The sequence below is a fragment of the Ailuropoda melanoleuca genome, chromosome 17 (assembly GCF_002007445.2).
Source record: "Ailuropoda melanoleuca isolate Jingjing chromosome 17, ASM200744v2, whole genome shotgun sequence".
NCBI lineage: Eukaryota > Metazoa > Chordata > Mammalia > Carnivora > Ursidae > Ailuropoda > Ailuropoda melanoleuca.
In genome coordinates this window covers 4,595,057-4,659,050 of record NC_048234.1, presented here as the reverse complement: position 1 = coordinate 4,659,050, position 63,994 = coordinate 4,595,057, and the positions used below count along the sequence as shown (strand labels likewise).

Sequence of the window (63,994 nt, the reverse complement as noted above, 5' to 3'; positions counted from 1 at the left end):
GAGCCTGATGTGGGGCTCGATCCCATAATGCCGGGATCACGCCCTGAGCCAAAGGCAGATGCTTAACCGCTGTGCCATCCAGGCGCCCCCAAGATCTGCATTTCTAATAAGCAAGTGATGCCAATGTGGCCTGTCCACACAGAAAAATAGACCTCAGAGATAGCTTTATGTTGTGTTAATGCTTTCTTGCTTTTGGCAGTAAGTTGCAAGTCCAAAATAGAAAAGAAAAAAGGCCCATGTCTAAATAAATATGTGAAAAACTTAGAACAATAAAGGTAGACTTGTGCCAAGACCTTTTACGATGCCAGTGTACGTGGTCGCTCTTCAGGAGAAGGACATGGTGTGCAGTGCGTCTCAAGCTTACGTGACCACAAAATCCCTTTATCGTCAGTGGTGCTGGACTGATTGTCCAAAGGACACAACGTGAGGAAAGCCAGTTTATGGTGCTTCTGGAAGAACTTCCCCAAGAGGCAAACATGAGGGATGGTTAAAAGCAGTCTACAGGTAAAGACTTTTTTGTTTGTAAACGTTTCTCACTCAGTTCTGCACTCTGATTGGTTTTCCATCCCCCATATCCACTGCTGGGCTCCTCCTCTGCCCTCGATCTCTCCCTCCCCTGACCTCACTAGATCATAGTGTCAGGACGCCTAATCCTTCACCCTCTTCCTTGACCATGGTCCTTCCTCCCACTGATAAGTATTTCTTGAATGAAATGCCAACAAAGAAAATTCAAAATTAAACGTGTGCATACTTCTTTTTAAGTATTAGGTCCTGAGTAGTTCAACCAACATCCCAAGATTCAACTGGAGACAGTTTCCAGAGTTCAGCTGCTTCAGTTCACTTCAATTTTTGATTTTCCTGAAAGCCAACTTAGAATCACTGTTGAACTTAGAATTCGCTCACAGAGGGGGGCCTAACTAAACACCTGGCTGCCCCACCCAGACCCCATGCAGTCCAAGAAAGACAGGTAGCTCTGCATTTCCTGCCTTTCTCCTATCTACACAGGACACTTAAACAAACAAACAAAAAACAATAAAAAAGATTTATTTATTTGAAAGAGAGAGATAGGGTGCGTGAGTGGAGGGAGGGACAGAGGGAGAAGGAGAGAGAGGAGCAGACCCCCGCTAAGTGCAGAACCCAACTCAGGCTCCATCTCACAATCCCCAGATCACCTGAGCCACAACCAAGAGTCGGATGCCTAACCGACTGAGCCACCGAGGCGCCCCTGCACAGGGCACCTTTGATTAAGCACAGGCGTGCGTGCCAGGCGTGTATAAACACACACCACACCCACATGTATGTATACGCACGGGTTTCTGGTCCTCAGCCCATCGGTTCTTCACATAATGTTTACTTTGAGGACTGTTCGAGATTGACCACCTAACATTTTCCCATTAGGTGATGACACATCTTAGGAGTTTCAGAGGTTATTTTTGTTCTTATTGCTCAAACGGAAAGAATACAGGCTTGAGCCTCCCACAAGGCCTTCGGAAAGAGCAAATGCCTGTGTTCACCGACAGTTTATAAAAGAGACAAGGAATGAGAAAATCCACTCAAATTTCTGCTATCGAGTTTTTCAGATAGACCAGAAGAACTGGGTCTCCATAGCGTTTGGTCTCTCAAAGCTTGGCCTTTGCCCACATTCCTTTTGAAGTATGCTTTTCGAGTCTTGCCAAGTCCCAGCTTCCACACAGGACTTTGGATGACATTACCATCCTTTCCTTCAAGTAAAAAAACCTTCTTCCTCAAGACCTAAAAATACTCCTCAGCCTTGGAGGGCAGCCTTGTTTTCATCACCGCCTGTGCACTGGACCAGTTGTTTGACTGGGACAAGCCAAAAGCACAGAGAAGCAGCAGCGGTTTTGAGGGAGCTGATCCACATTTGGGTCTCCCTGAAATATCCAGATCCCAGAAATAGCAAAAATCTTTCCTTGTTCAGCCAGGAGAATTCCAATCCCTACCCCAACTCACACTCCCTTGTTTTTTCTTGAGTTGTTTGTTTGTTTTTGAGGGGGGGATGATCTTGGCATGATAGAATAAAAATTATTTTGAGTTTTTATTCTTGCCGCTATTATAACGAGATCAGGATTTGGTTAACTGAATACTTTTGTTCATTCCTAAATATTGCCTTTGAATCTCATTACAATCGAGGAAAATAAAATTTTCTGAGACAAACATTAGATAGACTTTACTTTAAATCGAGTATGTGATGATTTTAGTGCTCAATGTATAGCATTCTAAATTCATGGCCGTGTTGTTTTGGTTAATAGCCCCAAATTTGGGGAGCTAAATATTTATTCAATCCAAGTCAAACTCTTACGCCCGGCATTCAAGGCCTTTTGCTATCATGTGTTGTGGGTGGGTTTGGGAAGGCAGCATAGGAGCTGGTGGAAATCATAGCTGTTTTCAGTCTCAATAGGGGTCAGCAGGAGGAAGGACCATGGTCAAAGAAGAGGATGAAAGATTAGGTGCCCTGATAGAATGATTTAGTGAGGTCAGGGGAGGGAGAGATCAAGGACAGAGGAGGAACCCAGCAGTGGATATGAGGGATGACGAACCAATCACAGTGCAGAACTGAGGGAAAAATAAGGAAAGGGGGGGGGCGGTAAATGGTCCGAGAAAAAAAGGCAAAAAGCTGGTATAGCAAGTGGTCTGGTCAGCCTCGTTATAGTTTGGGGACAGGATATTTTGTTTCTAATGAGTAGGTCATAGAAACAGCTTCTGACATGTGTGGCCTCAGTCTGTCCCTCTAGACTTGTCCCTTACACATGGGGTCAACTCCAGTCAGACCAGACAACTCCCTCTTCCCCAAACAGATTTCAAACTTCCCCTCTTTCCACCTCCATCCTTTCTGTCTCCATTCTTTGCACCTCACCTAGAACTCCTTTCTTCCTGGACCTCCTCCTGTCAAGCCCAACCCATTCCTTCACAAACCATCAGAGATGTCATTTTTATGAAGTCCTCCCTGATCTCTCAACAGACGCCATCGCTTCATTAAAGAAATCTGCATGTATCCTCACAGTCAGCGCAAAGGGGTGGGGGAGGGGAGAGCCGCTATTCCATCTCATCTCCTCTGGATCTCTGTACTTAAAATTTTCCTGCATTCCGGAATAGCTACAGCTATATTATTGGTACGTCAGTACCTTCTGCACAATATTGCAGGACGCCTGGTTGAGGCTAGCAGGCAGCTTACTAACTTACATCCTGATGGTCAACCTAAAGGAATCAGAGTAATTCTGGAATGAGCAACAGTCAGAGTTACATATATTAGATGTTTACAGGCTATAAAATGTTACGTATGTAATGACATTAGCAAAATAATGTTCATTTATGCCTTAATGTTTGTTATTCAACTAACATGTATTGATGCCTACTATTTGATAAGGAGGAGGAAAATAGAGACACATACTGATTATACCTCTTAATTGGATAATTAGCCTGATGCAATTTGGTAAGTGAATGCTGAGACATGCAGAGAAGTAAGTGGACTTTTCTCTACAACCACCATTAAGAAATAAGTTCTCTTATTATAATTCCTCCTCTCCCTGCTACTGCAGCTACCATCTACAGAATGGCAGAAACTGCACTATTACCAAGCATTTTGCTTGTATCTCATGGATCCTCACAATAACCTCATCGGTTAGGGATTTATCACCACTTTACATGTAAGGAAACAGAAGTTAAATAGCCTGCCAGGCTCACAAACCTCAGAAGTGGCAGGGGGTGGCGTTTGAAGCCAAATCCATGTCCTGGGTGACTCTCTGAGGAGTGTTCTCTGGGACTGTAATTTCAATTTGATTATGGCCAAATCTAACAATATTTCCAGGAATGATTTATGATCCACTTGTGTACACAGCACCTTTTCTGGGCAACAAAAAGCAAATAAAAGTGTTTATGCCATGAAAAAAAAAGAAAAGAAATAAGTTCTCTTGACTTTCATTCTTTTGTTGTTCTTTTTCCAAATTTCTAGAATATCCCTTTACTTATATTATTTCTGTAATTAGAAAAAGCAAACATTGGGTTAGTCTTAAAGGAGTTAGTTTTGCTTCTCCCAGATTTCACCATGAAAGTTCACCAACCTCCCCTTATCTACCCAGAGGTTATGTGCTCTGTGCTAGAAGAATGATTGGCACCAAGTATGGTCCACACTTCCTCACTCCTAAGGGCAAATTGGATGCTTTGCATACAACTAGCCTTGGGATTCTTATATTTTAGTGCAGCACATTCCCAGAAACTTCCTGAACAATTCTACCCGTGAGTGCTCACAGACACAGGCTTTCCCTCTCCCTATTTCAAATTCAGACTGAGTAACGTATGATTTGAAAGCTCCGTCTGCAACTACTGAGGAGAGCCATGAAATAGATGACAAAATCAAATTCTAAATGGCTTTTGAATGATCCTCACCATTTCTCTCAAAAACTTTAAATTATGAGCATTCCCCTAAGCCGTTTTGCTAGCCATTTTGCCATTTTTCTTTTATTAAGTAGATTCTCAGAAAATTCTACAACTGGACACTTAGAAGTATAGATTTCTGCTGATGGGACCTAAACATGGGGGCTGCTGGGACAGAGGTATCAAGTTTGGGCCAGAAGAGCAACACTACTGGAGAACAACATCAATGCTCATGGTTTTTGACGGGTGAGCTGCTGGCTCTGGGATCCAGTCTACGGAAAAGAGAGGGAGGTAGCTGCTGGAAAACTCACCTCTTGGACTCCGACTCCTCTGAGACTTAATCTCTCATCTCTTTAATTCTGTGGTCATACTTCTTTCAATGGAATCGTTTGTTTGTTTTTTTTTAAGATTTTATTTATTTGTGAAAGAGAGAGAGAGGGCAGGGGCAGGGAGAGGGGCAGAGGGAGAAGCAGACTCCCCGCTGAGCAGGGAGCCTGAAGCAGGACTCGATCCCAGGACCCTGGGATCATGACCTGAGCTGAAGGCAGATGCTTAACCAACTGAGCCACCCAGGGACCTGAATCTGTTCTTTTATTTCCTACTTTAGAGAGATGCTCTTTTGATAAAGCATCACTTTGTATTTTTAAAGCAGTAATACATGTAACCAGCATGACATTAAAAATGTATAAAGGGTCTAGAATGAAACATCAGGGTGTCTCCTTGACCCTGTTAGCAAACATTCAGTTCCCCTCCCCAAAGATCACCAGTTAACCGATTTCTAGAGCATCTTTTCTTTTTCATTTCCACCACCAACTCCCTGGACTGGGCTTTAATTTTCCCACACCTACCTTAATGTCACAGCTTACACCCAGTTTTCTCTTTCTAGGCCAAACTACCCTCTTTCATCAGCTAGAATCACCATGAAAAGTGTCTAGGAAAGACTGATCTGGATTTTATTTTATTTTTTTAAAGCCTTTACTCTTTTTTTTTTTTAAGATTTTTATTTATTTATTTGAGAGAGAGAGAGAGCATGAGCAGAGGGGGGAGGGAGAGGGAGGAGACTCTCCACTGAGCAGGGAGTCCAATGTGGGACTCGATCCCAGGACCCTGAGATCATGACCTGAGCTGAAGGCAGACGCTTCACTGACTGAGCCACCCAGCTGCCCCTGATCTAGATTTTAATATACATAAGACATACAAATGATACAAAGAAAGGAGGGCATTCCGTGGTGGCAGTGGGGAGCTTACCTAAGAGCCTGGCGTGTGGTAATGCTCTGCAAATCTTTACCAGGTAATTGAAATGATCAATGAAACAAGAATGTCGTGTTAGAGGAATCAGAAAGGAAATGACTTCACTGCAACCAAGTTCAGAGTAAGAAGGAACAGAAGGTGGGGGCCACTGTAACCACAGTGGTTAATAGCTACTGAATTAGCTGCCATATACTTTTCTAAGCTTCTAAGCATTCTACTGTCTTGTTTATTCCTCAAAAACCCTTATGGGTTTTACTTCATCAAACACTTTATACATCAGGAAACAGAGCTTTGAAGGTTTAGTAAATTTCTTAGGATACCCAGTTGGTGTGTAGTTGAAAGTCAAATCCAAGATCCAATTTCAGTTGACAGGGACAAGAATGATTAGGATAAAGGAACCTGGGGCATCTGAAATTTGTAAACCAGAATTTGGGAGACATTTTCCATATGTTCCCACCATTCTAGGTGTTGATAAGAATCAAATAGATGCATAAAATATGGTTCCTTCTCTGCAAAGAACTTGTACGCTGAATTTTTTTCAAGCTGCTGTCACCCTGTTCTGAAGGTGACCTGAGCCACTTCACTGGTGCTCTCTTGGTTTCTCAGTTAGATTAGAAACTCCTGAAGACGGGGTCAGTGGCTACTATTCCCTTTGAACTTTCTTGCCCTGCACAGACTAGTATTCACTCTTGAATTCCTTCTATTACTGAGTTGTCACTAGGCCTAAACATGACAGGTATCCTAAAGGGTAAGTAAGCAATGGAAAGCAGAAAGTCCCTGACTCATTAGAGCAGTGGTCAAAATATTAGCGAAGTCAAGAAAAACGCCCGAAGTGAATGTACAGCTTTGATTTACTTACAAAGCGTAAAGCAGATTATCCTGACTGACATACAACTTAGGCCTTAGTTCTCAGAGAACATGTACGAGTCACAAATCATGAACCAAGGGGCACAGGGAACGATGAAGGTGTATTTCTTGCTCATTGGGAATGAGGCTTCTGATTTTCTTTTTTTACATCAGAAAAGCCATATATTAGACAGCTTCTACCTGTAATTACGATATTCACCAAAGGATTTTACAAACTGAGGAAGCAAAACATACCATTGCGAGATGACTGAAAAGTGAAGGACGTTTTGCAAAGAACACAAAATAATGGAGAGTTAATGACGTATAAAGATAATGTGCAGGGCAGCAGGAATGGAATAAGGACATATCAAAATATTGGTTTGGGTACTACAAACGGCTGCTGAGTATAAGGAAACAGAACCCCAGCTCATCTGAAAGCAGAGGTGCCCGAGCAGTATGTCTTGGCATCAGAAAGTTACAGATGTGCCATGAAATGTTGAGCCCTTTGGTCTTGAGGTGGCTGTATGGGCTGGGAGGTCAGAGCATTGGGAGGTGGTCTCTAGCTATGAGAAGCCTATCCGGGGGAGCCTCAAAGGGTGGCCTGGGCTGAATTAGAGGCCTACGATCCCCAAAGAAGGCAAGCAAAACAGTGGTGTTTACCATGTGATGAGTGGAGCCAAAGAGGACACTTACTTCAGCAGCCAGCTGAGAATGTGATGCTGCCAGCTACAGGCAAGAGACCCCTGGAGATGCTGGGAAGGCGGGTGTTCCAGGATGCCTGGGACAGGGCAAGCAGCCCAGAGTGCAGCCAGCCAGAGTAGGGGCGCTGGAAGGCCAAGTAGGTCGTCCTGGTGTAGGCAGCTCCAGATCTTACAGGTTGAACATATCAGGTACTTCTGTGTATTCCTGGCAGATGTGCCCTTTGAGTGGTGACCACCCTAGCAACAGGGTGACTCCTTCTAGCACCTAGACTTTTGAAGATTAGGGCTTCAATATCTTTGCAAATATTTGATATGGAAGAGAAAGAATTCAAGTGGATTCAAAATTTATTCTCATTATCCTAGAAATTTCAACATTGTATTTGTCGGTAAAGAAAAAAAGAGCTGGGAAAATGTTAAGATATTTCATTAGTTGCAAAATATATATATATATATATATATATATATATAGTTTTACATTTTGACTGCCTTCTTGCACAAACTTTCCCCACGATGGTAATTATCAAGAACACAAATACTGTATGCCATCATTTTCAAAGTTTTGATCAGGAAATGTGTCATAATTTCAAGTATAAAGTTACATATAAACAAATTTTGTTCACAGAATCTAGCTGAAATTTCTCCTTAAAAGTTTAAGAAAGATCTTATTTGGAAGTTTTAGACGCACTCAGTATTTAATATTTTCCTTCATCCTATGCATCACACGAAGAAATGTAAAGAAATATAAGAAATATAAAGAAATGTCCTTACCAAGCCCTTTACAGATAGAGCCAAATCACGTCCGCATTATTCTAGTATAACTACACTAATAGATCATTACTTTCTGGTGGTGCTGACATGGGAAATGTTGGGAAGTAGTCCCCAAAAGCACCTTTTAGAAAATCTTCAACCTTTTTCACTGCAGGCAAGCCACACGAGTAGGCAGGCAGGAGACAATGTCCTGTATGGAGGACCAGTTTGGGCAAAAGCAAAACAGCGAAAGAGTCAGGATATTCCCCGAAAACTACAAGAATACTGGAACAAGGAGAGGACCTTCCCTCCTTTTAAACTGTCGAAGACACATTACTCAATTTTGCAGGGCGGAAGGAAAGATCAAGAGGTGAAAATTAACCGCCGCAAAATCAAAACAAGCATTTGTGTTTTATTTCTATCGTCGAATATGTGAAATATGAAAGGTGATGCAAGGCAAACCTGAATGGCATGCTCAGCTAGGCCAGAAAGAATTTATGAGAGAAGCCAGTAATTCTGGCTGCCTTGCCACTGACTTTAACCACCAGCCTGAACCTTCCTTTCAGATCATCTTCTCAAATTATCCATAGAAGATTTGTTCACATACTCAATAAGAAAAATATTTCTAATTATATCTGACCATTCTTAATATGAATGAGAATTATGCAGGGACACAAGACTGCCAAGACTTTTTCTGCCAAACAATTCCTTTTGACTTGAGAAAGAACAGGCGGCTGCATTGTTTCCATAGCTATCCATATAAAAGAGCCCTTGGAATGAGGCTGACTCGTCCTGCTTTAAAAAGCTCCAAGGTAAGTGGGAACGGGCAACGGGGCTTTCAAGAGGGACACTGGCCACGCTGCCCTGCGTCGGCTGCAGCTGCTAGCTCGGTACCGCTCCTTTGGATACTGCACGTTTTTACATCCATGACTTTTGTAGCCTTCTGTTTACAACAGCCAGCAACGCCACAAATGGGATTTTGTGTGGGTGTGTAGGGGGTGCTTTTGACTAACTAATGAAATGCTTTTCCCTTCTCTTTTACAGAACTGTCTTGATTCCTGGTTACATCTTCTCACTTGCTAACGAGGTAAGGTTTGGACTAACCAGTCCCTGGAGGAGAAGGTGAGAGCCTCTGGGATGGATCTGTGTCACTTAGCAACCTTTGAGAAAGCGCTGGTCTCACTAAATAGCTTAATAACTGTACTTCAGCAAAGGTGCTGGAGAGGAAGGGAAGGGGGGCTTGCCTTTCAGAACAATGCACATAGTCTCATTCAGGATGCAAACATTGGCAGGGGGGGCATCATAACAAGAAAACTGCTAATGGAATTGCTAGTTTGTTAACAGAATATCATTCTGTAGGGAAAAGAGTTCTGCAATAAGATTCTCTTGCTAAAAATCTCAAATTTGATTAAAAAAAAGTATCCTGCTATTAGAATTCATTAAATAAACATGATATCTAACAAGTAAGAAAGAAGGTACCTAGAAAAAAAGCTTCCTTAAGCTCCTTAAAAACCTGTACAAAGTTACCTTGCCCAGTGCTGTGTGCAGCATGAAATGAAGACACGGGGAACGTTTTGTTACACATGTAAAGGTGTTAATATGCCCAACTCCTACACACCGCATTTCTGGAGGGAGACACTGGTAGGTAGCTGATCAAAACGACTTTCAAAGTAACTGGATCCCGTAATGACCGAGGAGCATTCTTTGCCAAACCTTTGATTCTACTGATGCCGTTGGCAGCCTGCAGATAACAGAGAACGGAGAAGTCCAAGCCTGCATTCTGCAGCAGGAAATTTGGAAGGGCAAAGGGAGCCCTTCAATGCAGAAGAATTAGGATAATACAATACGGCATATGGACTGAACTTCGATGACATAAATTTAAAATAAATTTAAAATGATAATAAAATGAGGATAACATTTGCTATGGCTTTTACCCTCAATTAGTTTAACCGATTAACTGGATGATAATATGTCAATTATAAGATATAATAATATGCAAAGAAATTATGTTAGGCAAACACTAGTAAGCACACAAGTCAAGAAAAAGAAGTAAACAAAATTATCATCCCCAAAACACCTGACCTTGAGCACTTCTGGCTCAATATCTAAAGGAGGAAATGAAGTTCTCTTGCAGTATATGACAAGAAATGGAAATTTCTTCCATTACAATAAATGGCATTTTCCATCGAGATGGGAGCCTGTACTATTCCAAACTGCTTTCTCAGTCATCGTGTAACTTTGTTCGCAAAGTATCTGTCCAGTATCTCACAGACTGTGAATTAAGAAAGGCAGATATTTTAATCCCTCTTCTATAAGGGGGCACTGTGGCTCGAAAAGCTCACGGGTCACCAGCTCCTCGGCATGCAGAGACTACGCCCAGCTACCTGATTAGAATGCTAGTCTTGGGGGTTGAAAGAAAATAGTGCATGCCTAGTCCAGAGTAGGCTGGCTACACAGTCACCCTCAATGCATTAGAGACCTTGGGATTATGTCTGTTTCAGTAATTACAGCATGCTGCACAGGAGGCCTACCTGGTGAAATTTCCAAATACTGGATTTTCCATGAACTATCACCGCCAATATAGAGAGAGTTACTGATACACACGACAGCCCAGGATCTCTAATGTGAAATGCTTCATCTCCTTTAGGACCTCTACGTTCAGCAGCCATGAGTTCAGATCAGGAAATGGCCGTTTTCGGGGAGGCAGCTCCGTACCTCCGGAAGTCTGAAAAGGAGCGCATTGAGGCCCAGGAACAGGCCCTTTGACGCCAAGACATCTGTCTTTGTGGCGGAGCCCAAAGAATCCTTTGTGAAAGGGACCATCCAGAGCAGAGAAGGAGGGAAAGTGACGGTGAAGACCGAAGCTGGAGCGGTGAGTGGAGCCCCTGGAGCTGGCCACGTTTTATCAATTCTTGTGTTTCATCGCTCAGTTGACATGAACCGTTATCTTCCCTGTTTGCAGACTCTGACAGTGAAAGATGACCAAGTCTTCCCCATGAACCCTCCCAAGTATGACAAGATCGAGGATATGGCCATGATGACCCATCTGCATGAGCCCGCGGTGCTGTACAACCTCAAAGAGCGTTATGCAGCCTGGATGATCTACGTGAGTGCCTCCCCTGCCCAAGTGGTCTTTATGGCCAACACCTTGGACCTGCCAGCCCGTTGCTTCCACTGTATATAAATGGGTCAAAAGCAATGACCCATTTTGCTTTTACCAGAAGTGTAACTAGTCAGCACACAAGTTAACCAGTTAGTACATCAGTTAGTTAATGAGTTACAAGGTTCACTATTGCTGTTGGAATGGCACAACCCTTTGTCTTCCCATCCAAAGCCAGACAAGGCCATTGTCCACGTGGACTGGGTTTGCCACATGTTCCCTGAACAAACACTGGAGCAGCTACTGTTTATATCTCAGCCATGTGCCCACATTTCTACCCACCCCCCCATTCCAGTTGTAAAATCATTCAGAGGGAAATGATACACTTACACTTTAACACATAAAAATACTGTTTTAAAGACCAAATTTCTCTCCTTCTCAGTCTCCCAAAATGACAGCAATTTGTATCTGTGTGTTACGGTCCCCTCTACACGCGTGCCATCTTCTCAAGGAAACCTCCCATGTTCCCCAGGCAGAGCGGATGCCCTGTGCTACGATCTCTGCCCTGGCACTGCCCTTGGTTGTCCACCACCATCCATTCACACGTCTGCCCCCTGCGTAGACTGTAGACGGGAGCTCCCCAAGGAACACATCTCATTCACACTTCATTCCAGATGCCCTGCAGGGGTCTGGCACATAATACACACCCGGCGAACATCTTAGAATTGAACTTATTATGTCACATTGACATTTTTGTGTCGTTCAGCCAGTGCTGATCCTCAGGTGGACAACACCCACACAAGTGTCCCCAGCGATTAGGGCCAGCATCCATTCTGACGGGTCGGTGCCTGTTTTACACCAGTCATTTAAGATTTTGAAACGCTCCCTGTTTAATCATAACGTATTTACATCATTTTGTGTTCTGTGTCTTTATAGCTTAATAGTGTCTTGCAAATGTTGCCCCAGGATTGCTGGATCCTTTTAGGTTTACCGTATTACGTGCCTGCATCATACTGTCTGAAGCTTTACCACAGTTCACCTAACCACCTCCATATTGTTGGGCACTTCGGTTGTGTCCAAACTTCTGTTTTCACGCATTTCAACGATCTTAATGCTGCAAAGGAAATACACGCATATCTCCTAAAACACAGTAAAAATATCTCCCACTACACATGAAAAAAAAACCACACACATCTGTGGAACTCCTACTATGTGAAAATCATTGTGATAAGTCCCAGGAGGAACAATAAAAAGTCGAAACTGTGAGCCCTTCCCTCAAGGATTTTGCTATTTCGTTGTTGAAAGTTCCGACTAATTTTCCTGCCGATGCCTTCAAGAAATGTAAATGTGCTCTTTTGAGTCAGAATTCATTTAACAAGTGAATTTCACACCTAACAGGAAAAGCTCTTTCTTATTCCCTTGCACAGACCTACTCAGGCCTGTTCTGCGTCACCGTGAACCCCTACAAGTGGCTGCCGGTGTACAAGCCTGAGGTGGTGACGGCCTACCGAGGCAAGAAGCGCCAGGAGGCCCCGCCCCACATCTTCTCCATCTCCGACAACGCCTACCAGTTCATGCTGACGGGTGAGTTAAGTGCTTTGCGTGTGTGTAATCTTTTCGGAACCATAGGAGAAAGAGACCCTAACTATCTCAGCTCGCTCTTTGAGCCCTCCGGTTAGGCCGGTGTATTGGTGAGGGAGGCAGTCCAGGAAAGAGGGGGCGTGAGAGATGACTTGCAATCCCTACCCTCACGCAATTGCTCATGGTCTCTTCAACTTTTAAAAGTCGACAGGGGTTGGCGGTATAGTTAAAGAATTTACTTTTGAATGACTCAGACACTAAAAAAGCTTCAGCAAAAATATAATAAACATTGTTCACATGTATGCACACACACTGACACACATACAAAGTGTGCTTCCTTTGCCAAGCGCCAAAAACCAGAAGAGTAAAATCTGCCCCTGTGACCTCATCCTCAATATCAGAAACTGTGACCAACGAATGTCCTCTCTATGCAGGGACAGCATAAAGGCTATTGCCTTTGCCCTGAGCCAACCTGGACGTGCTCCAGGTTTTAAGGTGTATTTGGTATTAAAACAGCTATGCCATGAATCTTCTCCCTAGAATAGTGCCTCAGACAGCCCAATCTTAGCTAGTTGGAGAAAGGACTTAGAGAACTCGTCTTCAGAGAAAGTAAAACAGTAAAACGAACGTTTCTCCAGAACTATGACTAAAGCCTTGATGACTTTCAAAGCCACCACCTGTACTATATTTACCCCATCCCACATGCTAAAATGCCTATTTTTCATGACTTCTTGTACCTACAATAAATATTCACTACTGGAGTTGTCACCTAAACCCGACCAAAGGTTCAAGTCCACTTTTGATATGTTCTTAGTGGCAGAGAATTACAAAGAAAAGGTCCAGTGCTTTGTTGCAGTGTTGTTTCAATGGATGCACATGTGCTGAAGTCAGGGGTAGGGTGTGGGGAGGTCCTGGGGTCCATGGAAGGGGCAATGGAAAAGACTGGAGGCCTAGGGCCCGTGAAGCCCTAGAGACTGTGAAGACCAGTCTGAAAAATACTTTTATTCCATTTAACTTTACTTACTGTTCACAAGTATACAAAAAGAAAAAAAAACCCAGTATTAAATGTTTATGATTCCTCTTTTGTAGACCGAGAGAATCAGTCAATCCTGATCACGTAAGTAAATTCTATGCTTTCTTCTCATGGCTGCGATAGTTGCCACGTTTGGAACCTCATCTCACTAAGTTTTTATTTGACAGCGGAGAATCTGGTGCGGGGAAGACTGTGAACACCAAGCGTGTCATCCAGTACTTTGCAACAATTGCAGTCAGTGGGGACAAGAAGAAGGAGGAAGTTACTTCTGGCAAAATACAGGTGGGTCTGGGGCCAGACTCAAGACTCTCAGGGCTCTCAGGAAGTCTGGAGCCCCAGAGGTGAGGACCGCTCTTGCCTTTGCAGGGGACCCTTGAAGATCAAATCATCAGCGCCAACCCCCTACTGGAGGCCTTTGGCAACGCCAAGACCGTGAGGAATGACAACTCGTCTCGCTTTGTAAGTCGCAGATACTAGTATCGATGCTGTTCGCTGGTCAGGGTGTATGGCATGTTTGTGAATACATTCTCTGAATCTTTTTCGTTCACATCACACTGCATCAGGCTCTCCCCTTTCCCTCTGAGCATGTAATAGCATGGATCCGAGTCCCATCTAAAAAGATATGTGACCCTATATCTGAGTTCTTTCTCATCTGTCATTACCTATAATTCTTTGTAATATGGAAATCAAAGATAAAATTCTCCTACCTAAAAAAATAGGAGATACACCTTTTCTGCCTCATACAAATAGTCTCTGGATTGATTTAATATCAACTCATTAGCAGTCCAAGTATTTTGAGTTTCTCAAAGATTTGATAGGATTTGAAAACAAAGTAGTAATATTAGTTTTCTTTTCAAGGGTAAATTCATCAGAATCCACTTTGGCACCACAGGGAAGCTGGCTTCTGCTGATATTGAAACATGTGAGTGCTTGGATCTCATTTACAGTCATTTCTGTTTCCTTAACCTGTAAAATCAACCCAACATAAAATGCGCATCCCAAGTGAATTTTTGCATTGCTCTGTTATTTCCTTCCAGATCTGCTAGAGAAGTCCAGAGTTACTTTCCAGCTTAAGGCTGAAAGGAGCTATCATATTTTTTATCAGATCACATCGAACAAGAAACCAGAACTAATTGGTAAGAAATGTCAGAATCCCTTTCCAGAATGATGGCACCAGCAACTCTCCGTGCATGGTCCAGCCTAGTATTCCATGACTGAATTTTGTCAGGTTTATCAACTTGATTTCGAAAGTAGCTTTGTAAGTTTTCGTGTGCTGATGATAGAAATGAAAAACGAAAACTGAAGATAACACCTTCAAATCCGATCGCTATGAAATAACCACTGTGAACACTTGGGTGAATATCATTCTACTCGTTTTCTGTACATATAGATACCCATACGTACGATAACTGGAATCCTACTTCAATGTTCTTCTGTGATGTACTTTTTTCATTGAGCAATAATGTATCACGGTTTTGTCCATGTCACCAACTGTAGGTCCACATTATTATTTCTAATGGTTGCATTGTGTTATATTCTAGAGATAAGCATAATTTATTTAGCCATACCTTTTTAAGGATATTTAGGCAGTTTCCAATTCTGGATTTTAAAGAGTCAGCACCGTACTGATCATTCTTGTAGATGTAACTTGTCCCAGTATGTGATCATCTTCTTTGGCTTCATAGAGTGTCTTAGAAATTGTCTAGACAGCCCTTGTTTTAATGAAGGGGATAATTCTGCTTACCTTTCCTCTGTTCCATGTACTTAGAAATGCTTCTGATCACCACCAACCCATATGACTACCCATTTGTCAGTCAAGGGGAGATCAGCGTGGCTAGCATTGACGATCAAGAAGAACTGATGGCCACAGATGTAAGTGCAACACGAGAAACTCAGAATGATGATGCTGGGTTAGAGCAATGGTCCCTCCAGATAAATATTCAGTTTCTAGTAGAAATAGCAAAAGAGAGTTCAAAGACGAGCACGGGTGTGCCACCTAGAGTCAGCCAAAAAAAGATGACGATGTGCCCTACAACGCTTGACTTTCCCTGAACAGTCTTTTAAAGGTCTATCACTTCTGAATTTATCTGAACCACTTTTTTTGTAATATACCTGAATGGGATCCATACCACTTCTCAAAATAACAAGTTCCTTAAGTTTACTATCTTGTTCTCTATCTTAAGTTTACTTTTTCAATCTTCGGTCATCTGCACCTGTAATTCTAATGCTCAGTGCTAGCTTCTAAAGGGTTCCTTGCACCCCCATCAGCAACGATAGTTTCCTCAGTTTGACCAACATGTCAGGAATCGGAATGTGAACGATGAATGGTAAGTGTGTGGATCATAATGTAACAGTTATCCTCTTGGTTATATTGGCAGAGTGCTATTGATATTTTGGGCTTCACTAATGAAGAGAAAGTCTCCATCTACAAGCTCACAGGGGCCGTGATGCATTATGGGAACATGAAGTTCAAGCAGAAGCAGCGGGAGGAGCAGGCCGAGCCCGATGGCACCGAAGGTACCAACTAAGTCATCCCCCTGATTTTTTGTTTGTTTGAAAGTCACATTCTTAACTTGTTACCCTTGAGTTTTTCTAGGAGGACAAAGTCATTTTTAAGAACTGAGTTTTAAAGTATACCCAGATAAAGCATCATGTTAGATAGATGTTTCCTGTCATCTATGAAGTTCTTTAGGGCACACTACCCACAATGAAGGTCTTGAACTTAGTGGGGAAAAAATGGGGAAGAATATTCAAAGAGATATTCTGAAAACACCACACAAAATGTCTGTAGGTTAAAAAAATAATTTTTTTTTTTTTTAGAAAATGGGTTGCTCTGGGCCATAATAACATTGTTTCATCCTTTCTTCCTTTCAGTTGCTGACAAGGCGGCCTATCTCCAGAGTCTGAACTCTGCTGACCTGCTCAAAGCCCTCTGCTACCCGAGGGTCAAGGTCGGCAACGAGTTCGTCACCAAAGGCCAGACTGTAGAGCAGGTAGGTGCATAATTCAAATTCACCAGCAGGAGTCAAGCATTTTTACAGTCCTCTGATAACCTCAAGAGATATATTTTTGTTTTTCAAGGTGTACAACGCGGTGGGCGCTCTGGCCAAGGCCATCTACGAGAAGATGTTCCTGTGGATGGTCGCCCGCATCAACCAGCAGCTGGACACCAAGCAGCCCAGACAGTACTTCATCGGGGTCTTGGACATCGCCGGCTTTGAGATCTTTGATGTGAGTTGGTAGCTGATTGGTAAAGGGATTTTACAGTAAGGCAATGGAAATATCAATAAAAAAAATCTGCGAATATTATAACCTTCTCTCGCTACACCCAAAAAGTTATGCTGAAACTTAAAAGAGGATGATGGGGTAACCACTAAGCATTTATCGCAGTGGCAGTCCCCGTTCTATGAGAAATCATGCACTTGATGACCACTCTGACTTGCTATGGGACCCAAAAGGAGCTAGGAGCTAGCTTAGGGTTGGGGAGTGGTGGAGGAGGGGAGCTCTAAAACTCCCGCAGTGCCAAATGAAGTTAACATAAAAATATCAAAGTAATCACGTGAAACATATCACATGTTCTGAATATATGGTGGGGAAGTCATTCAAAAACACTTAGACAAGAAGAGCAGAGAAAAGGTTAGTAACTCATAAAGTCAGCATTTATTCTCATTAATGGGGTATCATAAGATAAAAATCCCTATTTGATGAAATATAGTTTTCCCGCTTACAGTTTTTAAGAAGTTTATCTTATTCTTTCTCATTATAAAAGCAAAACTTGGACATTGCAGAAAATACGCAAAATCGAGGGAAAGGGTTCCCCATTAATTCCACTACTTATATCAAGCTAATGTTAACGTTTCGTAGTTTGTTTTTTTAACACAAGTGTGTTATCACACTGTATATGTTATTTGGTATCTTAATTTGGTTTTCATTTCACACTGAAGAAGAGCAAGTGGCAATTAGCGTCCACTTGCAAAGCTGACCCTCGTGATTTCCATACTACAGAGACCCCTCCCAGACAGCTCCTAATGGGTTGCCCATTAGCTCTTAATTAAGTCAATGGAAAATGGAGGCAATAATGGAATAAACATGAAATGATGAAGTAGGAACTCAGAAAAATCCCTGTGTAAGCTTAAGCCAGTGCAGGGAAAGCGCATTAATGCAATCTAGGGTTCTGAAACAAAATGGCAGCAAAGAAACCAGTAGATTTCATAGTGCTCCCCCCACCCCCGCACCATGATTTTGGTATCTGCAATCTAAAGGCTACTCAACATACATTTTTAAATTATTAAGTCCTACATTTACAAATGCTCAACTTGCTCACGAGAAAAGTGAACACATGCATTTATTTAGTTCAACAGCTTCGAGCAGCTGTGCATCAACTTCACCAACGAGAAGCTGCAACAGTTCTTCAACCACCACATGTTCGTGCTGGAGCAGGAGGAGTACAAGAAGGAGGGCATCGAGTGGACGTTCATCGACTTCGGGATGGACCTGGCCGCCTGCATTGAGCTCATCGAGAAGGTCTCCTGATCTGTCCACTCAGTAACCTCTTCTCCTAAACTCTGGCTCATCCTGCAGCTCGTATTTACCCTGTATGCATTTTGCTTTGCTTTCATCCAGCCCATGGGCATCTTCTCCATTCTGGAAGAGGAGTGCATGTTCCCCAAGGCCACAGACACCTCCTTCAAGAACAAGCTGTATGAACAGCATCTTGGAAAGTCGGCCAACTTCCAGAAGCCCAAGGTGGTCAAAGGCAAGGCCGAGGCTCACTTCTCTCTGATCCACTACGCCGGCACCGTGGACTACAACATTGGTGGCTGGCTGGACAAGAACAAGGACCCCCTGAACGACACTGTGGTTGGGCTGTACCAGAAGTCCGCGATGAAGACTCTAGCTCAACTCTTCTCTGGGGCTCAAACTGCTGAATCAGGTAACGCTAAAAAAATCTAACATTTTCTCTAGGTATTACAAAAAGTGCTGTTAGATCAAGGCTGATCTCATAACCCTGCCAGAAGGATTGCAGGGCCAGATCCATCGTTCTTCCAAATTTTGACTAATTAGGCTACATTGCAATTATACATTTGGGTCTCTCTCTAGCACTGACAGAGGACTGCCTTACTGCAAAGGGTCAGAGAGGAACTGTTACGATCTCACCAACGAAAAGCCTCAGCTTCTATGATTCTCTCCTACTTCTTCCTCCACATCTGCTGGATATTGAGTATCGGGGGATATTTAAGGCAATGGAGTGACAAACTTTTCCCTATCTAGACTAGGTTCTATTGATGATTTTTGGAGTTATTGTGTCCTCACATTCCTAACATTAAGGATCCATCTTTATATGGTGAAGTGAATTCTCTTCACCTCATCTTCTAATGGAGAAAAGAAATCAAGGAAAAGTGGATACAATCTTAGTTGACAGCTAAGAGGCATTCGGGCTCCAATAGAGAGGCCAGTATGTCCAAAAACTGTTCCGCCAGACGTGCGCAGAAATTGGCAATAAATAAGAAATAGCCCTGTCAGTTCAAAACTATACTTGAATGACACCTTTTCTTATTTGCTCTCCAGAGGCGAGTGGTGGTGCCAAGAAAGGTGGCAAGAAGAAGGGCTCTTCTTTCCAGACAGTGTCTGCCCTTTTCAGAGTAAGGAAAAAACTGTTTTTGACACTCCCCCACCCTTACTTTAGGAATTTGTTTTTGAAACCACAGAGTTCTTTCCACAGTCATTGAGAAAAAGACCGACATTGATTAATGGTTTATGTTAATCTAGCTTTGGAGAGAAGACGTTTAAATTACTCAGAAATTATTAGCTCATTTTTCATGCCAAGACAAATAATGCCAAATATTTTACAGGAAATTTTATAAAACTGAATATTCTACCATTCATACTCTAGTCAAGTCATGAAACTAAGCAATGACACGGTACTCAGAGAAACTAAATTAGCAGTAAGGCTAATGAAAATCTAACAGCTAGCCTATAAGGAGGTTAATATGGTATCCTTGTCCTTAATCCAGTCAGTCCTCAATTATAACTGGTAGGATTGCTCCCCTTTAGATAACATTTATGCCCTGAAAGTTAATTGGGTTGGAAAGGGGAGCTATATTTATGAGAGAAGCCCCAGTGTGGTACAGGCTTGCATGTCCTCATTGGAGAACCGTGGAGTTGGGCGGGAGAAAGTGTGGCCATCTAGTATAGGAAGGCAATGGCCTTGTGAGTGTATGTGGGAGGCCGTGGACCAGGGAGGAAGGAGGACCTGTGTGAGGCTGCTTCACATGTGTAACTCCTGCCAACTCAAGTGGAGAAAGAGGTAATGAGAAACCTGCATGTCCAGAGAAGGATAGCAAGGTATTGCCTTACATGGACATTGTCCATACCGGTCACTCAACTCAGCCATAGACATTGAGTTTATAGACATCACCAAATGCCCACAACCATGGCTAAAGTCGGAGATAACGGCCTTTTCCCTGACTTTACAGGAGAATCTGAACAAACTGATGACCAACCTCAGGAGTACCCACCCTCATTTTGTGCGCTGTATCATCCCCAATGAAACAAAAACTCCCGGTAAGAAGCTCTAGAGCAAAGGCACAAAGCATGACTGCCATATCTCTCTTAAAAACAACAACAACTCTTCAGTGTAATCCACACGTATACTTTTAGGGGCCATGGAGCATGAACTTGTCCTGCACCAGCTGCGGTGTAACGGGGTGCTGGAAGGGATCCGCATCTGCAGGAAGGGGTTCCCAAGCAGGATCCTTTATGCAGACTTCAAACAGAGGTCAGACTCTCTGAATTATGGTGCATCTTAAAGTTTAGTATAAATGTATTTACTGCAAGCAAAACAATTTAGTGAAAAATATGCCTCCATTCATGTTTAATTTGCCACCAAAAAAGAGTGAAAAATCATAAGCCTCAAAACCACCTTTAAAATATAGATAATACCACCTATTTTGCACTCCAGACTTTTCGTGGGCTTTACTGAGCTCCTGGCTTAGCCCATAAAAATACACATTAACTTCAGTAATTAGGAGAACTACCATTTTTCCATGTGTAATATGTAAGTAATATCAACACCTCCTCTTATAAATGAATAAACTGAGGCTCAAGAGATTAATCTGCCTGCCCAAAGTCACATGGGTGTCGGTGGCTGAGTTAGGAACTCACCCAGGCAGGTACAGAGCTCCCAGTGAGTCATTTTCTTTCACTTTCTTTCTCTTTCTTTCTCCCTCACACACTGGTTTCCCAGAGTTTCCAGAACCACGTCCCAATACCAGCTCCTCAGCAACTCTTTCTCCTCCCTAGATAAGTCCATCTTGGGAATCAAATAGAAGGCAAAGGGACAAGGAGCTGATGGCAGCTCCAGGGAACTAGCCTCTCCCAAGGCTCGGTCTAGTGGGGTCAGCAGAGATCTCCAACGCGCAAAACCCACAGCACCATTACATGTGAGTCTAGGTTATCAGGACAGTTCCTCCTATCTGAAATGGACCTTCCTACCAGATTCCTCACTAAAAACTTGCTTTCTGGGACTCAGGATCATAAAAAGCACATGAATCTAGCCAGGAAAACATGTTACACTTTATTGGTCGTCTACATCTTAACGTGAACAAGATCACAGGATCCCTTCCTGAGAGCAAGGTCTGATGAAGCAGAAAGTCTGCAACTGTGCAGGAGGGTGGAATGGAATGAAAACTGTTGATGCTAGCCTTACCATCCAATGTATACAAAGTCCTTCCTGTGAACAAAGAAGGATACTTTTCTTTAAAGCTCTGATTTTCTAAATAGATCATTTAATATTTATCTGCTATTAGTGTCATCATAAACCAACTTTAAAAAAAAACTATATTTACTTAAACAGATACAAGGTATTAAATGCAAGTGCTATCCCCGAAGGACAGTTCATTGACAGCAAGAAGGCTTCTGAGAAGCTCCTTGCATCCATCGACATTGACCACACCCAGTATAAATTTGGTCACACCAAGGTAATGGTCTCTGAAGCCTACCTGATGCTATCCATCTCCCTATGAAGTTATGTACAGTGTCTGATCTGCAACTCCTCCCATGCACAGGTCTTTTTCAAAGCTGGTCTTCTGGGGCTCCTAGAGGAGATGCGAGATGAAAAGCTGGCCCAGCTGATTACCAGAACCCAGGCCAGGTGCAGAGGGTACTTGGCGAGAGTGGAGTACCAGAGGATGGTGGAGAGAAGGTATAAACATAAATTGTTTATTTATTCCTATCTTTCTGCTTCAGAAGCACATTTAAGTTGGTTTAAGACCCAGATGCGATAAGGCCACAAACATAAGCAAGAATGAATAAAGAGTCCTATACTGAAGTGGGGGTATACGTATACCAGGAAACTGAAGGTAGGGATCATCACCATGAAACATATTCTGAGTGTTCAGGTTAAAGAGAGAGAGAGCGAGAGAGCATAAAACGTGGGCAGTTCTTACCTAACAAAAGGAAATACACCAGTATAAAAATATACAGTGTGAATTTAGTGGGTAGATCATTAAATTAGATACATTGAACTGAATAGCCAACAGCATTTTCAAACGTGATTTTATACAAGATGCTGAAACAACTTCTTTCATCTGATCATTTCTATCATCAAACTATAGTGATTTTAAAATATTAAGGGCATTTATCTGTGAAAGATTTGTTTCAGTAAGTTAATACAATGTCACCAAGGTACGTGGCTTTCTGGTAATCTGATCTGATGCAGGGACAGAGTTCTAAGTCTAAAGATCCAGGCGTCTCAAACTGCAGAATGCATGTGAACAGGACCCACAGATAGAAATGCATTTTATATAGGCATATATGCATTCATACGTGTGTGTAAATATATGTGTAATTTACATCAAACAAATATTATTTCTATCACCTATAGTTATGTTAATATTTCCTATTTATTCTATTTTATTAAAAATAGTAAGTTTGGTCATAACCCATTATATACATATTTGGGCAGTTAATTGCCTATACAGGAGGGTAATTAATTTTTTAAATAAATTAGATTTTTAAATGTGATAATATTACAGAGTAGAATGCAAAATTCACATAACACATGAAATGTAAAACCAGAGATTTTCACAGAAATTCTGTTTTTAATGAGTCCATTTGTTCCATGCCCTCATCCCTCAGGGGTCTTGAAGGTGATTTTCACCACTGCTCTGGGCAGTGTTCCAGAAGGAAAGCTTGAGAAGCACTGATGTACAGCAGTAGCTCTCAAAGGGTGGTCCTTAGACCTACATCATCAGCGTCTCTTGCAAACTTGTTACAAATGCACACTTTAGACTGCATCTCAGATATCCTGACGGAATCTCTGGGGATAAGGTTCAGGAACTAGCATTTCAACAAGTCCTTCATGATTCTTATGCACACCAGAAGTTTGAGAGGCTCTGATGTAGAGAAATGAGTGATTAATGAGTCCTTGACCATCATCCCAAAATAGAATTTCTTCCATCTGTGCTTTGGAGGGTAGGCGAGGCACACGATGGGGGCAGAATCTCCAGCTCTCACTGCCAAGTTCATCTCATTTCTTCATCCACACGATATCAAATTGGCATCAATTCAATTTCAGGGAGTCCGTCTTCTGCATCCAGTACAACATCCGCGCCTTCATGAACGTCAAGCACTGGCCCTGGATGAAACTCTTCTTCAGGATCAAGCCGCTCCTCAAGAGCGCAGAGACCGAGAAGGAGATGGCCACCATGAAGGAAGAGTTTCAGAAAACCAAAGATGAGCTCGCCAAGTCAGAGGCGAAAAGGAAGGAACTGGAGGAAAAAATGGTCACTCTCTTAAAAGAGAAAAATGACCTGCAGCTCCAAGTTCAGGCTGTAAGTGATGGTGTCACAGTGGGTGCTGTTCATCGGGACGCAAGTGGTAGAACTCTGGCCAATAGCAGCAGGGAGCTGGGTAGTCAGCGTAGGGACACTCACTGGAGGGAGAAGGTCAAAGCACTCTGATGGTTCTAGTACAGTCCGTATATCCCTTCATAGTCCAAACTAGGACTGGGGCAATAAGGTGGAACCGACCACTATCACCCATTTTCCACTATTTCATTGAACTACAGGACTTATGGCTTCTTTTCCCTTTGAAGTCAGTCCTTGAAAGTGATTTTCACATAAAACTACCCCAAAAGAAATCTTAAGGGGAGGACAGCATGCAGAGATTGATTTTTTTTTTTAATCTTTGAACCTTCCTTAAACTTCTCGATGTCCAGGAGTTTTAAATCACGATATGTACAGCTGACAGATGTCAATGTTCTCCATCACATTTTACAGAATTGTTGTTTGTCACTGACCTCCAAAATTCAGATTCACTCTTTCCAATCCATGTGCACAGTCAGTGCCCCATCACATGACATCTGGACCACTGCCTCGGCACCCCAAATGATCTGCCTGCCCCCAGTTCCCCCCTCCATCCAGCCCGCTTGCTGCTCACTCCTGCACCAGTCGTTTGAGAACTGCCTCCATCAACTCTGAAATGTAATTTATAAGACCATCCTTCATCCGGAGTGAACTGAATTGGTCTGGTATCATCTACTCACCACAAAATCATATATTTCTCCTGTTGATTAAAATTAGTTTCTTCTGTCAAGTCTGGGCAGTGTAATAACTCTTTCTTCTAGATTATAGAAGGAAAAAGAGCTGTTTTTCTGACCCAGCCCCTTCAAATCTATCCAGAATGCTCTTCTGTTGTCCCTAGAAAACTACTTAGAATCTGTCCTACACCGCTATATCCGCTACATGAGTACACATAGCACATTTTACTTTTTTATGTAGTCAAAGGCTGGTATGGAGGCTCACTGATGAATATATTTAACAGTTTCTCGCTCATATCCTGTCCACTCCCAACCCTCTTAATTGGAAACATAGCAGGTTGCTAGGAATTTCTTTTTTTTTTTTTTTTTTAAAGATTTTATTTATTTATTCGACAGAGATAGAGACAGCCAGTGAGAGAGGGAACACAAGCAGGGGGAGTGGGAGAGGAAGAAGCAGGCTCATAGCGGAGGAGCCTGATGTGGGGCTCGATCCCATAACGCCGGGATCACGCCCTGAGCCGAAGGCAGACGCTTAACCGCTGTGCCACCCAGGCGCCCCTGCTAGGAATTTCTTGATTACTTTATGCCTCAACTTGAACGTCAAACAACATCATCACCACGGTCATCCTCCAGTACTACAAAGGGAAGCGGTTCATTAGCATCTTCCCCCTGATTCCCCCACTGGAATGCCTTCTCTCCTCCTGCTCCGTCCCCCAATGATTTGATTTCTACAAAATGAAATCCTGTCCACCTCTCAAGGTGTAGTTCAAATGTCACTTTACTCAGGAAACCACCTCTAATAGAACTTCTCTGATCTCTTCCATCACAAACTGCTTTCTGAATTCATGATAGCTTTTGGGTATAGGCTTTCTAATCTACTAGAGAATATACTATTCTGAAGGAACAGGACATTTGGTTTTCCCACAGTGTATGAACACAGGAGGTGGTTCATAAAATCTAAATCCAAAGAACCAACATCAGAGATTGCCATTGTTATCACTGTGAAATATTTCATTCTTTCTTTCCAATTTTGATTTTGTTTCCAACTTAAGGAAGCTGAAGGCTTGGCTGATGCAGAGGAAAGATGTGACCAGCTGATCAAAACCAAAATCCAGCTGGAGGCCAAGATCAAGGAGGTGACTGAGAGAGCAGAGGATGAGGAGGAGATCAATGCTGAGCTGACGGCCAAGAAGAGGAAACTGGAGGATGAGTGTTCAGAGCTCAAGAAAGACATTGACGACCTTGAGCTGACCCTGGCCAAGGTTGAAAAGGAGAAGCATGCCACAGAGAACAAGGTATGAAACATATACAGGAAAAAGTGATATTTTTGTTATCATTATGGAGTACAAACATAAAACTGAATCCACCAAAATAAAACACGTAATGCAAAGTATTTTTCCTTCCTAAGGTGAAAAACCTCACGGAAGAGATGGCAGGTCTGGACGAAACCATTGCAAAGCTGACCAAGGAGAAAAAGGCCCTCCAAGAGGCCCACCAGCAGACCTTGGATGACCTGCAGGCAGAAGAGGACAAAGTCAACACCCTGACCAAGGCCAAAATCAAGCTAGAGCAGCAAGTGGATGATGTAAGTCCAGGATTGTCAAAGAAATGATTTTCTTCAAAAGGAAGCTAGGCATTCCTTGAGACTAAACATTATTTATATTTAGCTTGAAGGGTCCTTGGAGCAAGAAAAGAAACTTCGCATGGACCTAGAAAGGGCTAAGAGGAAACTTGAAGGTGACCTCAAGTTGGCCCAAGAATCCATAATGGACATTGAGAATGAAAAACAACAACTTGATGAAAAGCTCAAAAAGTAAGTGTGAAAGAAATGCTTATGACCTTGCTTTCAATGGGTGGATATACACTCAGTTGTTATTTGTTGCTACTTTCCAAAAAGGAAAGAGTTTGAAATGAGTAATCTGCAAAGCAAGATTGAAGACGAGCAGGCCCTTGGCATTCAGCTGCAGAAGAAGATCAAAGAGCTGCAAGTAAGTTCAGATTTCTATGAGTCTGGCTTAGAGAGGCATACTTATGACACAGAGAAGCTAAGTATGTGCTTTTCACCACTCCCAGGCCCGCATCGAGGAGCTGGAGGAGGAAATCGAGGCAGAGCGGGCCTCCCGGGCCAAAGCAGAGAAGCAGCGCTCTGACCTCTCCCGGGAACTGGAGGAGATCAGCGAGCGCCTGGAGGAAGCCGGCGGGGCCACTTCTGCCCAGATCGAGATGAACAAGAAGCGCGAGGCCGAGTTCCAGAAAATGCGCCGGGACCTGGAGGAGGCCACCCTGCAGCACGAAGCCACGGCGGCCGCTCTTCGCAAGAAGCACGCGGACAGCGTGGCCGAGCTCGGGGAGCAGTTAGACAACCTGCAGAGGGTCAAGCAGAAGCTGGAGAAGGAGAAGAGCGAGATGAAGATGGAGATCGATGATCTCACCAGTAATGTAGAAACAGTCTCTAAAGCTAAGGTACTAGAGCCTGGAAAATTGTTATTAGTGACAATGATCCTTCCTGTATACATCATAGCTTGCACAGGGTACTTTACACACATTACGTCATTTTTTTTTTACAGTAATCTAGGAGATAAGCAAAAAGATACTAACATTTGTATTATTTCCACTTAACATATGAAGAAACTGAAATTCAAAGAAGTTAAGCGCACTGGCCCCATCACACCATGAACAAATGACAGGATCAGCTTTTCGTTTTGTTTGGTTGTTTGTTTGGGTTTTTTTTAAGACTTTATTTATTTGAGAGAGAGAGAAAGTTCAGAGGGAGAGCGACAGGGAGAAGCAGACTTCCTGCTAAGCAGATAGCCCAAAGCGGGGCTCAATTCCAGGACCCTGAGGTCGTGACCTGAGCCTAAGGCAGACGCTTAACGGACTGAGCCACCCAAGCACCCCAGGACCAGCTTTTGAACAAAGGTCACCTGCATCCTCTCAGGCTCCAGATGGAGAACTAGGTCTCCAATATTCTCAATTATCCGATAAGCCAAACTTCATTGTACAGAAAGGCAATCAAGTGTTTACACACATGTTTTTAGAAAAATACACCATACAATTCTTACAAAATCTTAAATTTTAGACCATAGTCTTTAATTTTTTTTTTTGTATTAATAGGGCATGGAACTTCACAATTAGCTCTTTAAAGATCCCAACATGCATTTTCAACTGAGGATAGCAATCAAAATATAAAGAAAAAAATTTTTATGTATCACAATTACATATAAAAGAATTCGATTTCATGCCAAAAGCGTTTATTAATTATTNTCAGGCTCCTCTGCTATGAGCCTGCTTCTTTCTCTCCCACTCCCCCTGTTTGTGTTCCCTCTCTCACTGGCTGTCTCTATCTCTGTCGAATAAATAAAAAAAATCTTTAAAAAAAAAAAAAATAAAAAAATAAAAAAAATAAAGATCCCAACATGCATTTTCAACTGAGGATAGCAATCAAAATATAAAGAAAAAAATTTTTATGTATCACAATTACATATAAAAGAATTCGATTTCATGCCAAAAGCGTTTATTAATTATTTATTTATTTATTTTTAAAATTCTATTAAAATATCTTTGTTTCCTTCATTTTTTATCACACAGGGAAATCTAGAGAAAATGTGCCGCACCCTGGAGGACCAAGTGAGTGAGCTGAAATCAAAGGAGGAGGAACAGCAGCGGATGATCAATGAACTGACCACCCAGAGAGGACGCTTGCAAACTGAATCTGGTAACTCTCATCTTCTGGGCACTAAGAAGGGAGATGATGTGGTCGAAAACAACTGATTTGGTAATGTGAGAGCCTAATTAACAGTGGAGAACATGTGTGATTTACTGAACAGCTCAGACTTTCAATTTACTTGCAAGGTCACTTGGGGACAGAGTTGGAGATAAAGACTTCCATAGGACTGGATCTAGGTCTGCTCCAGAAAAGCCTGGAGTAGTTGGCCACCCTGAGGGGATGCTTGGGGTTAGGAGTCACTCTAGCCTGGGTCTGGGACTCCTGTTGCAGACCAAGCTTCTTTTTTTTTTAAGATTTTATTTATTTATTTGACAGACATAGAGACAGCCAGCGAGAGAGGGAACACAAGCAGGGGGAGTGGGAGAGGAAGAAGCAGGCTCATAGCAGAGGAGCCTGATGTGGGGCTTGATCACACAACGCCGGGATCACGCCCTGAGCCGAAGGCAGACGCTTAACCTCTGTGCCACCCAGGCGCCCCGCAGACCAAGCTTCTGTCTCTGTACTTCAAACTGAACCAAATTCCTGAAAGGGGGATGGATAACCCTGTCTCTCAAAAGACTGATGAACTCAAAAGACCGATGTCGAATTCGGTATCTTGGCTCCCAGGACCAGTTTTTGCGCACTATCATACACACAGAAAGAATCAGTTAATAGAGAGAACAAAAAGGATTTCAGCCGTCAGTATTCATTCAGATTCATATGTAAGTTTCTCCACAAAAATCAGAAATTTGACATTAGGAATGAAGATGGCAACAGAGAATTCAATCTTTTGAGCACTCAGTGGGGGAGAGTTAAGAGTTTAAATTTATTTCTACTATGGGCTTGCAAAATTGTTTGTTCACTTTTAAAAATGGTGACATTTCTTTCATCCATCAGGTGAATTTTCACGACAGCTAGATGAGAAAGAAGCTCTGGTGTCTCAGCTATCACGAGGCAAACTAGCATTTACACAACAGATTGAGGAATTAAAGAGGCAGCTGGAAGAAGAGATAAAGGTAAATGATAACATTGTCACACTCACTGTCTTTTGTATGACCTAACCCTAACTGGAGTCCATTTACACCAACTTTCAAAGGGTTCTGAAACTCAGTAATTAAATATATCCAGTGAAATGAAGGCGTAACTATCTCCACAGGCCAAGAACGCCCTGGCCCACGCCCTGCAGTCCTCCCGCCACGACTGTGACCTGCTGCGGGAACAGTATGAGGAGGAGCAGGAGTCCAAGGCCGAGCTGCAGAGGGCGCTGTCCAAGGCCAACACGGAGGTGGCCCAGTGGAGGACCAAATACGAGACAGACGCCATCCAGCGCACGGAGGAGCTGGAGGAGGCCAAGTACGTGTGCAGATATGAGAGAATGTGCAGAAAACTTTGCACGTTGAATCAGAAGGATACCACCTTCAGCGAATTAGCCCACAAACGTTCATTAATTAGCTCCTCTTGGCCAGGCACTATCAGGCCCTGAGAATAAGGCATGAGTAAAACAAACATGATACCTGCCCTCCTATGCTAAAATCTACTTAAGGAAATGAGTAACAAATAATTATCCAGATAGCTAGGCCTTATTGCTGTTCGTCAAGCACACCAAGCTTGTTGCTGCTTCAAGGCTCTGCACTTGCTGGTCCCTCCGTCTGGAATACTCTCCCCGAGGTCTCCCTCCAGCTCAGTCTCACTTTTTAGATCTTGACTCAAATGCTACCTCCTCAGAGGGGCCTTCCCTGAATATCTAGAATAGCTGCCCACCCCTTACTCTATTTTACTTTTCTTCATTGCATTTACATTTGCAATATGTTATTATGCATTTTCTCACCCGCCTAGTGTTTCTCTCTTGTCCTCATTTGGAAGCTTTATGAGTCCAGGCCCTTTTTCTGCCTTGCTCACTGCTGTGTATCTAGTCTCTGGTTCATAAAAGGAGCTCATCAGTATCTGTTGAATGAATGACTGGATATTTTTAATATGAAGTTACCAATACTTCTCAGCATGGCAATAGCTCCTAATTCTTGTTCTGGTTCACTCCTCTCTATGAACATATGTAATCTTCAAGGAAGAAGCTGGCCCAGCGGCTGCAGGCGGCCGAGGAGCACGTGGAGGCCGTGAACGCCAAATGCGCTTCTCTAGAAAAGACGAAGCAGCGGCTCCAGAATGAGGTGGAGGACCTCATGCTGGACGTGGAGAGAACCAACGCGGCCTGCGCCGCCCTGGACAAGAAGCAGAGGAACTTCGACAAGGTGACTTGTGCGGCAGCCTCTGCTCTCCGCTGTTTTCCTCCATGCTTTACAGCGGGTAACTCCTCTCGGTCTTTCAGATCCTGGCAGAGTGGAAACAGAAGTATGAGGAAACCCACGCTGAGCTCGAGGCCTCCCAGAAGGAGGCCCGTTCTCTTAGCACTGAGCTGTTCAAGATGAAGAACGCCTATGAGGAATCCTTGGATCAGCTGGAAACTTTGAAACGAGAGAACAAAAACTTGCAGCGTGAGTCCCTTCCACTTTCAATAATACTCACGCCTTGGGAACCGTTCCCTTAGGTCCTCTGTCTGATCAAATCTCTATCTGTCTTTTACCCAAACAACAGAGGAGATTTCTGACCTCACGGAACAGATTGCAGAAGGAGGGAAGCGTATCCATGAACTGGAGAAGATAAAGAAACAAGTGGAACAAGAGAAGTGTGAACTTCAGGCCGCGTTAGAGGAGGCAGAGGTATAGGTCCAATTGTGCCTTATGAACACATCAGGTCAGAAAAGACTTTGGCCCGTCCATATAGATCAAATAAAAAAAAAGCACAAAATTAATGAAAGGAAAGGTATGCAGAAAAACTTCCAAATGCTTCCATTCCCTGCTAATGTCACCCCTTGCTGTCATTAAAGGCATCTCTTGAACATGAAGAGGGAAAGATCCTGCGCATCCAGCTGGAGTTGAACCAAGTCAAGTCTGAGGTCGACAGGAAAATTGCTGAGAAGGATGAGGAAATTGACCAGCTGAAGAGAAACCACGTCAGGGTCGTGGAGTCGATGCAGACCATGCTGGATGCTGAGATCAGGAGCAGGAATGATGCCATCAGGCTCAAGAAGAAGATGGAGGGAGACCTCAATGAGATGGAAATCCAGCTGAACCACGCCAACCGCATGGCTGCAGAGGCCCTGAAGAACTACAGGAACACCCAAGCCATCCTCAAAGTAAGCGGGTTCAAAAGACAGCCCCAAGGTGGTTGGGATGACTGCAGCCCTGAGAAAGAGGTGTCTTCATGATCGTTCATTCCACAGGACACCCAGATCCACCTGGATGATGCCCTCCGTGGCCAGGAGGACCTGAAGGAACAGCTTGCCATGGTGGAGCGCAGAGCCAACCTGCTGCAGGCCGAGATCGAGGAGCTGCGGGCCACTCTGGAGCAGACAGAGAGGAGCAGGAAAATAGCAGAACAGGAGCTTCTGGATGCCAGTGAGCGCGTCCAGCTTCTCCACACCCAGGTGGGGTTTGGCACAGAGAACTTCCTTCAATTATGCTTATGTTTCCCAAACCATATAAAGCTTAAATGTTTTATATAACAGCCAGGTTTTATACTTCTACCAAGTTTTCACTGTATTATTGAGAAATCTTTGTTTTATTTTACATAAATTATGAATTGATTCACTTCCTAAAATATTCTAAAGTTGCCCATATTCTCCTGTGTTTGTATCTTTATTGACACTTGTTATCCATATTGGCATTTTTATTTTGGAGAAATGGTATGTTTGGACATCTATTATAATTTTGTCCCTGTGAATGGTCTCACTGGTAAATGGCAGTTACAAAATTATAGAGCTATTTGGTCTAATTATGGACTATGTACTTGAAATGCTCAATATTCTATAACATTTCTATTTTATTTAATTGTACTATATAACAAACTAATAACTGAAGGGCATCTGACCTGTAAATTTTTATCTGAAATTATTTTCAAAAATAGCTACCACTAAGTACTTTGGTAATAAGATAAAAAAAAATTGTAACTTATTTTTAAACAGAATACCAGCCTGATCAATACCAAGAAGAAGCTGGAGACAGACATTTCCCAAATGCAAGCAGAAATGGAGGACATAATCCAGGAAGCCCGCAACGCAGAAGAGAAGGCCAAGAAGGCCATCACTGATGTAAGCAGAGGGCAATGCCATAATGGCCACATTTGAATCCTGATGTGCTCGCTCAGCTCTCTCAACGGGTTTTGTTTTACTGCTCATCAGGCGGCCATGATGGCCGAGGAGCTGAAGAAGGAGCAGGACACCAGCGCCCACCTGGAGCGCATGAAGAAGAACATGGAGCAGACGGTGAAGGACCTGCAGCACCGTCTGGACGAGGCTGAGCAGCTGGCCCTGAAGGGCGGGAAGAAGCAGATCCAGAAACTGGAGGCCAGGGTGGGTCTCTCAATCTCTGTCTACTTCTATTTCCTCCCAGTGCCTTATTAGTTCAAAGTTCTTAAGAGCCTACTTATTTGCAGGTACGTGAGCTGGAAGGAGAGGTTGAGGGTGAGCAAAAGCGTAGTGCAGAAGCTGTGAAAGGTCTGCGCAAACACGAGAGAAGAGTGAAGGAACTCACTTACCAGGTACAGCAATGGTTGTTATCAACTAAGTGCTCCCTGTACATACATAAAACACTCATATACAATGAAACAACATCAAGCGCTTTTGAAGTAAGATCCCTGTGGTTTTCATTATCTTTCAGACGGAAGAAGATCGGAAAAATATTCTCAGACTTCAGGATTTGGTAGATAAACTTCAGGCCAAAGTGAAGTCTTACAAGAGACAAGCTGAGGAGGCTGTAAGTATCCTTAAGATGGAAGGGAGGAGAGAAGTCCCTCGTTAAGAAAAGCTAATGAACAAATAATTAGATTTACCACTCCTTGTAGAAAATAAGCCATTTGCTTTTTAGAAGACTGTACTTCTTAAAAACATTTGTACATTTTTGTACTTATTGCTTACTGTTTTTAATATTAATCACTTGATTTTAAAAGTAAATTTTCAATCCACAAAGGAACCTCAAAAAATTTCAAGCAGAAATAATGAAGGCCACATTCTCTAGCCATAGTGTGATAAAATTGTAAAGTGCTTAGAAAATATAAATTCCCACCTGCTTATATGTTAAAAAACTAACTTTCCTAAATAATTTTTGAGTTAAATTGGAAAGAAAAAGAAACACTGAATAATTATTATAAATAAAATTTCAAGGAAGATGATAGTTTTACAAACCTAAAGAATGTAGTCAAAGCTGTCCCTGGAGGAAAATTCATAGCTTATGAATCAAAATTTTTAAAAAATTGACAGTCCGATAAAGAAATTTAAAATAATGAAAGAAGTACTGTTGAAGGTGGAAATTGATAAATTAGAGTGTACTATTTTCTAATATGATAATTTTAGTAATATCTGATAATTTCTGGTGAGTTAATAAAATAAATACACTTATAACTAGCTTAATAAAGGAAAAAGAGAAAGAAAATACAAGCCCACATTAGAAATGAGAAAGACGGGTTGCCAGGCAGGCTCAGTCAGAAAAGCATGCAACTTTTTTTTTTTTTAAGATTTTATTTATTTGAGAGAGAGAGCGCGCAAGCAGGGGGAGGAGGAGAGGCAAAGGGAGAGGGAGAAGGAAAGAATCTCCAGTGGACTCTGTGCTGAGTATGGGAGCCCAATCCCATGACCCTGAGATCATGACCTCAGCCAAAACCAAGATTTGGACACTTAACAGACTAAGCCACCCAGGGGCCCCAAGGATGAGACTCTTGATCTCAGGGTCATGAGTTCAAGCCCCACATTGGGCATAGAGATGAAAGAGGAAAGAAGAAAAGAAAAGAAAAGAGAAGAAAAGAAAAGAAAAGAAAAGAAGAGAAAAGAAAGAGAAAGAAAGAAAGAAAGAAAGAAAGACTATAAAAGTAGAAAATTATTTTTTAATATAAATCTGTCCAAAGTTGAAATCTTGAAGAAATTGATGATTTTTTAAAGGAGGTCATAAATTACTAAGTTGGCTGAATAACTTATTTGAGAATTACTTCTGAAAATGGATTTAGGTCCAGACAGGTCTTTCAAAATTTCAAGTAACAGATAATCCCTGAGCTATGTAAGCCATTCCAGAGCATGGGAAAAGATGGAAAGCTTTCCAAATCATTTTAAGAAGCTCATGTAACCCTCATACCAAAACGTGTCCAAGAGAGAAGGGGGGGGGTGTTGGGGGAAGGATGGAACTAAAGGCAGTTTTACTCATGAGTGTAATTTCAGCAAAGATAAATAACTAAGTCGCTGAAATCCTTACTTTATTAAGGGGACTGTCCATCAGTGATTAAACAGGTTAACTCCTTCAATGTAAGGATTACTTAATATGAGCAAATTTGTCAGTAGAATCATTACATCCAAAACAGGAAAAAAATCATTGTTTTGAAATGTTCCAATATGATATATAAAATTCAACATTTATTTCCATTTAAAGAGACCTTTAAGAAATTTATCCTTAATATGATGTAAAACATCTACCTCAAGCCTAGTCATCTTATAGCAAGCATTAACAAGAAGACAGATTTCAGTACCCTTGCCTTTTTTAAGAAAAGATTTTATTTATTTATTTGAGAGAGTGTGAGACAGAGATCACAAGCAGGGCGGGAAGGGTAGAGGGAGAAGCAGACTCCCCACTGAGCAGGGAGCCCAATGTGGGACTCGATCTCACGACCCCGGGATCATGACCTGAGCCAAAGGCAGACACTTAACCAACTGAGTCGTCCAGGTGCCCTGTACCCTTGCCTTCTCTGCTCTTATATTTTTTTCTTGCTTTACTTGCAGTGCATACTTTTAATAGGCTTTCATTGCAAAAATATGTATGGAATTATTTATGGGACACTAAGCCCCAAATAAATCATGATGTTCACTTCAGGGATAACCAAAACCCAGGAGGTGATAAGGCAACAATGTTCCCTGCTGAGTATTTTAAGTTCTCCACAGATACCAAGTCCTCTCTTCCCTTAAGCCCACAGAGTCTAGAAAGATGGACAGTATGGGTTCCTTACAATTCCATTTTTACTCCCAGGAGGAACAATCCAACACAAATCTATCCAAATTCCGCAAGCTCCAGCACGAGCTGGAGGAGGCCGAGGAACGGGCTGACATTGCCGAGTCCCAGGTCAACAAGCTGCGGGTGAAGAGCCGAGAGGTTCACACGAAAATCATAAGTGAAGAGTGATCATGTCCGGATGCTATGGAATGACTGAAGAGAGGCACAAAATGTGAAACCTTTGGTCATTTCCCTCTGTAATCATTGTCCACTCTACCCTATTGCAAAGGAAATAAAGAGCATAGGGTATTTTGCAAACAACATCCTTAGAATGGTCTTTCTTAAAGCGGTGTCAAAGCTAGAACAATCATAAGGCTATCAAACAATTACACTTAAACTGCCACTAATAAGTATTCACTTTTAAGTCTATAGGAATAACTGTCGCCTATCAGGGAAGCCTGTTGTGGAAGAAATCTGGAGGCCACCTTTTATTTCCTTCTAACCTTTCCTTAATACCAGGATATAATAGGATCCTAGAAAGCTCCTGATCCCCCCTGACATGAACCTAATTTTCCAGGTCTACACAAAGAATGGCACTGGCTATATTCTCAAATAGGGGATTCAGACTACACTATACCATTACTTCTCTTTTTTTTTTAATCTTCTAATAATTTTTTATTATGTTATGTCAGTCACCATACAGTATATCCTTAGTTTTTGATGTAATGTTCCATGATTCATTATTTGCGTATAACACCCAGTGCACCATGCAGCATGTGCCCTCCTTATCATTACTTCTCCTTGATGCTATCAAGAATACAAATCCAAAGTATTATTAATAGCCCATAAAGATTTTCATCATGAATACCCATACACCATATAGTCACAGAATGTGCACCAGGTAATGGGTATGACATGAGTGAGATGTGACCCTTTTCCCTATGAAAGCGACAGGGTGCCTCTCAGGTCTGGGGGCCAAGAGAATATTATTCTATATACTATAATTTAATACCAATAAGCTATTTATTAGCCTATGTTTCCAGACTTGATGGCTGCCTTTATAATCATGTGAAGGGCCAAAATAAATTATCAGAAGTGTCCATAAAATATGAGTCCTAAAATAGATAATTTGGGTGCAAATTCAACACATGCAACCATCAGTATGACTTTGGTGCAAAACCCAAAAATGGTAGCAATCTGAATTACTCAGAGAAGTTTTCCTAGATGATCAAGATTTTTTAAACCTGATTCCGTTGAGACACATAGCCCAAAGTATAATCTTCCTGGACAGCATAAAGGAAAAGCTAAGTGGTAACTATCCATCTGAATGGAAAGCAAGAGTATATGGGTTTAAACCACACCATGGGGGAATGACTTACATTAGACACGTGGGAGCAGCTTAGCAGGTAATTAGGATTCCCATTGTCCCACTGGCCCAAGGAAGGGTGCGGCATTGCCCCTTTCCCTGCTTTGGCCCATCTTTCGCTTTGTTCCGCATCACCTGTAAATGCTGAAGTGCCTCATTTGGCAGTAATAAACAAAAAACGATGTCTTCAAACAAGCTTACTGCAAAACCTATCCAGCACGGGTCAAAAGGCGGTCTTAATATTCCCATCAGATCCTACTGAGAACATTATGAAAATGTCCTCTCTTCCTGAGAAGCACTGCCCACATTTTTCAGATGCCTGCTGAAGAAAATGGATGTGGAAAAAAAAAAAACAGCACGGACATGTAAGAAAGTCAAATGCTATACCTGTGTTCACAACGCGGGTTGAGAGTTGGCTAGGAAGGCTCCCACCAGACACATGTCTCCTGGAAAGCCATCTTCCTGATGGCTTTAATCTACTCCAGGTAGAAGACTGGTAGGAGCAAAGCACGCTGGGCGGTCGTGCCAATTAGGTGCCCAGGGTCTAGGCTGCTGTGTGATTTGTGGTCACTCTCTTCTATTCTTTGGCTCTCCGCTGTTTTCTTGGTCAAATGAGGAATACGGGTTAGATGGTCCCTTCCAGTCAGTAATATATCATGTGAGCATTATAACCAGTATCTCCAGATATCTACTTTCCTAAGGCGATCCAATTCATTAAATCGATTGAAATACAAGTATAATAATACAGGAATTGTTGCAAAACAGGGCCTATGAAGCAAATTTGGTCTCCGTCCCAGACGGACAAGGCTGACATAGAGAGACACGAGAAAAGAGACAATAAAATCATTTTTTAAAAACTAAAAATCAGAACAGAAAACAACGTTCAGATATCGTTTGTAAGGAAAATGTGGAATGTATACCATGGGCAGCTGATGGAGAAGCCCTAGATGCTGCTATTTAGACAGAGAAATGCCCTGTTGTCTAACATTTTCACGGAGGAAACAGGATTTCACAAGCAACTTGCATTTTTTCAAAGTGAGAGAAGCAGGACAGCTCAGCTTGGCGAGGCAAAGCGGGGAGTGGGGGGGTCTGGGGCAGGGGGAGTGGTCTGATCTGACAATGAATCGGGGGCAGTTGACCAGAAGCAACAAAAGCCGCTGTGTGGGGCAGTTGACCAGAAGCAACAAAAGCCGCTGTGTGCGGCTGCTCTTCAGGAAGCAAGTTTTAAAATCACCTTTCCCAGCACCCTCGACAGAGCACAATATGCTGACCAAAACAAAAAACAAAAACAAAAAAAAACAACCATGCCTTCTGGGGAGGAACGGGCAATCTTTTTCTAACACTCTGGTCAAGAGCAGCAACTTCCCTTCCCAGCCTAGTATCTGCAATTGCACGGGCCGTTGAAAGGACTTCACACGCGGGCGACTGGGCGCAAGAGAAGAGAGGCAGCAACAAAAGTGCAGGGACTGCGGAACGTAGCCTCTCCAGCACGACACCTTGCATTATTCCGAGGGCAGATCGCTTTCACATGGCCAACCTCTCGAATTATTTATAGGAGATTGATTCATATACTTAACCAAATGTGAGAGGAAATACTTCTAATTATATCCAAACATCTTTAATATGAGGGGAATTATGCTTGGAGACCTTCATTGCCAAAAACACGTTTTGCCAAATATGTTTTAAGAAAGAGGCGGCGGCTATGTGTTTTCCATATTTGACCCTATAAAAGGACCCTTGGAATGGGTGTGACTTGTCTTTCCTCATAAAGCTTGAAGGTAAGTGTGTGTGAGGACAGGGCTCCGTGTGAGGCGGTAAGGGATCTCTGGCTGCCCGCGCGCATGCCACACACCCTGGCTCCCACTGCCCCCTGGCAGCCCTTCCAGCGAGGCTCCAACTTACTCCGTAGCAATTTTAATTAGCTGCTTCAGTGTCCCCAGTCATTTCCTGATTCTCACTTAAGAATTAGGCTATTATTGGGGATGGTTAGGGTCTAACCAGAAGAAATTTGCTCTTTTTCTTACAGTTCTGACCCACTTCCAGGTTGCATTTCTAAGGTAAGATCCCGATTTTTTTTTTCCTCGCTCTTCACAGGCTGCAAGAAATCTTCCGCAGGGGTTGGAGCGTGCTCACGGGGTTATGAAATGAAAGCATTTTCATTTCATGGCTGATCATGCTTCCCCTGAAAAATTCTGAGAGGGACTTTAGATACTCGTTCTCATTAATTTATATCCTCTGCAATACCTGAAAATGCTTTCTTAGAGTTTTGAGGAGTTTTATACACAATTTTTTTTTCTATTTCCAGCACTGCAGTCTTTTAAATAAATGACAACGTGCAATACAACATTTTGGTGTTATTATCCATTTATAGAGAACATGTAAATTTCCTATGTTACAGCTTTTCCTCAGCACCATATAATGTAAAAAAAAAAAAAACAAACAAACCAACCTGAGATGCTGTCTGAATGAACTGAGTCCTTCCCTTGGAAAAGTGGCTTAAATTCACATGTTGTGCCACAGTCCATAAAATGGAAAAAAAAATTTAAATGCTATGAAAAATGATTGTGGGCATTTTCAGCAAGACAAAGCATTTTGTGTTATCCAAATCACTGCAGTTTGAATGGGAAAATGTAGAAACGTTTACACAAGTGCTCTGAGTTCTTCTGGAAAAAAAAAACTTTATTATTATAAAACAAATTACCTCTGACCATTATTGACAGGATTAATGAATATTAAAATGGCAAGAGATGGATGGATCTTAAAAAGAAAGTTTTGTGAAATTTTTATGAGAATCTCAGTAATAAAGTAAGAAAACAGATAATAATATTTTATAATAAGTCTTTGAGAAATACTAAAGACAAGTGAAAAAGCCAAATTTGTCAAAATTATGGTATGGAAACAAGAGAAATTGATGTAAAATAGAATTTTTTTTTTTAACAAAACAGTGTAAAGCAGAGCTCCCTACATTTCTGCTTTCCTTTATCAGGTATCCTTTGTACTCTATAATGAACCCAAATCTATAATGAAAAGATTTTCACTACGTACAAAATAGTTGTTAGAATTTTCACAACATAAATCTATTGTACTTTTAATTCACAAAGCCAGCTTTGAGTCCTTCCCTGTACCTAGCATGTGTCCTAAGAGGCGCAAAGGATGCCTTGAAAGAAAGTGCTCCCCTGCCTGCAAGGTGCTTATAATCCAATTGGAGGATAAGAGCTCTCAACGAAAGAGCTGGAGGACACCCGGCCATCATCTTAGCTTTGTGTTCTGTATAAGCCAATCACAGGCTGCGTACAGAAATAAACACACATAACAAATAAAACAGAGAGAGCAGCTGCGATATCATACGGTGAGCCACAAACCGCAGTCTCTTTGCAGAAGCTCCATTAAGTACTTATCAGCACTGGCACAGAACACAGACACTGACATCTCACCTCCAGCCAAGCCAGGGAGGTGGGTGGTCGTACTCAACACAACGCTAAGTCCTCAACTGCTCAGCGAATCAAAATGTTTTCTTTTCCTAAACGTGACATCGAATACCTGAATTTCTAGACTATTCTTATCTTTTCTTTCCATCCCAGGCAGGGTCTTCGACCGGGCTGAGTTCAGCAGCCATGAGTTCAGACCAGGAAATGGCCGTTTTTGGGGAGGCAGCTCCGTACCTCCGGAAGTCTGAAAAGGAGCGCATTGAGGCCCAGAACAGGCCCTTTGACGCCAAGACATCTGTCTTTGTGGCGGAGCCCAAAGAATCCTTTGTGAAAGGGACCATCCAGAGCAGAGAAGGAGGGAAAGTGACGGTGAAGACCGAAGCTGGAGCGGTGAGTGGAGCCCCTGGAGCTGGCCACGTTTTATCAATTCTTGTGTTTCATCGCTCAGTTGACATGAACCGTTCTCTTCCCTGTTTGCCAGACTCTGACAGTGAAAGATGACCAAGTCTTCCCCATGAACCCTCCCAAGTATGACAAGATCGAGGACATGGCCATGATGACCCATCTGCACGAGCCCGCGGTGCTGTACAACCTCAAAGAGCGTTATGCAGCCTGGATGATCTACGTGAGTTCATTCTCATGGCCTTCTGCTCATACAGCTAGTTAATAGTTTGAAAAATGGATGATTAAGGTCTCCATGAAATGATTATATTCTTTTTTTTTTCTTTTTGGTGTAGACCTACTCAGGCCTGTTCTGCGTCACCGTGAACCCCTACAAGTGGCTGCCGGTGTACAACACAGAGGTGGTGACGGCCTACAGAGGCAAGAAGCGTCAGGAGGCCCCGCCCCACATCTTCTCCATCTCTGACAACGCCTACCAGTTCATGCTGACGGGTGAGTGGCTCCAGGGTTTCGCATGCAAATTATCTGACCACCTAGAGTCACAAAGTGTTAAAGCTAAGCAGATCTTTGGAGATAATCTAATCCAAGTCCCAGGTTGTACAGAAGAGGTAACTGAAGCACCGAGAGGGAGAGGCAGTCAAAGCTGGAATTAAAACCTAGCCCTCCAGACCCCACCCACCTCCATGATTTTACCAGGCCACGCCTCTGCTCTATCCCTGTTAAACTTAACTTGCTTGCAGTCTCCTCCTTAGAAATACATAATTTATGGTATAGCTTTAAGTAACAATAGCTAAGATTAAGTAACGGTGGAATCACATTATCTGAATGGAAATGAAAAATATATGTTCCATCCTCTCGTGCTTAAGTTTCTTGTTGACTACAGATTTGATGCTTTTGAGGAATATTGTTACCTCTAACGGCATCAGAGACCATCTCAGAGAAGAAGATAGCCTCTCTTTGAATAAAGATGGTATTTGGGGGCTACCTGCACAGAAAGAGAAGTTGTTGTTTTCTCCTCCCTTAAAAGGATTTTTGTTCTAATTGAGGCAGTTCTCTCAACTGATCTTTCTTTGACCTGATGGCACACTTTTGGCAGGACTGATCAGAGTTAGGGTTGCAGGCTGTGGCTGTAAAATACTTTTTTTTCCCTTCTCTTCGTGAGGACAAATGACTCATTTAGAAACTAAATCTCAACCTTGGCTTGATGAACACTGCTTAAACCTATTACACTACAGTCCAAGCCCTTTGCACATTTTGCATTTTTCAGTTCCATGCATGAATCAGCAGAGAGCATGCTACTGAAATCCACAGCTGACAACCAGAGAGTGTCTCTGGCTTTGGAAAGTACTGCTCTTTATTTTAGACCAGAAGGACACACTTACTATGAGGGCTCAAGGAATTTAAGATATAACAACATTTTATGTTTCTCTTCAACTTAAGACATTTATTTATTTTTTTTTTTTAAAGATTTTATTTATTTATTTGACAGAGATAGAGACAGCCAGTGAGAGAGGGAACACAAGCAGAGGGAGTGGGAGAGGAAGAAGCAGGCTCATAGCAGAAGAGCCTGATGTGGGGCTCGATCCCGCAACGCCGGGATCACGCCCTGAGCCGAAGGCAGACGCTTAACCGCTGTGCCACCCAGGCGCCCCTAGACATTTATTTTTTTTAATAATATTTTTTTATTATATGAGGCGCCTGGGTGGCACAGCGGTTAAGCGTCTGCCTTCAGCTCAGGGCGTGATCCCGGCGTTATGGGATCGAGCCCCACATCAGGCTCCTCTGCTATGAGCCTGCTTCTTCCTCTCCCACTCCCCCTGCTTGTGTTCCCTCTCTCGCTGGCCATCACTATCTCTGTCAAATAAATAAATAAAATCTTAAAAATATATATATATTTTTTTATTATGTTAGTCACCATACAGTACATCCCTGGTTTTTGATGTAAAGTTCCATGATTCATTAGTTGCGTATAACACCCAGTGCACCATGCAATACGTGCCCTCCTTACTACCCATCACCAGCCTATCCCATTCCCCCACCCTCCTCCCCTCTGAAGCCCTCAGTTTGTTTCCCAGAGTCCATAATGAGCATGAGAGATTATGGACTCAACTTAAGACATTTAAGAATAATATCATATATAACTTAACAATAATATATTTTAAAACTCCATTTAAAATGACACACTATTTACACTCAATGCCCCAAATGTTTCCCTATAGAAAGTTCTGTTTGGGTAACTGGTATGATGCTGATTGGCCACTGTTTTTTTTTTCTAGATCGGGAGAATCAGTCCATCTTAATCACGTATGTATTACTATTCTAGGATGTATTAGTATTTTATTCACACTGGGAAAATGACAAACTAAAAGAAATTAGTTAGTGCTGCCATATTGAAGCCTTGCCGATCAGCCTGGACCTGGATACCGTTTGTACTTTGTTGTAGCGTTTAGACTGCATCAGAATGTAAAATAACAAAGTCCTAAACTTTGTCATTTGCTAGTCCAGTCTTAAAAGCTGCCCAGAACTTTCCTAAGAGTACGGGCTACAAACCCTTTCTCTGTGCCCAGTCAGGACCCGGTACATGGCAGTGAACAACATACAGTCTTCTGAACGTTGAGCCATTTGTGAATGTTCCCAGTGGCTCATTTTTAAGGCCTACTTGAGAAATGTCTAGTCCTTCAAGACTTCACTTGAGCTATGTCTTAGTCTAAGGAAACTGAAAAACATACCCATTGTTTCATAGAGTTTTTTACGGTTTCATCGCCCACATAGCTGTTGGGTGGCTGCCTTTTGGACCTCTCAAGCCCAGGCCACAGCATCTGGAAGAGAGCCTGGCACATTTTAAGCACTCAAGAAATATGTTAGGTGATTAATGCATGAATTTCCCTTCTTGTCAGTGCAAAACAACAGATAATATGAGCTATAGTAGGCTGAAGAGAAGGAGCTAGGAAAAATTGACAAAGACATATAAAGATGGATGCATAAGGTAGTAAATGCTAATGATGGAAGTACTTTCATTTGTCACATAGCTTAATTCCTCACGTATGTTTGGTCTCTGTTTGACAGCGGAGAATCTGGTGCGGGGAAGACTGTGAACACCAAGCGTGTCATCCAGTACTTTGCAACGATTGCAGTCACCGGGGACAAGAAGAAGGAGGAAGTTACTTCTGGCAAAATACAGGTGGGTCTGGGGCCAGACTCAAGACTCTCAGGGCTCTCAGGAAGTCTGGAGCCCCAGAGGTGAGGACCGCTCTTGCCTTTGCAGGGGACCCTTGAAGATCAAATCATCAGCGCCAACCCCCTACTAGAGGCCTTTGGCAATGCCAAGACTGTGAGGAATGACAACTCCTCTCGCTTTGTAAGTCTCCTGGTCACAGAGGTCTTCTCAGCCCTTCCATGCCAGAGAAAGCATGCCTGATCTATCATCTCCATCTCATTTTTCTTGAGTGCTTCAAGTTTTATATTTAACATATCATTTTTACTTGCAAGGGTAAATTCATCAGGATCCACTTTGGTACCACGGGAAAACTGGCTTCTGCTGATATTGAAACATGTGAGTAACAGGACCTCCTAAACAGAATCCAAGAATGACAAATGATGGTCTGGAGGAACATTTTGCAGCTCCTGCTGAGCCTGGAGCCTGTGAAACACCAGTCTGCTGCCAAACATGCCCGTGGTTAATGCCAGTCTTATCCATAGCCCACAGTGTGCTTTATCCCAGTCATGAGCTAATGATTCTGTAAGAACTGCCAGGAGCCATGGGGCTTGTCTGAGATATTCCAGCCTCAGAACGAATTCCAGCTTTCTCTGAGAAAACACTAACACCATGGTAAATGAGTTGCCTTCCAGTTGAGAACAGGTGATTTCTTTGTAGCCTGAGACTTGATAAATGGTGCTCCTAGTGGTCCCTCTAGTATAAAGTGAGAAAACACCGCGAGGAGGGAGGGGTTCTCAAGAATCAATTATATCCCAAATGTCAAGGATCTTCTGCATGAGAAATGTCTTTGTCCTGGGCCAGGCATGCTTAGGTTCTTTCTAGAGGTGGTAAGAGCACCTGTAATGGTGTTTGTAGAGGCACAACATTCAGCTGAAATCTCAACAGGCCAGTGAGATTTTTTAGTTAATCATCCCAAATTCCAAAATCACTTCAGGAACTTTATAATTTTTTCCCCCTTGAGCAGTGTCTACTTTCCATTACAGATCTTCTGGAGAAGTCTAGAGTTACTTTCCAACTGAAGGCGGAAAGGAGCTACCACATTTTCTATCAGATCATGTCTAACAAGAAGCCAGATCTAATTGGTAAGAAGCTTAAATTTATAAGCTAGAAGTTAAACATTTTATCAACAACTTCTAATATAAAACGTATACCCTGAATTCTATGTCCCCAGAAATGCTTCTGATCACCACCAACCCATATGACTATGCCTTCGTCAGTCAAGGGGAGATCACCGTCCCCAGCATTGATGACCAAGAAGAGCTGATGGCCACAGATGTAAGTCACATACATAGTTTTTTTTCTTCAAATCCATTATGTATGGGAATGACAATAACACCCCTCTATAGGCATGGTTAAGGATATGGTATAAATTCCCCTAAATAAATTAGTGTCTTCTGCCCTTTTGTCCTCTTATCTTTCCTGGTAGAGTGCCATTGACATCCTGGGCTTCACCTCTGATGAAAGAGTCTCCATCTACAAGCTCACAGGGGCCGTGATGCATTATGGGAACATGAAGTTCAAGCAGAAGCAGCGGGAGGAGCAGGCCGAGCCCGACGGCACCGAAGGTAACACAGACAAAAAGCTCATTCCAAATTCATTACTTCTTTTTTTTAAATATTTTTTATTATATTATGTTAGTCACCATACAGTACATCCCTGGTTTCCGATGCAAAGTTCGATGCTTCATTAGTTGCGTATAACACCCAGTGCACCATGCAATACGTGCCCTTCTTACTACCCATCACCGGTCTATCCCAATCCCCCACCCACCTCCCCTCTGAGGCCCTCAGTTTGTTTCCCAGAGTCCATAGTCTCTCATGCTTCATTCCCCCTTCTGATTACCCCCCCTTTCTTTATCCCTTTCTTCCCCTACTGATCTTCTTAGTTCTTATGTTCCATAGATGAGAGAAACCATATAATTGTCTTTCTCTGCTTGACTTATTTTACTTAGCATTATCTGCTCCAGTGCCGTCCATGTTGCAGCAAATGTTGAGAATTCGTTCTTTCTGATAGCTGAGTAATATTCCATTGTATATATGGACCACAGCTTCTTAATCCAGTCATCTGTTGAAGGGCATCTTGGCTCCTTCCATGATTTAGCTATTGTGGACAAAGCTGCTATGAACATTGGGGTGCATATGGCCCTTCTCTTCACTACGTCTGTATCTTTGGGGTAAATACCCAGTAGTGCGATGGCCGGATCATACAAATTCATTACTTCTTTACAGCTGAGCCTCTGATGAACATATGCAAATTCACCTCCATACAGACTTTCTATAAAGTGGTTCACTCATCACTCTGCCCCCGATGAATTGTGGGGCCCACAGTAGGTCATGTGGGGTGCCTGAATTGTGTCTCTGCAGTTGCTGACAAGGCAGCCTATCTCCAGAACCTGAACTCTGCTGACCTGCTCAAAGCCCTCTGCTACCCCAGGGTCAAGGTCGGCAACGAGTATGTCACCAAAGGCCAGACGGTGCAGCAGGTGAGTGCACGACCTCAGTGAATGACCCCCATCCCAGGCCTTCAGAGCATGTCTTTAGTAGCGCCAACAATCACTGCTCTGTCCACGAAGGTGTACAATGCCGTGGGCGCTCTGGCCAAGGCCGTCTACGAGAAGATGTTCCTGTGGATGGTCACCCGCATCAACCAGCAGCTGGACACCAAGCAGCCCAGACAGTACTTCATCGGGGTCTTGGACATCGCCGGCTTTGAGATCTTTGATGTGAGTTGTTTGGATAAATGGCCTTTTGAAGGCCCTTCCATTTTGTGTCTGCTTTGCCGAATCCCCACTGGATTTTCCAGACTCGCTCCAACTCCTTGCTATTCCCAACACCTAGTTCAACAGCTTCGAGCAGCTGTGCATCAACTTCACCAACGAGAAGCTGCAACAGTTCTTCAACCACCACATGTTCGCTGGAGCAGGAGGAGTACAAGAAGGAGGGCATCGAGTGGACGTTCATCGACTTCGGGATGGACCTGGCCGCCTGCATTGAGCTCATCGAGAAGGTTTGCTTGCTTTTTTCAGGTCACAGATTATATACTGCTGAGAAAAATCTTAAAAGACTTCTACTCATAAATAGTATCAGGAAAGCTCCTTCTTTTGCTAACTCTGATGGAGAAATTCTGCTAAAAGGAGAGTGAATATTTTCTCTAGCATCCAGAACTCTCCATTTCCCGATAGTTCGCAATGCAAGGGCTTAAAACCACCTTTCCTTATAAAAGCGCACTATAAAGAGTATTTTTTACCCAGCATCCCTTTGTCATCCTTAGATTCATTTTTACTAGCAACTGAAATGCAAATTTCTAGTACTTTAAAGCAGTTTGAGACTCACCGCGGGTACTTAATAAAATTTCAGAATTCCTTAATCTCACCCCTGGGAAAACTTTTTAGGAAGTGTGGGATTCAGCCTTAGAATCTGCATTTTCACCAAGTGTTTTTGATGCAACCAGTTTGCAAGTCACACTTGGAGAAATACGGCTGTGGAGCTGTGCGGCAAGGCATGAACTCCAAGAGAGTATGCTCTTCATTCCTCTCCCTCGCCACCACATCCCAGAGCCCGACACAGCACCTGGATCTCAACAGGCACTCAATAAATATTTGCTAATTTAACAACTTCTGACCCAAGGGATGAATTTTCATTAATTTTAAGAAATTAAAGGATGAATTTACTCAAAGAGGATCAAGATGTCACATATTATTTCTACAAGCACACAAAATTCAAAGGCATTTGTTTCTTTTCATCCTTTCAGCCCATGGGCATCTTCTCCATCCTGGAAGAGGAGTGCATGTTCCCCAAGGCCACAGACACCTCCTTCAAGAACAAGCTGTATGAGCAGCACCTTGGGAAGTCGGCCAACTTCCAGAAGCCCAAGCCTGCCAAAGGCAAGGTCGAGGCGCACTTCTCACTGATCCACTATGCTGGCACCGTGGACTACAACATCACCGGCTGGCTGGACAAGAACAAGGACCCCCTGAATGAGACTGTGGTTGGGCTGTACCAGAAGTCTGCAATGAAGACTCTGGCTCTCCTCTTCTCTGGGACAGCAACTGCTGAAGCAGGTAAATTCCAACAGAAGTCATTCTTTATTTCATGTATCAAACATACACTGAGGAAGCTGTGCTATGATTGCTTGTGCTCTCTGCCCCCCTTAGAGGCTGGCGGTGCCAAGAAAGGTGGCAAGAAGAAGGGTTCTTCTTTCCAGACAGTGTCTGCTCTCTTCAGGGTATGAACTTCCTTTGCTCTGTCTTATTAGATTCAAGAACTTAAAATTTTACTGTATTTGTGGGGAAAGGGAAGTAATCCTGCAAGGATTCCAGAACTGGACGTGACTCAAAGAGACAGGTCAGTGGGTGATGGTAGAACAGAGTCTTAGAGAGTTTGGGGTCGTCTGGAAGAGACACCTCTGTATACAGGAGACAGGGTGTCAGGAGGGATGAGAGTGAATTGCAGGAGTCAGCATCAGATGGTAAAATTAAATTTGGGGCCAGGAAATAAGGTCATTTGACATTTAAAAGGTTCTGCTAGGATAGGACTAAGCCAAACATGAGATTTGCTGGAGCCTGTGGGAACTTCCATATGATGTACGTGCCTTGGTGTATACTGGCTCAGAACTGAAGTGAGTGGATTTTGAAAGCTGAAGACAGAAGATCACTGTGAGAACTGGAGGCTGATTCTAAACAAAGGAAGTAAAAAACCAGATGTGATAAGAAATAGCTCTTGAAGGAAAATTTACTTTTCTTAGGACAGTCCCATCTGTAACAATGGAAACTTAAGTGACTCTGAAAAGCCAGGATTTCCACAAGTTGGAATACTTCTTCTCACACTTGGTAACATGGCTGTTGGTGTTCTGCCAATTCCCAGAGTGAGGCACTAAAAGGCCACTTTCTGTGGAATGAGGAGGAGGACACAGCTCTGTAATTAGGATAAGGAATAGGAATGTGATAGAGAAGCAGATACAATTTAAAATAGGGTAAAGAAAGAAATGAGAGATTTGGAAGAAGACACTGAATTATTTGTAAAGTTAGATCATACATCTAGACCAAAGAGTCCGGGTAGAATATTTCCCTACATTTAGAATGTCATACAGAAACAATGAATCATGGAACACTCCATCAAAAACTAAGGATGTACTGTATTGTGACCAACATAATAAAAAAATTTTGTAAAAAGAATATCATACAAAATCTACAACACATGCTTGGAAATTCAACAGCAGTGACCATGTCAACGACTAATAGAAAAATATGTTTATAATGCACAAAAACAGGAAAGAGAAGGACATTTTGGGAATGTGGAAATTCCAGAAATAACTCTTCTTATTTTCAAATCTGGATACTATTCAGATAGTATCTGAATTAGATACTACTGGATCCTATAATTAGATACTATTAGAATTGCACCAATGTCACGGATGTCACAATGATTATGTCTGTAAATATGAATGCATGAAAACAGTGCTTTTTAAAACCAACATTCATAAATTCCACAGGAGAATCTGAATAAGCTGATGACCAACCTGAGGAGCACTCACCCCCACTTTGTACGGTGCATCATCCCCAATGAAACCAAGACTCCAGGTAAGACCAATCTGACACCCAAACAACTCCAGGCCGTTTACTTGAGACCAGGAAGTAAGGCACGTGTATTCTGCCTTTTAGGGGCCATGGAGCATGAACTTGTCCTGCACCAGCTGCGGTGTAACGGGGTGCTGGAGGGGATCCGTATCTGCAGGAAGGGGTTCCCAAGCAGGATCCTTTATGCAGACTTCAAACAGAGGTCAGACTCTCTCACTGCAAATTATCTTAAAAAGTTCTTTTATTCATTTTAATTTTTTCGATGGAAAAATCCTTTATATACTATTATAATTGAAGAAAAGAGAAACACATTTGACAGACTCTGTATTGACATACTAAAAGTTTGACACCCTTTGATATACAGAGAATAAAGACATGGATATGATTTCTTGTTTATGTTTGTTAGACTACCCAAAATCTATGTCATTTCTATAGCAAGGCAAGATGTCTTGTTGGTGACAAGAGCTCTATCATTTATTTGTTTGGCCTAAACAGATACAAGGTATTAAATGCAAGTGCTATCCCCGAAGGACAGTTCATTGACAGCAAGAAGGCTTCTGAGAAGCTCCTTGCATCCATCGACATTTGACCACACCCAGTATAAATTTGGTCACACCAAGGTAATGGTCTCTGAAGCCTACCTGATGCTATCCATCTCCCTATGAAGTTTATGTACAGTGTCTGATCTGCAACTCCTCCCATGCACAGGTCTTTTTCAAAGCTGGTCTTCTGGGGCTCCTAGAGGAGATGCGAGATGAAAAGCTGGCCCAGCTGATTACCAGAACCCAGGCCAGGTGCAGAGGGTACTTGGCGAGAGTGGAGTACCAGAGGATGGTGGAGAGAAGGTATTATAGAGATGCTTTACTGAGCCCCCTCAGCCTAGACCCTTCTAATTCTGCTTCCTGTGGGAACCTGACTTTGACCACTTCTGCTCCTATCACAGAGAGTCCATCTTCTGCATCCAGTACAACGTCCGTGCCTTCATGAACGTCAAGCACTGGCCCTGGGAAGCTGTATTTCAAGATCAAGCCCCTCCTCAAGAGTGCGGAGACAGAAAAGGAGATGGCCAACATGAAGGAAGAGTTTGAGAAGACCAAAGAAAGCCTTGCAAAGGCTGAGGCCAAAAGGAAAGAGCTGGAAGAGAAAATGGTTGCTCTCATGCAAGAGAAAAATGACCTCCAGCTCCAGGTCCAAGCTGTGAGTATCTGAGCCCATTTCTTACAATGGGATGCTAACATTTCAGTTCAGCAGTTGCAAGAGGAAGGTCTGAATTCCACCTCACTAAGGGACTATCAAACTTTCCTAATTCACAACTCCTTAGAAGTTCTACACAATCCCAGATGCAACATTACTACCAAGCACTGTGGTAGGATCCCTTGCTGTTGAAAAAGAAAAAATGAAACCACTCCTCCTTTCCACATATTGTTTCTCCTAGCAAAATGTGGGCAACAAGTGAGGGGATCTTTGCTCCTTAAGATTCTCCCTACTGAAAAGAGCACATAAGACCAGTGAAAAAAAGAACCATATTCACAGTGGAGAGGGAGGAGACATTGTGATGGAAATGCATCAACTTGAAACCAATATGAAAACAACTGGCAACTTCCCTCTCAACTTTGTCTTTAAAAACTCTCCAGTACCTGAAAGAATATAGTCAGTGCAAGGATAATGGCAATATTTTCTATAAATAGTGTCAGTTTTTGAGCTAGCATGAGATGGGGTTGATACTCTCGTTCTGATGTCCCAAAAAACATCCAGAAGATTGGGAAGAAATATTTGATCAAACACCACTGTCTAACCTACCTTTGTGACTCAAATGACAAGAGACTTTCAGTTTGCTACTAAGATCAACAATCTAAACCCTGAAAGGGACCCTGTAGTCCTCTGTATTCAGAAGCAAATCGACATTGGTCCAGTTGGGTATTTAGGCTTGGGACACTCAACTAGGAAACTTGAAGAAAGATGAACTGTCTGTTCCTACCTAGGCTGGCATTGTGCCTTTCCCTGTAGTTCATATAGAACAGGGTTTTCCAAGTTAAGAAGAGCTTCATCACACCTTGGAGAACCAGTGGATAACTGTAGGGCATATCTCTTTGTTCTGGGCATACTCCTCTCCTTCGAGAAGTATGACCTCTTTTCAGCATCATTAAACTCCGCACATTTAATAAATACATGAGGACATTCCAAGCGCTAGGGATACAACTGGAAGCAGGAGACATGGTCCCTGCTCCCACAGAGTTTCTATTCCAACCCCTATTCCCTCTTGTGAGAAACATGCTCGCTACTTCTCTATGCACCACCTTTGAACATGTTCAGTTCCCCTTATTTCTTCCATGTGTTCTCTGTAATTCCCAGTTACTCTGTAGGACATCTTTCCTTTAAGTCACTTTCCTGGTATTGCTCCTCCATCTGAGCAACCCGCTGGATACCCGGCCATTTTGCTTCTCATACACTAAGCTTTTCTGTAAATAAATATTAAAGAAAGAAAGGTGACTGATCTGAAATTATATACCAACACATTAAATGTAGGTGACATCATGCAGGGGAGGAAAAAGTTTTTCCTGGAGCCTTTCTTAATAAGGTCCCTGGCTGAGTCTGAAAATTTAAAAATCGATCAATAGGAGAGAAGCATGCATATTTATTGATTTTTACATGTACACGGGAGACTTTACAAGAGACTGAAGACCACAGGAAGCTTGTATATCTTTTAGACAAATGATAGATTTGTAAAGAATTGATAAGACAAAGGGGTTTGAGCTAAGGGTAGTAAATGGTGAAGAAGTAACTAAAGAAGATAAAAGTTACTTTAACAAGGTTGTTTATGCAGCCTTCTTGGCCCCCAATTCCCATCTCTGGTGATAAGAATGTCTTCTTTCCTCCTAGTACAGGGAGGGTACTTTTCACATGAGAGTTTAATGACCTGTTTCAGGGAAGAAGGGTGAGTACAGGAGGTCAGAGTGGGCTTCCTACTTCACCCATTTTCTCAAACTCCTTCAGTTTACGGTATGCAATATGCCAAAGTGCCATATTTAGGGACAGTGTGTCCTGAACTTAATCGTTAGCAAACAGAAGTGTATCATAATTTCATCAGGAACGCTGACTTAAATTCCTCTAAAAAAAAATCTGCAGTGCCATAATAAGTACCCAATAAATATCTCCTAGATGATGGAAAGCTTATAAAAATTAGCCTAAGGCCTTAAAACAAAATTTACTTGTTTGGTTTCAAAATATTAATGAAATCTGAAATGTCCAGAGAACTAAAATCTAAAGGTGTCTATTATCCCTTTTCAGGAAGCCGATAGTTTGGCTGATGCAGAGGAAAGATGTGACCAGCTGATCAAAACCAAAATCCAGCTGGAGGCCAAAATCAAGGAGGTGACTGAGAGAGCAGAGGATGAGGAGGAGATCAACGCCGAGCTGACGGCCAAGAAGAGAAAACTGGAGGATGAGTGTTCAGAGCTCAAGAAAGACATTGACGACCTTGAGCTGACCCTGGCCAAGGTTGAAAAGGAGAAGCATGCCACAGAGAACAAGGTATGAATCATATTCTGTTCTACCATACACAGGTTCTGCCACGCTACTAAAATGCTTTAGAGCAGATACCATTTCTCCTTCTGATTTTTCAAGGTGAAAAACCTCACGGAAGAGATGGCAGGCCTGGACGAAACCATCGCAAAGCTGACCAAGGAGAAGAAGGCCCTCCAAGAGGCCCACCAGCAGACCCTGGACGACCTGCAGGCAGAAGAGGACAAAGTCAACACCCTGACCAAAGCTAAAATCAAGCTAGAGCAGCAAGTGGATGATGTAAGCCTAACATCATATAAAAAATAATTTTTTATTTAGTAACAAACTAAATAAGTCTGCATTTACATTCTAATAATGTAGTGAATACTTTTCAAGAGTTTCCAATGAATTAGTGCAGGACATCGTCCCCGGTACAAGGTCTAAGATGAACACCCATAGAGTCAAAAAAAAAAAATCAATAAAGAAAGTTGTAGGTAACAGTCGATCTGGGTAAAAAGGGTTAGGGGAAAGGAAGGTTATTCTGTTTACCAAGAAAAACTGTACAAACAAAATGGATTTTGGTTGGGATCAAAAAGCAAATGGCTATGGGAAGAAACAGAGAGGGTGCTCTAAGCAGGGAGCACAGCAAGAGCAAAGAAGTAGTAAATATCCATAAGGTTTTCTCTCACAGGGAAAAAGGGGACTCCAAATAAGGAGTGTGGAAGATGAATTCAGCTTTAAATGTGATCTGATATCGAATAGAGAACCCACTGTAAATATCTGAGTAAGGGAGGAACCGGCAAAAATCATGGTTTAGAAACATTGCTATGGTGCCTATGGGTATGGAGAAGCACTAATCACAATGGCTTCCAGTGGGGAGATTCAAAAGGCATGACATCTCCCTAGCAGTTTACTATAATCATATGGTAATGAGGCATGGTTCACTTTTTAAATAATGGCTCTTGTACTAGGTAAACAGCAAAGGGAATGGAATGAATGGGACAAATTTGTCTTATGCACAGAAAAATCAAAATAAACTGCTGATTAGATAGAAGTTAAATGTTTACAAGTCCAACCTGCGATAAAAGATGATAACAGTCCTAGAACTGTATTCATGCATTATTAACTTTTAGCTTGAAGGATCCTTGGAACAAGAAAAGAAAATCCGAATGGATCTAGAAAGAGCAAAGAGAAAACTAGAGGGAGACCTAAAATTGGCTCAAGAATCCACAATGGATGTCGAAAATGACAAGCAGCAACTCGATGAGAAACTCAAAAAGTAAGCAATGAGGACAAAATTTCCATGGGGAAATTACTGTTATTAGATCTGTGACTGACATAAAATGCTTCTCTAACAGGAAAGACTTTGAAATGAGCAATCTGCAAAGCAAGATTGAAGACGAGCAGGCCCTCGCAATGCAGCTACAGAAGAAGATCAAGGAATTACAGGTGAGTCGGACCCCCCCACCTCTTCTGCGCATCCCGGGAATCACAAAGGCCAGGAGCTGGCATTCACGTTGATGTGTCACCCCCAGGCCCGCATCGAGGAGCTGGAGGAGGAAATCGAGGCAGAGCGGGCCTCCCGGGCCAAAGCAGAGAAACAGCGCTCTGACCTCTCCCGGGAACTGGAGGAGATCAGCGAGCGCCTGGAGGAAGCCGGCGGGGCCACTTCTGCCCAGATCGAGATGAACAAGAAGCGCGAGGCCGAGTTCCAGAAAATGCGCCGGGACCTGGAGGAGGCCACCCTGCAGCACGAAGCCACGGCGGCCACCCTGAGGAAGAAGCACGCGGACAGCGTGGCCGAGCTCGGGGAGCAGATCGACAACCCAGAGGGTCAAGCAGAAGCTGGAGAAGGAGAAGAGCGAGCTGAAGATGGAGATCGATGACCTCGCCAGTAACATGGAGACAGTCTCCAAAGCCAAGGTACAATCATGCTTTAAGTCTTGAAGAGACTTCTGTGAGACAGGTGTGAGTGAGCCGCTCAAGAATCCTCAGTAACTGGCAGGAGGAGACTACAGACAGAGCAAGCAGAAAGACAGACACTCAGGTGTGATGAGGGAAGCACTCGCTCTTGGTTGTGAGAACGGCCACACCCAAAGAACATAGAGTGGAAAGTTTAGCTCTTCCAAATAAAAACTACGATTCAACTATACATTTTGGGATTTTAAAAACACCTCACCTTGATGAAGCTTCTGTTTTCCCCCTTAAGCACAAATACATAATATGTTTTTTGAAAAAATCACCGAGAATTGAATCAAGTATCATTATTCTCCTATCAAAGAAAGCCAGTCGAGTAAAGACTTGAATTCACAAAGCAGTTTACTGGTAGCATGTTTGGACTATGTCATCTGTTACTCTTTCCTTCGTAATCTTTTGATTATGTTTTTGTTTATAAAGATACTGTATTCTCAAAATAAATAGGTGCCCCAGCCCGTATGGAATGCTCGGATTACGGAAAATTCCTGTGGTCCAAATGCTTGCTTGAGATGCCTTCTACTACTTTCTGAATGCAGGGGAACCTTGAAAAGATGTGTCGCACCCTAGAAGATCAGATGAGTGAACTTAAGACCAAGGAAGAGGAGCAGCAGCGGCTGATCAACGACCTGACGGCTCAGAGAGCGCGTCTGCAGACGGAAGCAGGTGGGCCATGTACCAGTGTTGACCTTGAATGACAAATTTCCCTTGGATGCTTAATTCGCTGAAAAACTGCACTGACTTGTTGAGATCACAGATTACCCCCTGGGGATACCCATCACTACCACTATGAACACATCACTGACCGCTAGCATGGATTGCTTTCTTTTTTGTTACAGTTGTGACTTCCATTAAAGAGAGCAGGGTCTTCTGTTTTTATACATTTTAAAGCAGATTTGACTTTCATCAAGTTATCAAATTAAAAGTGTAGCTTCACAGTATTTATTTGCACTTTTCAAAATGCTTGCACAAGTTATTTATTACCCTCAACAGTCTCTGTAATGGAATCCACATTTTAAAGATGACAGACTATGGCAGTGATGAAGTGACTGTCCAGGAATGCTTACTCCGCTCTTCTTCCTGAAGTCTGGCCAAACGCTGCTAGCTGGCACAGTCACACAGAGCAATATTCAGCACTACAACCCAGCCCAGGAGCCTTAAGTGATGCTTGTGGAATTTCGACTATCAAATTGGAGAGTTTCTGCATTTCCTCTGTCCCCTAATCAATCCACCCAACTTTTTACCAAAGTTCCTCTTCCCCAAGTGAGAGATAACAAGAAGGAAATTATTTTATGGGTCACCTGGACTATTAAAGTAACAGGCAGATCGAAGTGTTGGAGAACCACTTTACTCTTTCATATTCATTGAAATATTGTTCTTTCTATGACAGAGTTCAAAGTCAGGCTTTTATTATTGTTGTACAGGTAGTTAGTAAACTTCATGAAAAAAAAACCCTGTAATCTCAAAGACTCAAAATGCTCCTTGTAGACACTTCTCTAAGTTCTTTCTATAACTTAGTGGTATGGAAAAAAAAGAAAGTTGTGATTCTTACTAAATACTAACATCTCTTGTTACATCCTTCTTGACCAATTTCTACTGCAATAAATAAACTTAAATATCTTCCAAAATATTTTGTGTTGCTCATAAGTATGTGATCAGCCTCCAAGCTTTCCCTACTTCTCATTTCTACATAGATTTGCTCATCAGAACTGAAGTGGAGTTTGGTGGCTTGCTGTAACCCGTATTCTCTAATGTGTTTCAAACTCAGCTCCCTTTCCCTGATCCAGTTTTTAATCCAGAGTTCTGATTTCCAAAATGAGGTTGAGATTTCTCGATCTTGGTCTTAACAGGTGAATATTCACGCCAGCTAGATGAAAAGGACTCATTAGTTTCTCAGCTCTCAAGGGGAAAGCAAGCATTCACGCAACAGATCGAGGAACTGAAAAGGCAGCTTGAAGAGGAAATAAAGGTAAGCCCTACTTGTCACTATCCTTATTTTTGAGGTTGTGTTTTGTTTACTTCCACAGATTTTCTTCTGATGGCCTGTAGGAGCCTAGGGACAAAACGTCACTTTAAAGGTATCAAATTAAGTCTCTGATCTCTATGTTCTCAGGCCAAGAGTGCTCTGGCCCACGCCCTGCAATCAGCCCGCCACGACTGTGACCTGCTGCGGGAACAGTATGAGGAGGAGCAGGAGGGCAAGGCCGAGCTGCAGAGGGCAATGTCCAAGGCCAACAGTGAGGTGGCCCAGTGGAGGACCAAATACGAGACGGACGCCATCCAGCGCACAGAGGAGCTGGAGGAGGCCAAGTATGTTCTAGACTTAGTTGAAATGGAAATATTTCTGTTAACAAAGCACATCTGCCATAAGCACTATATGGGAAAATGTCCATTGCTCCCACAACAAATCTGAAAAACCAAGGAAAAAAACATGCGTGAACATAAACCAAAGCAAGACAAACAATCTAGGCGGTGCAGGAAAAGAAATTAAGCTAGAGGGCAGAAAAAGAAAGGAAGTAAGGCAAGAGGACGTTGAAGGACAACTTTTGACATCATTCTATCTATAAAGGTGTAGACAGAGTTAAGTGTTAACTGTACTTTCTTGTGACTCTCCTCCCTCTCAGCCACTAATGGGAAAATCAGTCCAAGATGTTAGATGTGTAAGGGGAAAATAACTGGGCTTCAGAACATAGCTCCTCCTTCTGAGATGTAAAAACATGGCTATTCGTAGCGGAACAAAGACGTATATTGTTAAAGACTAAAAAGAAAATATAAATTCTGCAATAAGAAAGGATACACAACATTTCACAAAGGACCAAATATTCAACGCAATCAACAGTTCAAGATGGAACTATAAAGATGGAGAAACTGGACAGGAAGAAACCTATTCATTCAACAGGAAGTTTCAGGAGAGATCTAGTTATTTATGCTGTGACTCATGTACAAGCATGTAGTTGGAATCGTGGTGGGGGGATGCCTTAGAAGAGCCTCTGAGTGGAGCTCACAAAGCAAAACTGATAATGATTTGGAAAAGTTTATTTTTATTAAATGATGACTGAAAAGCCAGGAAAAATAAGGGACACGGTTAGCCAAAACCAAGTCTATTTGATTTGAGGTTGAATTCATTCATTTGAATTCAATTCATCCTACACTGGAGCACTTAATATGTGTGACAGCCTACGAGAAAACAAAGATGGGCAAGATACACACTCCACCCTCTGGAGATGAGAATTCAGTGGAGACAAGATATAAACAACAGCAATTCAAGACAGATATTATTATTCTAGAGAGGAGGAGCAAACCAGCCACTCTGATGGGTAAAATGTTTGCTTGTGCTGATCACAGAAGGCCTTAAAACCTGAGTACGAAGTATGGCGATGTTGAAATTTAGACTGTTTTCAGGATTTAGTTCATAGGAGAGTGGGAATGAGTTAACACAGAACTGGGCCTACAAAACAAGATGGAAAAGCAAAGTATTAGGAGTCTGGTTCTGGAAATCACTCTTTTGTACCTACTTTGAAGCATCCAGTTGTGTGGATGGCCACTCACTTCTCTTGTCCGTATTTCACTTTTTAGAAAGAAGCTGGCCCAGCGGCTGCAGGATGCCGAGGAGCACGTGGAAGCCGTGAACGCCAAATGCGCTTCTCTAGAAAAGACGAAGCAGCGGCTCCAGAATGAGGTGGAGGACCTCATGCTGGACGTGGAGAGAACCAACGCGGCCTGCGCCGCCCTGGACAAGAAGCAGAGAAACTTCGACAAGGTGACTCGTGCGGTAGTCTCTGCCTCAGTGTTCAACATAGGATGAGAGCCAGCCTGCCATCCTCAGTGTGTCTTATTCAAACTGCCTGAGGGCTGTTCTCAGCAGCTCCTGCTCCACGGTAGGCGGTGGAGGGGGACAATGCCTGTGGTTTCCACTCTTCTCATTCATAATGATCTGTCAGTGCCAGATCATCTCAACTCCGAAATGTGCCAGGATAGATGGTGTCCGTCCCATCAACTTTATCCATTAAATTTCTGGGCCATTCTTTGCCCCTCAGATCCTGGCAGAATGGAAACAGAAGTATGAAGAAACTCATGCTGAACTTGAAGCTTCCCAAAAGGAGTCCCGCTCCCTTAGCACAGAGCTGTTCAAGATTAAGAATGCTTATGAGGAATCTTTAGACCAACTTGAAACCTTGAAGCGGGAAAATAAGAATTTGCAACGTGAGCACATCTCGCCTTTTCTTTAACCCAAGATCCGAAAAAATGTTTTCCCCCACTGAACAAATTTTTATATCTTTGTTCACCAACAGAGGAGATTTCTGATCTCACTGAGCAGATTGCAGAAGGAGGGAAACGTATCCATGAACTGGAGAAGATAAAGAAGCAAGTGGAACAAGAGAAGTCTGAACTTCAGGCCGCGTTAGAGGAGGCAGAGGTAGACATTTTACTGTACATTCTACAACAATTACAAGAGGAATTAGAGACTACTGCATGCAAGGATTGATGAAATTCTTAAATTAAGAGAAAAGAAAAGTAATTCTGACTCTGTGTACTCAGTATGGGGATGGATAATCGACCATGCACGCAACTAAACCACCTGTACGTCAGGAACTGTGCCAGACACAGAAAAAAACAAAGACGAATAAGTTAAGGTCCCTGCTGTCAAGGGCACTATCTAGCTGGGGAGACAGAAATATATAAAATCAACAACACATTGTAGAATAATTTCCAGAATAATGGAATAAAGATGTGTTATGGCAGCACAAGAGCAAGAACTAATTCCTATTTCTAGAATACTATATAAACTTCCATTCCCTGCTAATGTGACCCCTTGCTGTCATTAAAGGCATCTCTTGAACATGAAGAGGGAAAGATCCTGCGCATCCAGCTGGAGTTGAACCAAGTCAAGTCTGAGGTCGACAGGAAAATTGCTGAGAAGGATGAGGAAATTGACCAGCTGAAGAGAAACCACGTCAGGGTCGTGGAGTCAATGCAAAGCACCCTGGACGCTGAGATCAGGAGCAGGAATGATGCCATCAGGCTCAAGAAGAAGATGGAGGGAGACCTCAATGAGATGGAAATCCAGCTGAACCACGCCAACCGCATGGCTGCAGAGGCCCTGAGAAACTACAGGAACACCCAAGCCATCCTCAAAGTAAGCGGGTTCAAAAGACAGCCCCAAGGTGGTTGGGGCGACTTCAGCTCTGAGAACAAGGTGTCTCCATGATCATTCATTCCACAGGACACCCAGATCCACCTGGATGATGCCCTCCGCGGCCAGGAGGACCTGAAGGAGCAGCTGGCCATGGTGGAGCGCAGAGCCAACCTGCTGCAGGCCGAGATCGAGGAGCTGCGGGCCACTCTGGAGCAGACGGAGAGGAGCAGGAAAATCGCAGAACAGGAGCTCCTGGATGCCAGTGAGCGCGTCCAGCTCCTCCACACCCAGGTGAATATAACACAATAGTGAAAAATGCAAAGGAATTAAATTGAAATCCCTGCTCATATCTTGGCATTACCTAAAAATGCATTCATAATGTTTCATGGAGGATGAAGTTTTAAAACATTTAATATTTATGCTTAACAATATCTATACTGTGACATTCAGTCACATTAAAAACATGCTGTCACCTCAGATAACTTATGGAACAAGGAGGGATACTAATTACTTAACTAGTTCATGAGTTCATTAAAAATCTGGCATCTTAATTTTGCTCTCATGTACTAAATATTTCTAAATTTGATATTTTAACCAGAACACAAGCCTGATCAACACCAAGAAGAAGCTGGAGACAGACATTTCCCAGATCCAGGGAGAGATGGAGGACATTGTCCAGGAAGCCCGCCAACGCAGAGGAAAAGGCCAAGAAGGCCATCACTGATGTGAGCAGCGGGCAACATGGTGGGGGTCAATCTTGAATCCAGATGTGCTTGCTCATCTCTCTCAATGGGTTTTGTTTTACTGTTTAGGCAGCCATGATGGCCGAGGAGCTGAAGAAGGAGCAGGACACCAGCGCCCACCTGGAGCGCATGAAGAAGAACATGGAGCAGACGGTGAAGGACCTGCAGCAACGTCTGGACGAGGCTGAGCAGCTGGCCCTGAAGGGCGGGAAGAAGCAGATCCAGAAACTGGAGGCCAGGGTGGGTCTTCTGATCAGCATATTTCTCACCTCATTCCAAACCAGTGCATGATTTTGAGTACCTCGTACTGCTGGATGATTGGGGCATGCAGAGACAAATGAGAAATGTTCCTTGGTGTCCAAGAGCTTTTAAGGACACAACTAGACCAGGCCATCAAAACTACATATAAAGCAGAGTAAAAGCAGCACTGCAGGTCATCTGAAGAAGCAGAAATCCGCTGAGTGAATGGATCACAGTAAATGTCTTTTAAAATGCCTACCTTCTTCTGGGCTCCTGGATGGCTCAGATGGCTGAGCATCTGCCTTCAGCTCAGGTCATGATCTCAGGGTCCTAGGATCGAGCCCTGCACCAGGTTCCCTGCTCAGCGGACAATCTGCTTCTCCCTCTCCCTCTACTGTTCCCCTGTTCCCCCTGCTGTGCTCTCTCACTCTCCCTCTCAAATAAATAAATAAAATCTTAAAATAAAATAAAATAAAATAAAATAAAATAAAATAAAATAAAATAAAACACCTACCTTCTTGCAGGTCCGTGAACTTGAAGGAGAAGTTGAAAGTGAACAGAAGCACAATGTTGAAACTGTCAAGAGTCTACGCAAACATGAGAGGAGAGTGAAGGAACTCACTTACCAGGTAAGGAAAATGGCCTACCTAGGTTTTCATCCTAGTCTGCAAGGGCTCAAAAAGCTAACATACAACAAAACGTTGATGGTATTTGTACTTTCAAGAGACTCACTCTTCAACATATTATTTCAGACTGAGGAAGACCGCAAGAACGTGCTCAGGCTCCAAGATCTGGTGGATAAACTGCAAGCGAAGGTGAAATCTTACAAGAGACAAGCTGAGGAAGCGGTGAGTTTTGAACCCCTTGGAGTGACTACATAATCCCCTCCCAGCCCCGGACTTAGGCATGGCCAAGCCTGCTTAGTTAGAGGAATGAAAGGAAAGAAAAGGAGGGTACAATGAGGAAGGATCAAAGGAAAAGGGTCAATGACGTTCTAAACAATGAGAAGAAACTAACAACTTGATGAGCCAGGGAAAACTGTTCCAGGGAAGGGGAAGAGCAACACAACGCTTTTGAGTGGACAAGAGTCTGGTTCAAGGAGCAGAAAGCAGGACAGAGAGAGCAGTAGAGAGAGGGCTGAGGAGCACGAGAGGAGGCAGATCACAGGGCCTTCCAGGCCTTGGTAGGAAGTCTGGATCGCATTCTAAGTACAATGGGACACTGGGAAGCCACAGGAGGGTTCTAAACTGCTCAGTCATGCCCTGGTTTATACTTTTTAAAAAGAATATTCTGGCTACTTTGTGGAGAATGGATTGTCTGATAACAGGTAGGTACAGGGTGACATTCTAGGAGGCTTTTCGGGTGGGCCCGTGGCTTGCTTGAGGGCAGGAGTGGAGCAGATAGAGAAGAGTGGAGGGATTCAAGATGAATTCTGGAGGGAGAAACAGTAAGATGTGCTAATAGGTTGCCCTGGGGAGGTGGCGGAAATGAAATCAAGGGTACTTCATCAAGTCCGTGGTCTGAGTAGCCAGAGGGATGGTGCAGCAACAAGGACTACAACAGGGAACTAAGGGAGGAACAGATTCACAGGGCAAGAAAGAAATAGGAATTCTGTTCTGGAACACTGTTTGAAATACCATCATATACATAAGTGAAGGTGACAAGTAAGCAGTTAAGTCTGGAACTCAGACGCTCCTGGTCATGTTCAGACCAATAGATTCTTGCCACTCCACCTATCTCATTTCCCCAGCCTATGATTTCTTTGAAATAATAAATATCAATTTTCTAAGGAGGTAAGAATAGATATATATACCTCCTCATCACAAATTAGTTCCTCTGTCCATGAGTGGTTTTCATTATTCTTCTGACCTCTGAGGTCTGGGGCGGGAAGCGGGTGTAAGGGTGACAGAGAGAAAGGGAGACTCAACATGTCTCTACCCCCTACTTCCCTCATCTGTAACAGGAAGATCTGAGGTTTTATTCATGCTCTATTATTTAGTGATTCTAAGTTTCATGCATTTCTAAATTTGAATGCCATATTTTGAACAGTTGTCAATGAGCCTTTTAAAAAAGGACAATTACCAAAGACTAAACCCAAACCGGCTTCCCAAATTCACTGCTTGTCTGTTCAAAAACAATCAGAGACTACTGAAGACTATTCTGGGAAGCAAATCTTGTTTCATTTCTAAATTGCATTAAGTGGCAATTATTGTCAAGGGACAATAATTTATACTCAAGGCTATTAGCTTGATATAATATAGGTATGGTTTTAGTACGTCCAGTTAGCCACTGCATCATTAGTTTTTGTTGTAGTGTTCAGTGATTCATTAGGTTTTTTTAAGAAGGTTTTTGTTGTTTTCGTTTTTTTTTTTAAAGAAGGTTTGGTTCATTCACCAAAATCTGGGGGGGGGGGAAGATTAGAAAGCTGACATATTTAGTAGGAGCTCTAAGGTGTTTACATGTTAAAAAAGAGAACTTTTAGAAATGTCAGCGGCAAATGTCACCTGTCCCTCCTTGTTATCCATGAGTTCAGGAAGCATGAGAGGAGTTAACACACACACACACACACACACACAAAATCAAGAGCGTTCTAATTTGTTTAAGGTTTACTAGAGTGAAGCATTTTTAAGTAAAAAGAAATTTGACACCAACCAACCTAAGAAACTAGAAATTCTGAGCTCCTTTCCCTCCTAAATGCATCTCCATTCATTCTCAGGAGGAACAATCCAACATCAACCTCTCCAGATTCCGCAAGATCCAGCACGAACTGGAGGAGGCCGAGGAACGGGCTGACATTGCCGAGTCCCAGGTCAACAAGCTGCGGGTGAAGAGTCGGGAAGTCCACACGAAAATCCTAAGTGAAGAGTAATTCAACCAAATGGTAAAAAGTGACCAAAGAAATGCACAAAATGTGAACATCTTTGTCACTCTGTTTTCTACTTTGGTTTTTTGCAGATAAAAAATTTATCCGCAAATAACTTGTGAGTCTCTTTTTTTCCCCCCACTGTGTCAATTCATCTTTTTCTTTATCAAGAAAAGAAAGAAGGAAGGGGGGGGAAGGAAAGGACGGAGAAAAAGAGAGAAAGTAAAAGAAAGAGAAAAAGGAAGGAAGAGAGGAAGGGAGGGAGGGAAATATTTTGGCTTGTATCTAATGGAGCAGGAATTAGTCACCAAGAATAAAACATGATAGGAGCAGACAGGCCAGTCCCTGAGAGTAAAATGCCCTCAGCCACACTTGTCCCTATGGAGAGCAGGTAAGGCCTAGAGGCGGGCATTAGGCATACAGAACACAGAGTATCTGATAAATCTCACTGGGCAAAACACCAGCTAGTTATCGAAAAAGCTGATTTCTGTTAATGAAGTAATTTATTTTCTTCATAAGATGCTAGGAAATTCTTGATCTCGAGATTGAGCAAAAATAAATCAAAATAGTAATTATCTACACAAGATAAATGAAACTGTAAAACATTTGGATTAGACACTCAAAAATAC

General features: G+C 42.7%; 2 protein-coding genes across 2 annotated transcripts; both read left to right on the top strand.

Annotated features, from left to right (window-relative positions):
* Nucleotides 1-10,604: 10,604 nt before the first annotated feature.
* Nucleotides 10,605-35,234, top strand: LOC100482687 (myosin-2-like). The gene is given in 39 exon segments (XM_034647012.1): nt 10,605-10,688; nt 10,690-10,809; nt 10,900-11,043; nt 12,465-12,621; nt 13,708-13,735; nt 13,819-13,933; nt 14,018-14,110; nt 14,510-14,573; nt 14,689-14,787; nt 15,420-15,523; nt 16,030-16,168; nt 16,526-16,644; nt 16,733-16,882; nt 18,005-18,175; nt 18,275-18,584; nt 19,220-19,293; nt 20,128-20,215; nt 20,312-20,429; nt 21,507-21,630; nt 21,718-21,854; nt 23,229-23,484; nt 25,244-25,486; nt 25,600-25,776; nt 25,859-26,004; nt 26,089-26,179; nt 26,265-26,654; nt 27,780-27,906; nt 28,795-28,913; nt 29,054-29,250; nt 29,960-30,143; nt 30,221-30,386; nt 30,487-30,611; nt 30,779-31,087; nt 31,175-31,378; nt 31,916-32,041; nt 32,132-32,302; nt 32,386-32,490; nt 32,610-32,705; nt 34,956-35,234. Coding segments are annotated over 39 exon segments (5,823 nt in total). The 3' UTR covers nt 35,109-35,234.
* A 3,085-nt stretch (nt 35,235-38,319) lies between these two features.
* Nucleotides 38,320-63,397, top strand: LOC100482937 (myosin-1-like). The gene is given in 44 exon segments (XM_034647013.1): nt 38,320-38,342; nt 39,867-40,103; nt 40,195-40,338; nt 40,451-40,607; nt 42,392-42,419; nt 43,182-43,296; nt 43,381-43,473; nt 43,605-43,668; nt 44,316-44,414; nt 44,504-44,607; nt 44,759-44,897; nt 45,696-45,814; nt 45,905-46,054; nt 46,170-46,243; nt 46,245-46,338; nt 47,083-47,392; nt 47,486-47,556; nt 48,823-48,910; nt 48,992-49,109; nt 49,403-49,493; nt 49,495-49,527; nt 49,616-49,752; nt 49,851-49,913; nt 49,915-50,104; nt 52,196-52,438; nt 52,532-52,708; nt 53,542-53,687; nt 53,767-53,857; nt 53,944-54,233; nt 54,235-54,331; nt 54,922-55,048; nt 56,233-56,351; nt 56,496-56,692; nt 57,959-58,142; nt 58,420-58,585; nt 58,675-58,799; nt 59,211-59,519; nt 59,607-59,810; nt 60,118-60,207; nt 60,209-60,244; nt 60,332-60,502; nt 61,027-61,131; nt 61,255-61,350; nt 63,219-63,397. Coding segments are annotated over 43 exon segments (5,811 nt in total). The 5' UTR covers nt 38,320-38,342; nt 39,867-39,899; the 3' UTR covers nt 63,372-63,397.
* Nucleotides 63,398-63,994: the final 597 nt, after the last annotated feature.